This window comes from Typha latifolia, chromosome 5 (genome assembly GCF_019914945.1).
Source record: "Typha latifolia isolate L0001 chromosome 5, TyphaL0001v2, whole genome shotgun sequence".
Classification (NCBI taxonomy): Eukaryota; Viridiplantae; Streptophyta; class Magnoliopsida; order Poales; family Typhaceae; genus Typha; species Typha latifolia.
Window position 1 is genome coordinate 8,900,624 of NC_133090.1, and position 72,089 is coordinate 8,972,712.

The 72,089-nt window shown below is 35.9% G+C and overlaps 2 protein-coding genes and 1 long non-coding RNA gene across 4 annotated transcripts; 2 read left to right on the plus strand and 1 right to left on the minus strand.

The window, feature by feature from the left end:
• The first annotated feature begins 13,470 nt into the window (after window positions 1-13,470).
• On the plus strand, window positions 13,471-35,367 carry LOC140789335 (conserved oligomeric Golgi complex subunit 7). Its single transcript, XM_073138999.1, has 10 exons — window positions 13,471-13,839; window positions 14,581-14,670; window positions 14,798-14,917; window positions 15,007-15,108; window positions 15,233-15,480; window positions 26,734-26,879; window positions 29,857-30,055; window positions 30,226-30,883; window positions 34,037-34,369; window positions 34,707-35,367. Exons 1-10 carry the CDS (start codon window positions 13,552-13,554, stop codon window positions 34,986-34,988), a joined length of 2,466 nt encoding a protein of 821 aa, XP_072995100.1. The 5' UTR covers window positions 13,471-13,551; the 3' UTR covers window positions 34,989-35,367.
• A 4,230-nt stretch (window positions 35,368-39,597) lies between these two features.
• On the plus strand, window positions 39,598-42,222 carry LOC140789607 (uncharacterized). Of its 2 annotated transcripts, XR_012109214.1 has the most exons (3): window positions 39,598-39,632; window positions 39,716-40,024; window positions 41,118-42,222. It is a non-coding gene; the product is annotated as an uncharacterized lncRNA (long non-coding RNA). The 2 variants fall into 2 exon arrangements; XR_012109213.1 differs by lacking the exon at window positions 39,598-39,632 and having other exon boundaries at window positions 39,664-40,024.
• Window positions 42,223-42,684: 462 nt separating this feature from the next.
• Window positions 42,685-49,904, minus strand: LOC140789606 (uncharacterized). The gene is made up of 3 exons (XM_073139373.1): window positions 47,015-49,904; window positions 46,449-46,518; window positions 42,685-43,474 (listed from the first exon to the last, which is right to left on the minus strand). Exon 1 carries the CDS (start codon window positions 49,737-49,739, stop codon window positions 47,520-47,522), a length of 2,220 nt encoding a protein of 739 aa, XP_072995474.1. The 5' UTR covers window positions 49,740-49,904; the 3' UTR covers window positions 42,685-43,474; window positions 46,449-46,518; window positions 47,015-47,519.
• Between the last annotated feature and the right edge of the window lie 22,185 nt (window positions 49,905-72,089).

The following is a 72,089-nucleotide window of genomic DNA, read 5'->3' on the forward strand; positions in this document are numbered from 1 at the left end:
GCATGCACGTGCCCGTGCCGGGTGGGGGCGTTACAATTCAGGTGGTATCAGAGCCTAGGTTTAAGGATGATATGGCAAACCATCAAGTATAGTAGTTGTCGATTTGGTTTAGGGTTACGTTAGTAGTCGATCTCGATGAGTTTGATAATTAATTGGTTAAGATAGAAATCTAGATTGTGATATTGATATTTTTAAGTTTTGATACTCTGACGATATTGATAGAAATAATTTGTGATATTAGTATATTGATAATTTATTTGAACGACTAATGGATAAGAAAAGATATTACTAAATCATGCATTGATATTATTGATATTGAGGTGTTATAGTCTGTGGAGCCTAATATTGGATATATAGACTTGTTCTTACGTGATGATATAGTGTGGAAATTTATAAATATGTGGAGATATGTATTTTGTATAGAAAGATTATTATCAGTAGATTCGAGGTTATTCTGAGTAGACATAACATATTTTTGGATTTTTAATCTTTTATGGATATGTGAGATTAGGAGGTTGATATAAAAGGTATATGTGCAGAGAGACTATTCTAATTTTTATGAAAGTTATAATTATGGATTGTGGATGGATGAGTAAGACATATGATGATTTTGTATAGTGGAAAAGAAATTATGTGTTGTGATATAGATGATTGTAGATTGTATATAGAAAATAATTTTCGGATGACCAGTATGATAAATTATGTTTGCAAGATATCTGTGTTAGTAGGTATGAAATTTTGATTGTATCGATAAGATGGGTGATTTAGTAGGGATATGTGTAGCTAACAATATTGTTAGATGATTAACGTCTCGTTTAAATCTTTGAGTTGACTACTAAATAAGGTAATAGGTATAGGAAATATGACATGGATACAGTTATTGGATTGTGAATGATGTTAGTAGTAGAGACGTAAGATATATAGTTTTGGACGACATGATAGTAGGTCTAGTTTAGAAGTTCCTAATTGTGTGAATTTGAGTAGATGGAAAGAATGATAATGAACTGAATAATATAGGGTGATGATAGTTCTTAAGTTGATAGCCCCATAACATATGTTGTATGACAACGAAAATATGTCATCTATTAGTTTAGTTTTGGGCTTTGATTTAGAGGATAATAATATTATAGCATGACGATCATGTGTTTTAGGTGATTAAGCCTGGCTGTAAATATACAGACTTATTTTTTTCATAATTATTAGGTGATATTAATGTTGTTATAGAATGATTTTTGATGATACTATAAGAGTAAATTGTTCAGTACAGGTGGTGGACTTTATAGAGGATGTGATAGAATATAAAGTTGGGACTATTGAAGAAATATGAGGTTTAAGTGATTTAATTAGTAATGAGATATGTTGGTATAGGTGTTAAATTGAGATATTATGTATTTTGACATGTTAGTTGTTTTCGATGATACTAATTGGAGAGATAACTTGATAGAGTTATTTGAGGCTTATCTCCTGCTGGTCCTAACTGAAGAAGATAGGCCAAATCATACGCACAAGGCAGCCCCATCATAGGCTGCATCGCAGGAATCGGCAAAGACTAAACGCCATCAAGCCGCACATCTTTATTTCCTTGTTTAAATTTTATCCACATGCTCCGAAAATCAAATGTGATGGGTCTAAAACTCTGTAACCACTGAGTACCAAGGACAATATCCGCTTCTCGCAGCGCCAACGGATATAAGTCCACAATGATATCGTATCCTTGCACCCATATACCAACCAGGCGACACAAGCTCTCCGCCTTTAGCTTCGTGCCGTCTCCAATAACAACGTCAAATCCCATGGTCAGCTTGGCATCCAAACCCAAAAGCTCTACTAATCTCTCATCTGGAAAGTTGTGTGTACTCTCTGAATCGATGAGGATGTGCACATAATGCTTTCTAGCGAGTCTGTCTACTCGTAACATCCTGGGCGCGGAAGTACCTGAATATGCATGCATCGATATTTCAACTTGGATATCTTCTTCTACACCCACCTCAATGGCCTCCTCTGGACACTCTTCATCATCAACAACCTCATCATCCTCCTCGAGACCATCGATAAGCATCACACTCCTGATCGGTTTGGAACACCGATGACTTGGGGTGAAACATTCATCACATCGAAAGCAAAGGCCCTTCGCTCTTCACTCCACCTACAGGTGTGAGAGTTTGAACGGGGGGGTCTTGTGCCTCCTCTAACATCAGAAGAAGGTCTCAAAGGTGGTCATGGTCTAGTACTAGCAGCCGCTGTTTTTGAATCTGCAGAACTTCCTGCCGGCGTTCTAGGTGCAAACCGCCCATCTTGGTTGCCCCAAATGGTTTTTGCTGCCATCTTTAGAGTTTTATGCTTTTACTCCATCCTCACAACCTTCTCAAAGGCCTTCTCAAGAGTAGTAGGACAAAGAGTATGAACATCTGCCTAAATCTCATCCTACAGCCCTAAAATAAATGTGCTTATTAATGTCGGTTCGGGCCAAGATGGCTCACAACGACTACTAAATGTTTCAAACTCAGCTTGGTACTCCAATATTGGAACACCCACACCTCCAAATACACGTGTAAACCGCGTGGATAAATTCTCCCACGCGGCGCATCACTTGACCTGTCAGTAATAGGATTTCACAAGGCATATAGCAGCATAAGTTCATACCATAAATAAAGCCAACCATAAGAGTCCGGATACAAGTTCCACAGGCCACAACAAGCCTTCAAGATACACATCCAAAATACAACGCTAAAGTCCAATATACAACATCAATCGTAATGCCCTCGCAAGGGCTTGATGCAACTAATAGACATAACTGAAATAAAAAGGCAGCTACTCCTCACTACCTGCACCCGCGTCCCCTAGCTTTGAAATGATGCAACCAAGAGGTGGTGAACACATAGCCCAGCGAGTAGGATCCATACAATCTATAATAATGAAATCATAAGTGCATATCTAATGCATGCCTATAGTTGCTAGAAATAACAATACGCTTGTTTAAATGGCTTACCATGAGTTACTAAGTCAATGCAATCAATAAGGACTACACGACACTATCCTGGAACATGCTAATTTCTAAGCATATCAGGATAAGTCCATATAGATATAGAGCTTGATACAATCTTTTATTCATACAAATCTCAATCTTAGTGTTTACATGTTATGCATAGTAATAAAAGAGTAGTTTAGTCATCTCATGCCCACCAAGTCATTAATCATGTTTATCATAGCTCACCGAGCTATTCACCACACAAGGTAGATGCTCTTAAAAAAATCATCCATCATCTCATACATTGAGGAGAGATATATACACATCTAACGGTAATGCCACATATACATGCATGGCGACACTACATGTGATCGGTTATATATGGCCATCAGACTAAGGACACCGGTTGTAAGCCCATATCTCACTCTCTCTAAATCATCACCGCCTTTAGAGGAAGAATTTGGAGCCCTCGGCTCATCAACAGACGCCCTAACCCTATGTCATCAAGTACCGTTAAAGATATATCTCCGCCTCACAATCATGTTCTTCTATCATCGTAATCTAGTTCTGACTATGCAGTATTATTACCTGAATGCTACACAGGCTCCCGACTTCAGGTGTAGACCACTAATAGTATAGTTATATAAGATACACTCTACCCTTAACCTTGGGCTGAGTGAGTAGGGGCACAGCCTAGTTAGAACCCGACTACTAATGATAAGTGGAAGTGGTGCAGTGTTTGTGAGTGTATAAGACATATCATAGTCATCATGATCGTTACATTTTATATTCAAAATAGATATTTATGTAAGAGTTTATCATATAGGATACATGTAGAGCATCGTTACACTAATGAATATGCTAGCATTCTCATAATATCAAACTATCAATAACTATACATGTCAAGATACATCATAGTACACTAGATGCATGTACTAATACTAACATTCCTATAAATATATTATTCCAGACTTGTATCAACTCTACTCGCCTGGAGGATCTCCATAGTACTCTAAATCTCCTTAGCTAGCTGGCTCCTCCGGAATCCCAAAATCCTCCTCACATAGTGTCAATCCTATTAATTCATACAAGTAAGGCCATACGTAAGATTAGCGAATTAATAGAATAAATTTCCTTATTAGAGAATTTATGTTTAGGTGTATACATAAGTCAAGGGTCCCCTAGGGTGAGTTCTATGTTATCCTAAAATTCACATATAATAAATTGTCATTACGGAAGCGGTCAGCCTAATTAATCAAGTCGAATAGAGAAATGGGGCTATAGGATCCAAATAGCCCCAAATGGGCTAGGCTGGGGGTATTGGGTTAGGCTCAAGCCTACCTAATAGGCAAGGGGGCTTTGGTGGGCTGTAGTCCAACTACAGCCCACAAGGTTGCATGAGGTGGGCTGGGGTCCAACCACAGCCCACCAAGACTGGCTGTGGTCTGTAGTCCAACCACAGGCCACCAAAGGGTTGGAATGGTGGGCTGCGGTCCATAGCCCACCAAGATTGAGTTAGTGGGCTACGATCTATAGCCCACCAAGGTCTGCTTAGTGGGCTACGATTCAGCGCAGCCCACTAAGGGGATGGGTGGAGGTTTGTTTAACCCCCAACCCTCCCACACTATCTCCTTCCGAGGGAAGGAGATAGAGGGGGGAGAGAAGGCCCACGAGGTCGTAGTGCCGGCAGCGCAGCCACGAGGCTGATGGCATAGCCACGTGGCCGGCGGCACAGCCACGAGGCCGGGAAGGGTAAGTGAAAGGGAAGAAAAAGGAAAGATGGGAAGAGGGCTCGACGGCGGCGAGGCGTGCTCCATGGCCGGAGGCCATGGAGGTCCCTTCTCCCTTTACCAAGGGCTCGAAGCCCGACTAGAGAGCCGCTTCCACCGGAGCTCTCGGATCGGCAGCTAGACGCGTGGTCGTCGGCCACCGAGGATGATGGTGAGGGGGGAAAAGTAAATTACTAAAATTAACGGCGAGGTAGGAAGGCTTACCGATGGGGCGTTGGTCGGTAGGCTCGTCGACTCCGAGGCTTCGTCTCCAGCGTTGGCAACCCGAGAGAGAGGAGAGGGAGAGAGTTGGCGGGGTGGAGAAGAAAATGGGGGCTGGGATGGTAGCGGCGAGGGGAAGAAGTAGAGGATTTACTGGAGGAGGGGATGGTGGCGTGCATGGCAAGGGAAGAGGAGGAAGAAGAAGAAGAAGAAGAAGAAGAAGGACGCGGGGGAGGGTGGCAGGGTGCTAGGACGCACCGCATGCGCGATCCCCTCCATTTTTATAAGATTTGGGGTATTGCAAATACAGTCGTCCTCTAAACCATCTTGTTTAATGTGGCAGCAAAATCTTCATATTCCACTGTCCAAAATCTGCGCGTAATCCTTCGACAAAAATCAGTCCATCCGGTAAATCATCCACCACGAATAACTGATCTATACCAATGTAATGTCGTTCCTTGGAGGTGAAAGCTTGTCATCTGGACCTTTGGATCTTCTGCTGTACTTTGACAATTAAAATATTGTTCAACTTGAAACACCCAATCCTTTGGATAACTGCCTTGGAATTTTGGGAAATCCAAGCATGCGGTTCTCCCCTGATAGTATTGTCGGGTTCGCAAAAAGATCCTTGGTTCAGGTCTAAACCCTTGTGCAAGTTGATCCCCTTCTCTAAATCTTTGAGCACGTTCATCACTATCTGCAAAGGGATCAACCTCATCCTCAAAGTGTCAATCCTCCTCATCGACGTAGCACACAGATGTTGCACGCCTCTCGGGTTCCACCACCGCTGGTCTTGGGTTTTGCAATGGAGGTGGGGAATGATGTGTATGCATAGGTAAGAGGGGATCGTTGGCACTCACATGACACATCTGGATATGTGGGGTATCAGTTTGATGAGGTCCCACCGCTGGTCCTTTTTGAAACTTCAATCGTCGTCAAGGAGATGACGAATCAAATCGATTCATGACATATTCCTTAAAATCGTTGTGATCCTTTTGAATTGAGTCAACTCTATGCATCAATGTATGGAATATGCCCCTAAGTTCATCCATATTTATACTCATGGATGTTGGTTGACTCGGTCCTGCCGTGGTCACTCCAAAGAAATCAGCCTTACGGTTAGGGTCATCGTGGATTGAGTCTTCCCTTGTCGGTGTGCTCTCTATAGGTCTCCTTGTTGATGTCATCTTCCTTGTTTCAACCATTAATGGAAGTCTAAGGTCACCTGCTCTGATACCAATTGATAAGTTCTCGACCCAAAGATAGGCTACGCAACGATTCCTTCAAGATCTAGATGTATTATAGGAATCAGTCCGCGTAATCGTGGGAAAATATTTATCAAATATTATCCGGTATTTAGAAAATTACGAAACCAAGTGGATTAGCTTCATAACTCCCTCATCTACAACTTTTGTATTTACACCCTTCATAGATTCGAACTTCAACTAGGACGAAAATATGAAATAACGTGGGTGATGGTGGTGGTGATGGGTTAAGTGGATGTTAGGGTTATGGATGGGTATGGAGATGAAGGTGGATGGTGGATGTGATTAAGGGATATAGACGAAGATAACGAAGCAGTCGAGATCCCAAAGAAGATGGGTAACTCGACAGATGAGGGAGATTAGAAGTTAGGAGAAACCTTGCCAACGGTAGATGTAGAAGGATGGTGAAGAGGGAGGAGGGAGATTAGGATAAATAGATGATAGAGAGGCAAGAAATTAATATTCCAATAGCATAATGAATTTGGCTACCATCCACATATATATAGAGGCAAGCCAACAAGTCCTAAAATAATATTTAACCCTAGTTTTAGAAGATTCCCCTCGATCGCATTCGAACGCGCCCAATCACATTTGAACGCGCCCGATCGCGTTCGAACGCACAAAAGACATTCTCTGTATGTGCGAACGTGATACAGACGTTCGAACGCGGGCATTCGAACTCTCCCGACCGTGTTCAAACGCAGAATATGAGTTCTTTGTATTTGCAAACTTGATGCATGTGTTCATAAGGGCGTTCAAATGCGACCCCGTCTGCATTCGAACGCGACTTACAGAAATTTTATTTTAATGAAAATAGACAAGTAATGCAGTAAGAAAAGATTCTAACTAAATGTGTCACCGCTACTCCTCGATATTAGCATCCTCCATATTTAACTCTAAAATGTTTCCACCAAAAAGGTGGTGAGGAAATGGCCCAGTAAATATAATCTAATAATAATCTATGAAAAATGTATTTCATGATAAATAGAAATGCATGTTCATAATTATCAATATATCAAGGTAAATGTGCACAATGTAATTTTCAATAAACTTTCATTTACTCATAACACACATAAGTGCATAATATTATTATAACTCGATGTGTCAAAATCCACATAGCAACCATGTCAATGATGTCATAATCCACATAGCAAACATACTAACGAAGAGGATTAGTCATCTAGTAGTAATATCGCTAGTATATGCCTAGCGATGTTGCATATAACCAGTTGTCTATGGTCATCAAACTAAGGACCCTAGTCATGGACATATTATCATCACTCTAATAAATCATCGCATAGAATAGAATCATTACTTATAGTCGACTCATCGCATATAGCGGGAAAGAGCTCACAACTCAATAGACGCCCTGATCCTATGTCATTGGGTACCACTAGAGCTATAACCCTACATCTCAAACATCTTTCTACTATCATCCTAGACTAGCCTCTAAGCAAGATAGTGTGTAATCACCTAAATGATCCAACAGTTAATGATCTCAAGTGTAGACTACTAATATGGTAATACTATATAATACACTCTATCATTAACCCCGAGTCGAGTGAGTGAGAGGGGCACTACCTAGGTGAGATTAGACTAACGATAATACGTGCATATGGTGCCATGTCTTCAATTACTTTATCACATCATAGTCATCAAGATAACATGTATCATAACTAAACATAGAGTCTCATAAATAAATGATAAATAAAAAATAATTCATGTAAAGTAATCAATAATGATATAAAGTAATTATTATCACAATAATTATATTATTCGTAGACTAACATAGGATCTAACTCGCCTAAAATATCTCTGGAATCTGTTTCACTCTCCTAAAACAGTCGGGCTCTTCCTAAATCTCGAGATCCTCCTCGCACAATAATGGGTCTAATAATCTATAAATAAACTAAAATATAAGAAGGACGAACTTATAGAACTAACTACCTTGTTGCATAAATTAAGTTTGATTTCTAGGTCTAGATGGTGTCTTGGTCTTGCATTTATTCATCCCTATTTATGATATTATTTTATTAATTAAATAGGCAACTGGTAAAATTAGAATTATCCCTAGTTATAAATGCCAAGGACATAAACAAATGCAAGGATTAATAAATTTAACTACCTAACTTAGTTCTATATTATCCTAAATTTATGTTAAAAAATGTTTGAGAAAAATTCTAGAAAAATAGCTAACATAAGTAAAAGATAAATAAAAGACAAATAGTGGGCTAGCCTATGGTCCACAAGATGGGTTGCAGGACTACCCGCAACCCACTAACCTGAAGGGGGTGACTGGGCTCAAGGGCCCAGTCCAGCAAGGTGAGGAAGTATGTTGTGGGCAACCCACTAAGCTGAAAGTTGTGGACTAGGCTCAAGGGCCCAGTCCAAAGCTTGGTTGCAAGGTTGCTAGTGTGAGTTGTGGCCCACCCTGCAGCCCACAAGGGAATTAACCCCCACCCTTTCTAATCGTCTTCTTCATATGGAAGAAAACAGAGAAAAAATGGTGCTACTACTGGCGACCAAGCTACAATGACTCCCAAAGTCGACTAGGTCGACTTGGATTGAGGCTATCATCAAACCGTCGACCTGAGTAGTCGATAGTGCGAAATGAGGAACTCCATGGCCGGCGGCCGTGGAGATTCCTAACTTGGTGCAAAAGGGGGTCGAAGTCCTCAATCTTGAGTACCCACCTTTTCTACGCAAAGATGTGACTCGAACGAGGCTAATGAGCGAGGCGACCACCGTCGATGGTGGCCGCTAACGAATGAAGAAACCGACAGTGGGAAGCGACATGGCATCACCTCCCACGCACTCTATGGATACCCAAATTTAGTACCCACGACAAGGGGTTGATGCGGGGAAATTTCCCAGATTGGTGAGTGGTCAACTAGAAGTCGCTGATCGACGAATTTCTCTAGTGAAGATAGAAAGAATTAAGCTAGGATTTGAATATGATTTATTAAACAATATTCAAATTAATTGTAAGGAGATATAGAGGCTGACCTGAGGATTAGATTGGGGGTTTTGAGTTGGTCCGCCGGCACTCCGATGATTTGTGGCCCTCGTTGGGTTCGATGGCACAAGGTAGAGAAAATGAGAGAAGAGGTGAAGAGAAAATAGTGGATGAAACAAATAGGTAGGGTGGTTTAGGGTTTTATAGGGTTAGGAGGCGACATGGAGGGAGTGGTGTCTGAACTCCACTTCGGTGAGGGAGGATTCTAATACGAACTGGGTCAGATCAAATCACATCAAAGGGAAGATTAGGCTCAATGGAATGAGTCTAATTATATTATTTGGTTATTTGGTTTAGTTAGAGTCTTAGTAGGTTAGAATTTTGTTTAATTAGCTAAATTCAGATCTGCGCAATTTCAGAAAAATATTCGTAGAATATTCTACACATATCAAAATAATATCAAACTAGTTGGATAAGGCCTCCAATCTTTAGATCTATAACTTTTATATTGATGACTTCTCCAGATTAGGAATCTATCTGTGACAAAATGAAAGCTTAATCTGAGAGTTAATCTGAGAAGATAAGAAAGACTGGTTTAGTTGGTTTGTTAGGGTTTTAAGTTAGTTGTTAGTTTGTTAGGATTTATTTGGAGTTGTTTAACTTAGTTGAGAAATTCTTAGGGTGAGCCTCTATATATATGTGGAGGAAACCCTAATTTGAGTGGATGATGATGATGATGATGATATTGGAATTGGCTTTGGCATTTATCTCCTTCTTTACTTGCCTCTAGCCATTAGCTCCCTCTCCCTCCTCCCTTCTTCCACCGCCCAAATCTTTGGTCGACGTCTTTCAGCTTCTAACCACCATCTTCCATAATAACTTCTCCCCTTTCACACCAAGAACTAAACCTAGCATCTATCTAGCCATTGGTGGGCTATCAAGCTAGTATATAATTGACCTTTGACTACTATTTGGTCAATATCTTGAGATCTATCTGTCGAAATCATATAATCTTAAATTCGTTCAAAAGTTCTCTCCTTGATCTACAACATATCTAAAATTCAGGAGGATCCGACGATTAGATTGTTCATAGATTATGTCGGAAGTTATGAACTTCATCGAGTCTAAAACCGTTGCGGATCGGATTAGGTCGGTTCGTAACATATTCTCTCCCCTTCTCATAACTACTGGGGGAGAGAAGAGGGGAGGAGGTAGTGCATGCACTCGGCTCGTGCGTTGTAGGTGAGGAAGTGCATGTGCACTAAATTTTCTTTTTAAGCAAGGAGGGTGTTACAGTGTTCCTCAGAGTTGTAATCACATTCTCTATATTGAGACACCCTATGCTAGTGTATATAAGTGGTCTCTAATTTTCTGGTAATATTGTTACATTTTTTTTACTAAAAAAAGTCAATCATTTTACCCTCAACTTTGCTTTCTTTTTTTTTAAATAAAGATAAAATGTTTTCTAGATGGCCAAAGAATAATTATGTGACATTCAACAAATTATTTTTCAATATAAAAATCTAAAGGTAAAGGACTAATGCAACGATATTTTAGGGGTCTTCCATAATTTGGGGGTCAACATGCGTGGATATTGACAACAATTAATGGCTATATATATAATTATGAGTTATTTGCACCAAAAATGCATTTGGTTTTTATTTTTATGAGTCAAACCTATTTTTGATTTCCTTTGCATATGAGTTTTTTTTTCCAAGTTTGTCCTTTTATTATTTAGTGACTTATTAAATATTGATGGGATACTTAAGAGAGAGAAGTAGTTTCTTACTCTTCTTTTTTTTTTCTTCGTCTTCATCTTCTTCTTCTTCATCTTGTTTAAACTAGTAACAACATAAGAAAAAAAAAAAAGAAAGAAGAAGAAGTAGCACGATAGAAAGAAGAAAATAGTACGGATCACATAGTGTTGTATTTAAAACTATAAAATTCTTATTCAACAAAGTTTCTAAAAAATATTCAAAAAATATTTAATTAATGTCCAACAAAGTTTCTTTAGATTAGGAATCTATTTCCAACAGAATGAATAATTCCTAATTTAAGTATGAAATGATGCATTTAAGTATGAAATTCTATGTTTAAGTACGAAAATATAATTTTTAAGTAGATATTATAATTTATTCCTAATATAGATTAAGTTCTCTTTTTGAAATATTGATTAAAGAGTTTTTATTTATTTAACTTATCCTAATTATCTTATCACTATTTCTAATTAATTTCTTATTGTATTAATTTAAAAGTAATTAGAGAGGCATATATAGAACAAAAAAGAAAGCAAATGATTAAGAATAGAAGAAGCACAAATAAAAAATAAGAAGAAACAAGAATAAAAAAAATAAGAAGAAGAAAAAGAATAAGAAAATGGTACGGGTCATATAATTTTCGTACTTAAACTAATTTTAATTTAGCACAATTTAAAAAATATTCAAAAGATAATCATCTAAAATTTAAATATTATGAAACCAATTGGATAAAATTGGAGACATCATCATCTAGAACTTTTGTATTCAAAATTTCTTCAAATTAGGAATTTATTTATGGTGGAATGAATAATTCTTAGTTTAAGTATGAAATTCTACGTTTATATATCAAAGTCTAACTATAATTCATTATTTTTTAGGTAGAAACTATAATTTATTTAAATGTCAGATAATTATCTTCTAATACTTTTTTAAAACTACTGTAAATTAGATATTTATAATTTAAGTATGAAAACTATGGGAGCATTACCCTTTTCTTGTTCTTACTTTTCTTTTGCTATTGCTTCTTGTTCTTAATTTTTTCATTAATGCTTCTCCTTTTTCTCCTTCTATCCTTTAATAATTATTTTTTCTCTTTTTTTCTATACAAGTTTTTAATATCTTTTTAATTAATATATTAAGAGACTAATGAGAGATAATGGTGAGATAATTAAGATTAGTTAAATAAATAAAAACCTTTTAATTAATATTTCAAAAAGATAATTTAATCTATGTTACAAATAAATTATAATATTTACTTAAAAAATTATGATAATTTTAATTTTGTACTTAAAAATAGAATTTCATTCTTAAACTATGAATTATTCATTCCGCTGCAAATAGATTCTTAATATGAAGAAACTCTGAATATGAAAGTTCTAGATCATGATATCACCAATTTTACCCAATTGGTTTCATAATATTTAAACATTAGATAATTATTTTATGAATATTTTTGTAAAACTATGCTAAACTAAAATTTTATTATTTAAGTACGAAAACCATGTGAGTGGTTCATTTTCTTTTTCTTATTTTTTCTTTTTATGCTGCTGTTTTTTCTTTTTTTTCTTATTTTTTGTTGTTGCTTTTTTCTTCTTGTCTCTTAATCATTAATTTTTTGAATATACAATTCTCTCTAATTGATTTTTAATTAATATAGTAAGAGACTAGTTAGAGATAGTAATGAGATAATTAAAATAAGTTAAATAAATAAAAACTCTTAAATCAATATTTTAAAGAGAGAAATTAATCTATGTTGGATATAATTTGGATATAAATTACAGTATCTATTTAAAAAAAAAATTATGGATTACAATTAGAATTTCATATTTAAATACATAATTTTATATTAAAACGTAGAATTTCGTATTTAAACTAGAAATTACTAATTCCGCTGTAGATAAATTCCTAATATGAAGAAACTATGAATACACAAGTTCTAGATCGTGTTGTGTCCTATTTTATCCAATTAATTTTATAATATTTGGACATCAGATGATTATCTTTTAAATATTTTTTTTAAAACTATGCCGAGTTAGAATTTTATATAGCTTAACAGCGAAAACTATGTAACTCATACTATTTTCTTCTATGCCGATGTTTCTTCTTAATTTTTTTTTCTTATACTGCTATATGGTTAAACAAGATGAAGATGAAGAACATGAAGAAGATTTTGGGACAGAGAATATCATCCAAATGATAGAAAGGACAAGGTTGGAAGGAAAATAAGAAAAAAACTTTTAAGTGCAAGGAAAATAAGAAAAAAACTTTTAAGTGCAAGGAAAATAAAAAATAATTCTGCCATATAACTCTTTTTTATATGAAAAATATTTTCTAGAGAATATCATCCAAATACCCACATGGACAGGCCCGAGAGGAACAATCCCTATGCTTCTAAATTATTCTAAAAGGAAAATAAAATTCCAACGTATCCGCCATCTAAACAAGCTCTTGGACGGGCCGAGCCTTTGGCCCGAAACCAGAAGTTGACCGTCCGATCCATTTGATGATGCTCTCCTCTCCTCTTCACCAATCACCACCATCTCTCTCCAGTTCAAAGACGAACAAAGATAGAGAAAGAGAAAGAGAATAGAGAATAGAGAAGGAGAAGAGAGCAATGGTGGTGGTGGATCTAGGCGAATTCGCTGAGGAGGGTTTTGATCCGAAGAGATGGATCAATGCTGCGCTGGGTTCGCGCCACCCTCAGGATACAATTGATCGCTTCCTCTCCGACTTGGAGGAGAGCCTTCGCGCCTCCGCCGACGACATCTCCGACGCGCTCGAGAAGGAGAGCGCCGACGCCCTCCGCCGCGTCCCCCTCGCTTGCCGCGACGTCCTCCGCCTTCGCGACGACGCCCTTGCCCTCCGATCCCTTGTCGCCTCCATCCTCACCACCCTTAAAGAGGTTTGGTCACTATCGATTTCTGGGTTTTTAGCTTCTTAGAATCCGATTTGGGTTCTGTTACCTTTTCCTTCTGCGTTGGCTTGGGAAATCGAAAGATCTTTGCTGTGATTAACTACCAGTTCGATTCTTTCGGTTGATTGGTTTCATGATCTCGCCACTCTCTAGTAGGTATTACCACATTCCTCTCCATTTCTTTTGCTTCAACCCGATGAGAATTCTCGCGTTTGATTGATTTGGTTTATTTAATTGTATCTGGGTTTTGTAAGATTTCGCGCCTAGATTTTTTACTTACAGTTATCTTGTTTACCTTTCTGACTCGTTCAGTCCTTTTGCACTTTTATTCGCTCGTTCATCAATGTATGAGTGGAAGTATTACGATAGGAATAGCTGAGTTGTTTTGAATGAGATCTACTCAGACCAAGGTTCTATTGATCGAGTATTGATAGCATCCGTTGATAAAATGCTACATAATGAAGTTAAAAGGCAACTGGTTTTGAACGCTAGATTTCGATCTTACCATTTTATTTGACTCAGATAACTTCAATACTTTAAATGTCTATTTGAAGTTCTATGTAATGGTTTTATTTTCTGAGGTTTGGTCGTTTAATTCTTTTTAACTGTTTCGATCTACATAACATTATCAGTTATGATCCTGGTGACTGGAGATTGTTCCATCCATATAATATTTGCAAATTACTAGCTCTGATTTTTTGATGTAGCTTCCTGTATTCCTTATGGCAGGCGGAGGGAACATCTGCAGAGTCAATTGCTGCCCTTGCTAGAATTGATACTGTTAAACAACGTATGGAAGCAGCGTATGCAACATTACAGGTACAACTTTTTCCAGATAATGTTCTTTTATGAGGTGGATGAGTGTGAGAAAGTGGTATTTTAATTTTTAAATTTCTCGGAGAAAGTTGATTATGTAACATTCTCTTAATTTCTGGGGACTGAACAGGATGCTGCAGGATTGACCCAGTTGAGTGCAAGTGTTGAGGATGTATTTGCAAGTGGAGATCTTCCTCGAGCTGCAGAAACCCTTGCCACTATGAGACATTGCTTGTCAGCTATCGGTGAGGTACCATCTTCTTATCTTTGTGTTGTACTGAGTTAGTGAGGCACACTTATTTGTTAGATATAGTTGTTGAAAAAGAAACTTGTGTCCAGGTTGCAGAGTTTGCTAATGTGAGAAAGCAGCTCGAAGTCTTAGAAGATAGGCTAGATGAGATGGTCCTACCTCGCTTGGTGGATGCTCTTTCAAATCGCAAGGTTTTTTCTCTTCCATTTGGTCCCTTCTGTGTACACATTTGGAACTTTTGGTGGCTGAAAGTGATCTTTTATGCAATTAATAGCTACTAATTTACCATAATACATTCTAAATTATCATATAAAGGTTGATGCTGTTCAAGATTTACGTCGAATACTTATTCGCATTGGGAGGTTCAATTCACTAGAGCTACAGTATACCAAGATGCACATCAAGCCTCTAAAAAAACTGTGGGAGGACTTTGATTCCAGACAAAGAGCTAGTAAGCTAGAGGTGGAGAAGACTGGTGAAACTATGACCTCCATTTCATTTTCCAGCTGGTTGCCAAGTTTTTATGATGAGATTCTTCTCTACCTTGAACAAGAATGGAAGTGGTACGATGATTACATCTCCTTTTCCTTTTCTTCCAATTTTTGAATTTTAGTAAGCTGCATGTAAGTTTTGAAGTGACCTTTTTCCGCATTCATCATTGCATATGTGTATACCCATAATTCAACTTATGCAAGGAAGTTTCATATCCAGTGGATTTATTTGATATTATTCTGTTACATAACTTCTGTAGCTAAGCTCCTAGATTTGATACTTAAATACAGAGGGTAAAATTCTGTGATAGTACATCCATCATTAGGCATAAATTACCAAGAATTAAGAGTCATGCACATTTGCATTGACATTCCATTCATTGCAGTTGTGGAAGGGCGTGAATCTGTAGTTCTGTACTTCCAGATTTTAAATTACTAGGTCAAGGTATATGGTTGAAATCACCCTTTTCTTACAACCTATAAATGTAATATGCAAAGAGAAAAATAATGTTAGTTATTTATTCTCATAATATTGAATTGTATTATCATGTACTAGCATTATCATTTTTGACCTGTTATGATATTTTTGTGGTATTGTGCACACTTTGATTTTCTATCAAGAATAGATTATGCATTCGTGTGTATTTATATTATAAGTTAGAAAAATATTTCTTTAGATGTATTTATACTAGAATTTTTTTTATCTAATATTTTCCTGTATCCTAAACATGTCGTGTCCTATTTTTTCAAGATCTGTTATATTCTCATGTCCGCATCGTGTCGTATCCATGTTTCATATGCGTGTCCGTACTTCTTAAGTTATAAAACATCTATTTTATTAAAGTTATTAGAATAGTCAAGTAGAATTAGACAAATCATGAAGGCATGAGTCTCACATATAATTAATGATTGAATTATTAAATACATGCATTAGTTGACAATAGTTAACCGAACTAAATAAATAATAGTGAAAAGCGTTGACAAAATATCTAATTCTGCATTGGATGATATTGGGGATCAAAGGCTTCATCAATTGGCACAACAATACATAAGAATGCTATGTCAAATATCGTTGATAATCTTCAAAACTCATAAAAACAAAACTCATAAAAACACTGATAACGCTCGTTGAGCTGCCTTACATGCTCTATGTAGATATCTAGAGGGTTCACTTCTTCTATAACATGTGAAGGATAGTGAATGTACGCATGAACGACTGACATAACAGTCCTGATGTTGAATGACATGCATAAAGTATTGCTTATTTCTAAAGATAACACCTCTCTGAGAAGGACGTGACAAGGATGCATGTTTCCCCCTCTCATCATTACTATCATTTTTAGACCGTCTTGTCATTGTCATCACTATACTGTCTCTAGATTAGGGCATATGACTATAGGAAAGGGAAGAGGTGTCACACTCTCCTAATGGGACATCCTCAATTGCATCTAAGGGATCAACTAGTCGTGAAGAGGATTTAGCTTGCCAACACTCCGAAATCCAACATTATCTTAGCCAACACTAAAATGTCCATCATTTACTCAAAAGGTCTGACACTTTGACTCTAGCTTTGACTACCATGACTTTGACCTTACATGAGACACTGAAACTTCTAACTTGAGTCTTCATGATATTTTATTTGAGCATCACTATATACATTGCATGTCAAGGCTTCTCTTTGCATGTGCACGAGCAGTCTCAGTCCCTCCTAACATACTTTACAAAAAGTAAAGTCCACATTTGTCACTTCAGTGTTCTTAGCAATAAATCTATAGCATTGAGGAGGATCCCTTGCCTTAGCAAACAATGGATTAACAACCTACATTCATTCCGTTGTGGGATCCTCCTCTAGGTACTTGTCCACAATTCCCTTTGCATGTCGGGGCTCAATGCTTAACCCATGTTATTGCATTGTGTTTATTATGCTTCTAAAATAAATATGATTTTTTTGGGGGGAGATAGGATTCTTAGGTCGACTATATTTATATATATGAAGAATAGAAGTCCCAAGTCAAAGTCAAAACCAAAAAATTAGAGTTTTACTAGGTTTACAAACCTGATTAAGAATCAAACTTTGGAAATTGAAACAAAGTAGGAAATGGAGATTCGAATACTACTTTAACTATAAAAATTGAACTCAAGTTAGTGAGTCAAAATCTGAGTAATTATAGAAAACCAAAAGTTGAGTAAGAGTAGGAAAAGGAAATATGATAAACACACTGACATGTTTTTTTAACGTAGAAAACCTCTCACATAGAAAGGAAAAAACCATTTACTCGCCCAAAACCGATTGATCTATTCTACTAATCAATAGAAAGAATACTTATTTACAATCCTTCCCGACACTTCAATGTTATAATGTTTAAGTAACCTCTTGAATAGGAACCACCTGACTAACTATCCTTGTGAAGTAGAAAGCCTCTCTTTAGTAAGCACCTGAGCTATGGCTTAACTCCCAATTCTCATGGCAGTGTGGTGGTAGATTTGGATATAGACGACATTGGTTCAACTTCTATGATTCTTTTGGATCATCCTCTATTGAAGAACATGCACTCAAACACATGTTGATGGCTCTCTGCACAATAGGTATGAAATATACTTTGTGAAGGATCCTAAAACTCGTAGATGATTTTTATAAAGCTTTCTTGAGTTGGATCTTCCTCTATACCTCTGAATTACTTATATATAGGTGAGGAATATTTTTGCTTCAAACTAGAAGAGTCCATTAAAGGAAGAAAAGTTTGAATGGGTTCCTAAAATCATGTTTCCTAACCTGTGTACGCCAACCAGACATTGTTTAAGTGCTATTCAGATGCCAATTAAAATTTCTTAAAAGTTCTATTCCCATCATCTAATTCATAGATTATATATCATAAATACTTAGTAATGTATTTTGATCATATATAATTCATAGATTATATATCATGAATACCTACTGTTTTATGTTTACAATTTTGCCATTACAACATTTTGCAAGGTTTCGAAATTCGATATCGGAATCGAGATCAGTCATTAGAAAAATGATATGTATCGACTGTATTAGTCATATTGGCTGCTCGTATCGGATTGGACTATTTTTAATTATACAGAATTCTAAATATTCTTTAAAATGCAGAAAAATTTCTAAAAAATAATAGAAAAATAAGAAAATAAAAATGGTCATATATGAAGCCTAAAAAAAAAATTCACTCAAAACTATAATAAATTCCGACTTGAATTTGATACTTTTTATACTTGTAAATGACTATTACAGAACAACAGTGAAGAAAAAGATTTCTCTTCACTGATATTATATAGCAGTATGAAAAGAAGAGTTAAAAAGTGGGTGAGAAGGAGGGAATAGAGAAATGAGAAAAGAAAAAAAAGATTACCCAAGTTCATCAAAGTGTGGAGTAGTTAAAGGGGCTCACTGGATGCCGCCAAATGAGCTCAGTGAAGTGTGAGCCTGTGAGGGGTGAGAGGAGAGTGAGTGTATGTGAGAGAATGGAGAGTTAAAAACTTAAAATTGAACATTTAAAAAAAAGACTGTTGAGGACATCGATTACTAATGTCTTTTAAGTTAGATATATTTTAGATTCAACCTAATTCTTAAAAAAATTTAGTTTCAGCCGATACAACCGAATTTCAACCAATTTCGCTAGTATGGTCGAAACCAACTGATCCTAGACCCCAAACTCGGGATCGGTCGATTTTGGGATCCATGATATTTTGCACTAACAAATATTTGTTGTAGCAATTCAAAACACCCAAACCTCCAAATACACGTGTATACCACGTGGGTAAATCCCTCCTCCCCATGAGGTGTATCACGTGACTTGTCAGTAATATATTTCCATAAGGCACATAGAAATATAGGTTCAAACCATAAATTATCTCAAACGAATATGATTCCAGATACAAGTTCCACAAGCCATAACAAACCTTCAAAGATACACATCCAAAATACAACTCCAATCATAACACCCTCGTAGAGGCTCAATTCAACTAATAGAAATAACCATAACGGAAATAAAGGCAGCTACTCCTCGCTACCCGCATCTGCTTCCCCTAGCTCTGAAATGATGCCACCAAGAGGTGGTGAGCACACAAACCAGCAAGTAGAATCTATACAATCTATAACAATGAAATCACAGGTGCATATCCCAATGCATGCCTATAATTGCTAACAATAGAATAAGCTTATTTAAATGACTTACAATGAGTTATTAAATCAATGCAACTGATAAAAATTACACGGTACTATCTATGAACATGCCAATTCCTAAACATATCAGGATAAGTCTACATAAGTATAAAACTTGATGCAATCTCTTATTCATACAAATCTCAATCCTATCATTTACATGTATGCTTAGAAGTGTATTCACGTAAGTTAGGGAGGTTTAGTCATTACATGCTAACTAAGGCATTAATCATGTTTTATCATTGTTCACCGAGCCATTCACCGCATAATGTAGATATTCTCCAAAAATCATCCATCACATAACCATCCATCATTTCATACATTGAGGAAGGATAATATATACACATCTAACGATAATGTCACCCAAATATGCATGACGACACTGCATGTGACCGGTTGTCTATGGCTATCAGACTAAGGACTCCGGTCGTAGGCCCATATCTCACTATCTCTAAATCATCACCGCTTTCAACAGGATAGTCACAAGTCCTCAGCTTATCAGTGGACGCCCTAACCCTACGTCGTCGGGTACCGTTAGAGATATATCTCCGCCTCACAGTCATGTTTTTACTATCATCATAATCTAGTCCTGACTATACAGTATAATTACCTGAATGCCACTTAGGCTACCGACCTCAGGTGTTGGCCGTTAATAATATAAGTCATATATGATACACTCTACCTTTAACCCCGAGCTGAGCGAGTATGAGGCACTGCCTAGTCAGAACCCGACTACTAATGATATATGAAAGTGGTGCAGTGTTGGTGGATGTATAAGTCATGTCATAGTCATCATGGTCATTATATTCTATATTCATTATAGATATTTATGCAAGAGTTTCTCATATTAGGATACATGTAGATTATAGTTACACTAATGTATGTGCTAACATTAACATTCTCATAATATCATGATGGGCATTCTATCAATAACTACACATATCAAGATTTATCATGGTACGCTAAATGCATGTGTTAATACTAACATTCCTATAATATCATGGAAGGTATGATAGCAGCAACTACATTGTTCTAGATTTGTATAAACTCTACTCGTCTGGGGGTTTCCACAGTACTCTAGTTTACCCTCAACCAGCCGGCTCCTCTGGAATCCCAAAATTCTCAGCATATTACATGAGTCAAGGGTTTCCCAGAGTGAGTTCTATATCATTCTAAAATTCACACTATTCAGGTGATAATAATTTGTCTTTAGTAGAGTGGTTAGGCTAATTAATCAGGCGGGGATAGAGAAATGGGGCTATAGGGTCCAAATAACTCCATTGCGCCTAGACTGGTGCATATGTGGGGTGTTGGGTTGGGCTCGAGCCCAACCCAACAGGGCAAGAGAGACCTTGGTGAGCTGCAGTCCAACTGCAGCCCCAAGGTTAATCGCAGCCCACCAAAGATTTGATTGGTAGACCGCAGCCTACCAAAGGTTTGGGTTGGTGGGCTGTGGTCTGCAGCCCACTAAGATTTGGGTTGGTGGATTGCGGTCTGCAGCCCACCAAAGATTGGGCTTAGTGGGCTACTGTATGAACCGCAGCTCACCAAGGGATGGGTGGGGGTTTAAACAAACCCCCACCCTCCCTCACCATCTCCTTCCGAGGGAAGGAGACAGAGGGGGAGGAAGAAAGGAAAAAAAAGTGGCCTAGTGCTGCCGATGGCCCACGTTGCCGGCAGCCCACCCTTGAGGTCGACGGCCCGCGACCCTCACCCGGAGTGGGTGGCTAGCCAGAGGGAAGGGGAGGGGAAAGAGGAGGGCTCAGCTCGACGGCGACGGGCATAACTGGAGTCGCGGTGGAGTCGTCGCCCGTCCTCCCCTATTACGGGGGAGCGGGAGTAGCTCACCCCACGGCCGGGGTGGTTGACGGGGCGGCGAGGCTCGGACCGGCGGCTAGACGCGAAGTCGTCGGTTGCCGAGGACTTTGATGACGGCGAGGGGGAGGGGTTAATTTACTGAAATTTATAGTGGGTTAGAAGCTTACCGAAGGGGGTTGTACGGTTGGCTTCGTCGACAACCCGAGAGAAGGTGAGGGAGGGAGAGATGGTGGGGTGGGTGGAAATAGAGGAGGGGCTGGGTGGCGTGCACTGTAGGAGAAGAAGAAAAAGAAGAAACAGAGGGGAAGGACGGGGGTGGCAGGGGCTGGGACGCTTTTTTTTTTAATATTTCAGGGTGTTACACAATTTGTGTAATGTAATTATAGTAGAATGATTTGGATATGGATTGGCAAATATCCATTCTTTATTTACCTTCCATATAACATCAACCTTGTTTTTCTTAGATTTCTAGCTAGAATGCTATGGAACCCGATGTCTTTGAGGTTTGGAACCGTGCTCCTAGTTTCCAACCTCCCAAGCTAGCTGAACATACACGAGATTGATTCCCATTGCCACTATTACCGTTGTTGGTGCAAGCCTCGAAGTGACACGACTAAGTCACCAAATAAGTATGCCTTTATTGCCCTCCTTATCTCCTGTGGCACTTTATGCCACTAAAACACTCCTACGAACTAGGCGCCACCAACTATATGATTCTGGAAATGACTACCCATCATCCACCTTTTCGAAATCTATCCCCTCCCCAACAAAACTATCCATATCTCCACCCAATATTAGGGCCCTTGATAGGTTCCAATCAGCCACCTCGACTTACACACATGCACAATCAACATTAGAAGTCTAGAATTACTTCATGACAAAGAAAATAAGAAATAATCTGATAAATATGGGTACATTTACGAAATAAGAATGATAGCAATGTTGAGAAAAGTTCCCACAATATGGGGGCAATATTCCACCAATAGTGTATAGATAGAGTTACTATGTGGGAGCCTACTAGCATATTATTATATTAAATATTATATATGATATAGTTAAAATATATACTAAATGCAGAACTTTGTTAGTAATAACATAATATATTTATGAACCTACTAAATGATATGTAGAACCATATATGACACAAATAATATTGGGTAGCATGATTAGCATCATGTGTTTATCATACATGCAAAACCACAACCTACAAAATTAAATGAAGAAGATAATAAAGAAGTAAAGAACACACTATTTATTTTAACAAAACACTAGAAAATATAATCACAAGATCACAACTACCCCTTAAGTGGCTTGTATAGGCCATATATGGCCTATGTGGGTTGGTTTATGGAACGCCTTTCACAACATTAACTAATAGAATTTGAACATGATTGAACATTTTTCCCAATATTTATAAAATGTTTTTCATTTTTTACAATTATTTTCTTATTTTTTTAATCTTTGTACTTTATATTTATTTATTGATTTTTTAAAATTTTACAAAATCTTCATTTTTGGTTTTGTTATTTTAACAATTTTATAATAGATGTTTCAGTTTTGTGTTATTTACCAAGGGTCTCTTTTGAGTGCCTTATCAGGTATGTGGTACGACCATCCTTGGTGACCATGCAGGTCAGTGTTCTAGAGCCTCTTGCAATGGTCTGTAGGGCCTTCAGATCCCTTCTGCAATGTCATGCTGGTAAAATGGAATCTAAAGCCTTGTGCTGACCTTATAGTTCCCAGGGCTCTAGAGGCTTGTTTAATGACTTGCACCCACTGTAGTGTGGGTACAAGTCGTGAAATGTTTGGGCCATATTGTGACTCACGATACTTGCCATCTGACAATCAAATCCTTAACAATGATTCTGTAAACAATCTAATATCAGACTTCAAAGAGAATTTTATGGTAGGATTTCACTGAAGCATCCAACTGCAATGATATGATGAAGTCCTTATATTCTTCGATGAGGTTCAACAGTTTGAAATGCAGAAGAAATTTAAAAACAACAATTGCTGACGCGTAGACAACTGTAGTAGCATTTGGTGGCTTGTAGATGACTAGGATAACAATTTTTGCACTGCCACGGTGAAGATGCCGAATACTAACTTTATACCACAGAAAATAACAAATTTTATACCTGTTTACAGCAAATCAGCAGTAAAATGAGAGGAAAAACAAATTTTCATTTTTCCATGGATCCCAAAATTGGTCGGTTTCAGCTAGTATTGACTGGTTTCGGCTAGTTTTGATCGCATCGGCCAATTTGTCTCGGCCGAAACTCTGCCGTATCGGTTGAAAACAACAATATCAGTTGAAATTAATTTTTTTTTAAGATTTATGTTGAATCTAAAATATATTTAATCTAGGAGATATTAATAATTAATGTCATCAATTGCTTTCTTTTCAAATTTTTAGTTTTTACTCTGTCTCTCACACACACTCTCCTCTCACTCTCACGCTTCACCAAGTTTATTTGGCGGCTGTTCTGGTGAGCCCCTCTTGCTGGTCTATATTTTGGTGAACTCAGATGAATTTTTTTTTCTCATTTTTTCCTTCTTTTTCACCTATTTTTAACTCCTATTTTCTTATTACTATAGAACAACAATAAAGAGAGATCTCTCTCTTCATGTTGTTTTGCAGTAATAATTTACAGGTATAAAATTTTGTGTAATTTAATTTAAAATTCATTATAGTTTTGAGTGAATTTTTTCTTAAGTTTTTAAAGTTCATATGTGACTAATTTTTATTTTTCTATTATTTCTATAAATTTTTAGAAATTTTTCTTTATTTTTAATAATATTTAGAATTTTATATAATTAAAAATAGTCCGATTCGATACGGGCGGCCAATACGATTGATACAGCCGATACGACGGATACCTATTGTTTTTTCTAACGTCCGATTCTGATCCTGGTACTGAGTTTCGGAACCTTGCATTTTTCTTTTTTTATAGAAGTTCGTAGACATATTAAGCTTTTGTTTGCGGGCTTAATAATATTTAAGTCCTTAATATCTTACTACGGTTCCCTTATTTTTTTTGAAAAAGACCTATATAGACCTACTAAGCTTTTGTTTGCAGGTTTAGTAACAGTCAAGTCTGCAAGGCCAGTTAAGTCCATAATAACTTACTAAGCTTTCGTTTTTTTTTTTGAAAGAAATTTGTAGACCTATTAATCTTTCTTTTGTGGGCTTAGGAACATTTAAGTCCGTAAAGCCTAATAGAATATGCAAGCTTATTGAGTTTGAACTTCCAATAAATTTCAAATTGTATAGAAAAATGTGTCATTTTATTCTCTTTCTTTTGCAATGCTGACTTATAAGACAACAATACTGACTTTTAAGATAGCATTTGCTTCTAGGGCAGCAATTGTGAGAAGAGTAAACTAAAATAAGGGTGTCATTATTTCCATTGACGTAACATAAAAAAGTGAAAATATCTCTCTTTTAAAGAGAAATTGAAGATATGCAAGAAAGGAATTCAAATATGGGTTTTAATCATGGTTCGAAGGATTGGCCATACCCGGTCCTAATCCAAACCCGATCCCAATCAATTGACTGGGAATAGGTGAGCCAGATTTACCCTTCTCTTTCACTATTTCTCTCTCCCTTTCTTTCACTACCATAACTATTGCTTCTCCGATGTAGAAATACATCTCTAGCAAACTCCACCGATGCAGATCCAACTCCGGTGACCTCAGCTATGTGAATTTTTTTTCTTTTCGTTTCTTTCACTCTCTCTCTCCTTTGTTGTAGCAATTTTGAGTAAGTTAATACTTTTTTTAGTTTTTTAGGTTTTATATGTGAATAATTATTTTCTTATTTTTGTCATTGAAAAATTAGAAAAGTTCCTGCATTTTTAAATAATATTTAAAATTTTATATAATTAAAAATAGTCCAATCCGATTCGATGATATAAATTGTTTTTTTGCGATGCCGATCATCATCCTGATCCCGATCTCGATTTTTTGAACCTTGACTTCAATAACCTTTGATGTGATATGGAAAGTGAAAAAAACCTTCATTTTGAGGGGAAATTGAGGATACGTCATGTAAACGGATCAAAATGCCCTTTGTAGTTAAGGATGTTAGTTTTAAAATATTATTATTAAATTAAAAAAAAATAAGTTCAAGTCATTTCAGAGGTGAATTTGTAATAAGATTTCGAAACTCGGTATCGGAATCAAGATTGGCCGTTAGAAAAAATGATATGTATTGGCCGTATCGGTTGTATCAGTCGTATCGGCCGTATCGGCTGTATCAGTCGTATCGGCCGTCTCGGCTATATCAGTCGTATCGGCCACTCGTATCGGATCAGACTATTTTAATTACCTAAAATTCAAAATATTATTTAAAATGCAGAAACATTTCTAAAAATTTATAAAAAATAACAGGAATATAAGAAATAAAAATTAGTCACATATGAATTTTAAAAACTACAGAAAAAAGTCACTTAAAACTATAATGAGTTTCAACTTGAATTAGACAAATTTTTATACTCGTAAATTATTACTATAGAACAATATGAAGAGAGATATTTATTCTCTGTTGTTCTATAGCAGTAAGAAAAGAGGAGTTAAAAAGTGGGTGAGAAAGGGAAAAAAAATAAAATAAAAAACTCATCCGAGTTTACCAAAGTGTGGACTAGCCAAAGAGGCTCACCGGAACGGCTATCAAATGAACTCGGTGAAGTGTGAGAGTGAGAGGAGAGTGTGTGTGAGAGATAGAGAGTAAAAAGAAAACGATTAATAATATCAATTATTAATGTCTCATAGGTTAGATATATTTTAGATTCAACCTGAATCTTAAAAATAATTAATTTTAGCCAATATTATTGTTTTTAGCCGATACGGCCGAGTTTTGACTGATTCGGCCAAAACTGGCTGAAACCGGTCCGATCGGGATCGATTATGGCTGATCTAGATCTGGATCGGCCGATTTTGGGATCCATGATTTGTAATGTAAGAATTTATTTACCATCATTCAAACTAATTCAAATTTGTGCCCATTTTCTTTTTTTCTCTTTTCTCTCACATTTTTAACTTGGTTAGGGATAAAGTACCCTTTGGTTACTAAATCTGGTTAGTGTTTCCTAACCAAGTTGAAAGAAAGTTTTATACTCGTAGCAAACACCACTTTGATGCTTTTCTTGCAGAAAACAGAATAGTTGTTCTATATCTTTATATTCTATTCTTTTTTCAATGTCAATCTTATAATATTTTCATCTTCTTAAATATAGAAGAGTCCCTACTTTAATACTGGTAATGCTAAACATTGAAACATGCAATTAGATAAAGTTACTTGCTAATAAATGTGATACTTGTAGGTGTATAAGTGCATTCCCTGATGATTACAAGTCTCTTGTTCCAAAACTACTTGTTGAGACCATGACTGAACTGAGTGCATCTTTCATTAGCCGAGTGAACCTTGCAACAGGGGATGTTATTCCTGAAACCAAAATGCTTGCAAAAGGTTATCCAAAAACTTATTTCTCTCTTTATATCAATGAATTAATGCTTTTCCATAACTTGGTTTTCGTTTTTACTCCAATGGTAATTATATCTTCAGGTGTTTGTAATTATGTCTTTGGTATTTCCATATTAGCTCATTTGTGTACACTAGTTCTGTGCTCTCTTAATTGTTTTAGGCTACTCATTATCTAAGATCATGCACACTTCTTTTGTGGAGAAAAAAGTTCAACCATTAGTAGATCCAATTCTTGCGGCTTGTTGGCAGGAGAAATCTCTGCAGAGGGGTTCGTGCTTCCTTGCACAGTCATTGTGCTGATGATAAAGGAGGGGCACTGATTTTAGTCTGAATCATTGTAAGATCCAATGGTTGCAGCTTGTTGCCGATGACCAATGTTAATCTCATTCTGTGGAATTTTCCTTTAAGTGAAATTTTGTTGTGCAATTCTACCAAGCTAATGATGTACTAAATTTTTCACAAGTAATGTCCTCAATAAATCAATATCGTTGAAATTCTATTAATTAAGGTAGTTTAAGCACTCATATTAACTCTTGGAGCTAATTGCTCTTATTTCTATATATTTGATCATAAATCTAATCTTTCTAATTTGTAATCTTTGATTTTATTTTCTATTATTCTAACTTCGACTATCCCTCTTTTAGTATAGTCAGTGCCTAGTTTGTGCCTTCAACAACAAAAACACCAATGGAACATTGTAGGTTATCTGTCACTTAGTACTGTACTTGGAAATTCCATTATTCCTTTAAAACAACAAGATCAGTTTCCTAGGAACCTATTATAAGCTTTATCTAATTCAATGAGAAACATATTGATCTAATTGATTTAGGAGATATTGGACAAAACATTTAGTAAATAACAAGTTCTATTGTTGCTAAACGTGGCATAATGCCAAATATATATATCTAGAAATCTCATCATATGCAACCTTTGTTGAATCGCTTTTAAATGAAGGTCTACTGCCTGATGCATCATTAATTACAGGTTACTTTGGAATGCCTTTTTTGTTCTTAATTTTTATCAGTAGGTACTAATATTTCTCCTGCCAATTTGAAATTATTCTAAATAAGGTAGTCATTTACATCATATTGATATCTCCTGTCAATTTGGACAAAACATTTACGTCAAAATATTTTGGCTGTTTCGGTTCTAGTTTCTGTGTCGATTTCAGACTTCTTTTGATTAATATTCTTCTTTATTTTATTTTTCAATACATTACGCAAGATCTAGTAGCATGTAAGCAATGAACTTGATATTGGGTTAGGTTCAAGTTTGATTCACGTCAAATCCAGCTAGGAATGTAAAACATACTTTAAAAAAATTGTTGTTAGGATTGTTTTGGTTGGATACTAGTTTCAGGAAGTTTCAGATCGGACATGACCGAACTGCGAAACATTTCAGTGAAATGTCTCGGTTTCGGATGAAACTTCAAACCATGCTCCTAAGGACTTCCTAGCCTCAGAAAGAGTACATACAGATCCTTGAAATATTCCTATTTGTTCTCTTTTAAAACAACTTCCATTGCGCATACCCTTTTCTTTTCTACATATTTCTCATTTTCTCGAATCTTGATCCCAATTCTGTTATGCACGTAAAATTTCCACTCTGTATTTCATTATTCTAGCAAGTATATATGTCTCTCTCGATCTTCATTCTTGATTCTATGATTATCATACGAGTGGATTTTGCCTTCATTTCTTACATTTCTTTAGCCTCGAGTGTGTACTTTTGCACTGATTACTTTTTAAAGGCATTATTAATCAATCATAACATTCTGTGTTCTGTTCTTGTATCATGCATCTCCTTTTCTTTATCACATCATTCTTGAACTGCATTCTTTCCACTAGGTTTGATATTTAGTTTTTCGGCCACATACTTTTTTTTTTCTTCATCTTTCCTTTTCTTCATCTATCGTGCTGTATTCCTACTTATCATTCTCTTTTATTAATTTCTTATCCTTTAAGTCTTTGATGGATTTTTTTATTGGCATCTTTCCTAACTGAATATCTAACCCTTTTTAAATTTACTCTCTTTAAGGTCGTTTTATATGTTTAGCCTCCCACCCATTTCTTCCGCCCTTTATTCACACAAAGTTTATCTCCTGCACTTGATCACCAATTTAGTGAATTGGCTACATCATTTAGTCAAATATGTCTATGCTTTTATTTGCAATTCATTCTGACCAATTTGACCAGAATATGACAGTTGGGATAAGCCTGATTGACCTTTATGGATTTTGTGTCTTTTTAGACTTTTTTACATGCTTTGTGATATATTTGACTGCTTGGACAAGGTAGGACAAAGTAGAATATCTAGGAGATGTATATGCAAGTTGTCAGTTGGTTGTTTGCCCTGTTTTGCCCTGGATGTTGTTTGCTCTTGCTCAAAATTTGTCTCGTGGACATACAGGAGGTTAAAGTGGCCAAGTAGCATATTGTTTAATTGGTTGTGTACTTTAGCCTTGGGCTGCTAAGAATATTACTATGTGAACCAAGCCTGGCGCTACTGAAACTGTTACTCTAGTCTTGCTGTTTGCTAGTCTTCACTGCGATCATGCTGGCTTTGCTCGTGAGAAATTCAGCCTCAATGCAACTCTATTTCCCATTTTGAAATTCGTTTTACTGTGTTCAGTTGAAATCTAATTTATATCTTTCCCATGTATCAGGATCATATGTGAAATGTCATATGAAATTTCTGAATGCCATATGAATTCCTTGCCATCAAAATTTTCAATTTTCCTAGTAGAAAGTTCTTTGATTTCTACATGATGGCATGTCATACATTTGCTATTGCATGGTTTTACTTTTCTTATGGTTCTTCACATGTTATTTATTATAATCTTGTCCATACATGGGCATTTATATCCTTCAAGGTCTTGGCCTTTTACTCCTTATGAGTCTACCTGAAATAGATGTAAGTTCTTAATATATTGTGGGCTTGCTTATTTACTCTGTGTATTCAGGTGTGATGGATATCCTGTCTGGTGACATGTCAAAAAGTACTAAGCTGCAGAATAAGCACCTTGAGGCCCTAATTGAACTGCATAACATGACTGGCACTTTTGCTAGAAACATCCAGCACTTATTTTCGGAATCTGATCTTGCAGTTCTACTAAGTACATTGAAATCTATATATTCCCCTTATGAATCATTTAAAGTAAGGTATGCTGTCTATTTTTAACTGAATTTGTTTTTATTCCTTGACTACAATAGATTTGGAGTTAAGATGCAGTATTTTACTTTGTAGGTGCATAATTTTTTGAAAGAGAGGCCTGTATTTGAAAGTATAATCACTGTTAACTAGTTAATTCTACAAGTTGATGATTTTCCAGGTATGGACAAATGGAACGTGCTATCCTTTCCTCTGAGATCTCAGGAATAGATATCCGTGGAGCTGTTTCTCGTGGTGTGGGTGCACAGGGTATAGAGCTGAGTGAAACAGTTCGTAGGATGGAGGAATCCATTCCACAAATCATAGTCCTCCTTGAAGCAGCTGTTGAAAGATGCATTAGTTTTACTGCTGGCTCTGAGGCCGATGAACTCATGCTGGCCCTTGATGACATCATGCTGCAGTATATATCAAACTTGCAAGATACTCTAAAATCATTGAGAACAGTATGTGGAGTGGATAATGATGGCGCAAAAAAGGATGCAGGTTTAGATAGAAAAGAAGGAGCACGTTTGATGGATGTGGTATCTGAAGAGGAGGAATGGTCCATTGTCCAGGGTGCTTTGCAGATTCTTACCGTTGCAGATTGCCTAACCGGCAGAACATCAGTTTTTGAGGCTTCTTTACGAGCTACTCTGGCTAGAATTGGGACAAGCCTGTCCTTTTCTGTTTTTGGTTCAAGCTTGGACAAATCTCATGCAGTGACTACAGATGAGAATGTAGAAATGTCTCTTGCAGGAAGGGCAGCCCTTGATGTGGCAGCCCTGCGCCTTACTGATGTCCCTGAAAAAGCTAAGAAGCTTTTTAATCTATTAGAGCAGGTAAATTTGACTATGTTTTAAGATCTTTTGCAGGTAGTGTCTATTAATTGGCAGCTTTCTATTTGTGTCAGACATGTCAGCTAGTTCCATCCATGCTTTATGATGGCACTCGTGCATTCTTGATGTTAGATCAGACATGACCAGATGTGTGTACGATCCTAGTCCTGATGCATCTATATTATGGACTTTGTCATATCTAGTACTTGTACATCTTAACTAATTGAAATTTGCACCCAAATTATTAATATAGAATGTCTAAACTATTAGTTTTTTTTCCCTTCCATCAATTTTTGTATAGCTTTAAAATTTACTCTTTGTAGAAAATATCTCGCATATTGTGTGCTCATACCAAAGAAAACAAGACATACAAACAAGTTTCCAAGTATCAAGATCAAGATCTAAATTGGGATTGGGACAGCTGTCTGTAAAGACAATATGTATTGGCCGTATCAGTTGCATTGGCCTTCTGTATCGGCCAATACTATATTAGACTTCTTTTAAACTACATAAAATTGTAAACAAATTTAAAAGGTGCAAGAACACTTCTAAAACTTTAGAAAAAGTGACAAAAAAATAAGAAAATAAAAATTACTCATATATGAGGTCAAAAAAAAATTACTCTCAAAATCATTATGAATTCTGAGCTGAATCTAGTAAATTTCTATGCTATAAATTATTGCTACAGAAGTGAGAGGAAGAAGAGATCTCTCTCTTCACTATTTTTCTACAACATTAAGAAAGGGAGAGTTAAACAAGACGAAAGAAAGAGAGAGAATATAAATGGGGAAAAAATAAATAAAAAAGAAAAAAAACATTTAGTCAAGTTTAATAGAGTGTGGAGTAGTTGGAGGACCTCATTGGATCGATCGCCGTAGGAGCTTGCTTGTTTGATCATCGATGAGCTCCAGAGAATTATGAAGGGGTAGGAGGAGATTATGTGTTTGTCAGAAAGTAAAAGGTAAAAATTTAGAAAGCAGTTGAGGACATCAAATACTGATGTCATCTAGGTCGGATTCATTTTAGATATTTAAGAAAACCTGTTTTGGCCAATTTCGGCCTATACCAGATCGAAATTGGTCACTAGACTGGGTTTGGGTTAAGATCGCAATCTGCTTCATTAAAAAAAACTTTGAATTTATAAGTGGGCCTTGATGCCTTATTACCCCATATCAATCCCTATAAACCTTTTTCTATTTCCGCCACCGTCCTTGTTGCTCATTTGCATTCATACCTTTGGAACACTATCATTTGTCATAACCTGTGTGGTGACTTTACTGTTTGTAAATGTAATTATATAATTCTAGTGTTGGCAAGTGTTTAAAATAATGTTGTTTTTCTTGATTTTTGCATCAGATTAATCGTCTATTGTCATATAGTTCATTGTTATGCTTAGTCGTTTATTATCCTACCAGATATTATCATATATGCAGCCATATTATTTTACCCTTTTGATTTATACATGCTACTCAGATTGTTCTTTGTTGTTTCTGTTCTTACTAGTTGTTCTTTTCACTTTATTTAACTACACATTATTTCATCTGTATAGATTGCCTATTTAATTTCTGAAATATGTTCATATGTCATGTCAAATACTCTGTTTGGGGCTGTCACATATCTAAGAGTCATCCATTTGTAACTACTACTGTTACTATATCAATAATATCCTTGGTTAACTTGCAGCATATTTCCTTACAAATGCTAAGGCTCTCATGTACTTAAACAGTGCTCAGTCCGTCTCATGCTATGCCATTAGTTTGAAGGTGGACTTTAAACATATACTCAATGATGTCTGACCCTTGTGATCACGTAAATTATTATGGACAAAAATTGTGTTTGAATGCTTCTCTATCCTGTTTTAAATGTATTGATAATTTGCTCATCACACATTTCAGTTAAACCGTTTCCTTGTCTATCTCTTCATGGCAGTTGTGGATAGGAATATCTCCCAAAATATTGTTTATTTTCTGATAGGTTTTTATTATGTTCTTGTAGAGAAAGTAGGATGAGTGAATAGCTGAAGTTTCAACAGTAAAAGGATCTTTTAAGTTATCCTGAAACACATAAGATGAAAGCTAGAATTTTTTTTGTTGATATCTCATGCCTATTATATACTAGACTAGTAGACTTACTGTTGATGTTATGTTTTAATTGGTTGAAGTTAATACTGATAGACACTGCTATAAATCACAGTGAGAGTCAGGGATGTGGATTCGTTGTGGGTGGACTCTATCTGAGTCTGTCTGGGCAACCCATCCTAAGTGTGCCAGCTCATCAGTCACGTCCATCGGATGGCCACGATTGCACTCTCTTTGATCTATTGGGTGATTATATATTTTATTTCAAGCATGATTGTGGCATACATCCAACGGTGTGGTTTAATGGACCTAGATCAGTCCGGCCCCCACTAAAGCCGCTCTTGAGTTTACAGCTTTTAAGTTAAATCCGCAAGAGTCAGTTGATAATGGTAAAGGAGCCATTTAACATCCATATCTAATAAGAGACTATTGTAGCATGGTAGAGTTTAGTTGAAAGGCTGAACTACCAAACTCACCATAATGGATCTTCTTTATTTACAATTTGGTGTTGTCATTCAAGATAATATGATTAACATAGATTGCTTCCAATGACACATAATAGCACTGGTAATGCATCAAGTGTATGTGAGGAAGATGGTGGACGGCATTGATTACACCTGTTTTCCTCCTTGCCCTCTCCTAGGTCACTTTCTCAGAGAACTTTGCAGTTAAATCACTTTCTTAGATAACTTTGCAATTAAATCACTTTTTTAGAGAACTTTGCAGTTTTAATTAAGTTGTGCTTATTTAAGTAGAATAGGGGAATTAAGTGTAGGATGCATGAGAACTGTAATTTGTTTCAGAACCACTTATTTTTTTCATGAATGTAGAAATATTATTTTTGCAAGTTAAAGAGCTTTAGCTTTTTGTCTCAACAAAAAGATAAAAAAAAGAGGCTTTAGCTTTTGTTGGTAGTAATAATTTTACATAGTGCACATGGAGACACAACCAGTATTCCTGTATAGACAGTTTGGGTGCTACTATGTCCTATTAATTTGTCATTCTCTAATGCATTAATTAGAACAAAGGCTCCCCCTTTTATTTTCCCTGTTTTGAATCTCTCTTTGTTGTCGTGCAGTCAAAGGACCCAAGATTTCATGCACTGCCCCTCACATCACAAAGGGTTGCAGCATTTTCTGACACAGTAAATGAACTTGTATATGATGTGCTTTTATCCAAAGTAAGGCAGCGTCTAAGTGATGTTGCCCGATCACCAATCTGGTCTTCTGTGGAGGAGCCAAGTTCTCTTCCTCTTCCAAGTTTCAGTGCATACCCACAAACGTATGTGACCAGTGTTGGCGAATATCTTCTCACTTTACCTCAGCAGTTGGAGCCATTGGTGGAAGGCATCTCCGGTAACGAGACCAGTAATGAGGAAGCTCAGTTTTTTGCTACTGAATGGATGTTTAAGGTAATATTATATATATATGGATTTTGTTCTTCTGGGTTGATGTTCTTATAGAAACATGGGTTTGACATTGGAGTCTATGTGAGCTTGAAACTCTTAAAATTCTTGCGGCCTATTTTTCCTGATCATAATTCATGCTCATGTGCAGACATACATATTAATAGAAATATATCTTCTCTCTTTCCTTTTGCATCTCCTTGCTGATTTATCTGAGGGTGTTTATTAGCTTTCTCTAGGCTTTGAAATTTTGAGAGCTTGTTGTTGATTATTTTCTTTCATGGTCATCATACCCGAATAACTGTTGTTTGGTGTTATTCATATTTGTTTTTTATGATATTAGGTGGCTGAAGGTGCAACAGCTCTTTTCATGGAGCAGCTACGAGGGATTCATTTCATTACTGATCGCGGGGCTCAACAGCTCTCTGCTGATATTGAGTACTTGAGCAATGTTCTTTCTGCACTTTCAATGCCGATCCCTCAATTCCTCTCTACGTTCCACACTTGCCTGTCAACCCCAAGAGACCAAATACGAGATCTTCTTAGAACCGATTGGGGAAAGCAGCTTGACCTCCCAACTGCTCATCTTGTGTGCAAGATCCGCCGGATTACTTTAGATCAGTGATTTTGTTGTTTAATTTTGGTCTGCATAAGTTTTATCATTAAAAGGACACTTCTGGAGATACGAAGCAGAGCACCTCTCTGTGCTGTTGCAATATTGATTTATTAATAGGATGTCCTATAAGTTCTGGGCTCTTTGTCATATGTCTGTTGGAATTCATACAGCTTGAAGATATTTTAACTCTAGAAAGTATTTTACTGGTTCAGATGATGTTAGATCAGATGAGATGTTCAGAGCTACAGGGAAGGCATTGAGTTCAAAGTTAAAAGGAGAAAAGTTTTAGTAATCTACAATTGTCTGATTTATTTATATCTGCATGAATTCCTGAAATCCAAGGTTTATAGTTAATGAAGTACTCAAGAGTGTCTCTTTACCCTGTAAATTATTAATTTTGATATCTGACCAAGTACAATTTATACTTGCCATTTCTTTTGCTCCTTTTTTTTTCAAAATTTTTATTTGTCTGTTTGCATATCATATCATAAATAGTTTTATTGTGAAGAACCTCAAAAGCTGTTTTGTTTATCATCTTTCTGGTCACCCAGATGTATTCAATTGCAATTTGCAAGCCTTGTTGTTGGACTAAATTTTCCCTTTAGTCAAAATTTAGTGTCAACCATTTCCTAGCGTTACTAGTATACCTGCTCAGCCTATGATCATCTACGATGTTTAACTAGCATTTTGCATGAAAATGGATGGACACAATATGATTGAATACTAGCAGAGGGAGATGAGTGTGCCCTTAATAACTTCCACATATTAAATTAGCTTTTAAAAGCAAAAGTTAACAGCCTTCGGCTTTAGGGAGTTGGCTTCCATGGGTGACCTTTTAATAAACACAGCCTCCCAACTAGGTTGGCCAGAAGGAGGATTTTTCCAATTACTAGATATGTGAAAACTGAGATGTAAACCACTTGCAAAGCATATGTATAGTGTATTCAAAGCTAGTAAAAGAATTTAGAAGAGAGGAAAGAAATAGAAAATTATAATGACATAGAGCCAGAACTATATGCATTGAGATAGAAATAGATGGTATAAGATAGTGATGTGTAGAAATTTATCATGCAACTATCCATATAAATTGAAGCTATACATTTAAGTGCAGTATAAGTCAACCATCATTATACCACATGATAAAGTAGATATCTAGAAAAATGAAACAGATTTGGGAGAGAAACCCAAAAGGAAACACACCAATTCCGGCCTAAGCTTATTGCTTTGTTGAATAGCAGAACTTTTCTCCCTCTGTCAATTTTGAAATCAAAGCTCTAGCCTACAATAAGAAATGGTTTAAGGTTTACATTAAAAATAAAAGATGTCACCAAAACACTGGTTAATTAAATCATTTTCTTTACTAGTTAGTCTGCTCAAGGATAAATATATGCTGGTATAGCCTTTGATTCTTGCCAGAATATCATAATAACTAGTGAACATTGCAAGCTACAACTATTACAAAATGCTGGGTTGACAACTTGAAATGATCAACAGAAAAGAGATGTTGCCTCATTAGTAAAGCATCTTATAATAAAAATCGAGTTGTCCTCTCGAGTCTTGACATCTTTTCCTTATCCAATAAATTGCTCATACATTATTTCAATGGTCACCCTTTCTTCAAAAATGGTTTACATAATATTAACATCAGAAACTCAAGGTAAATCTTTGTGAAACATTTTTGGACAAGGGGCAAATCGTTGCGAAATATTAGGAAATCCCACTAAGAGAAAACAAGACCAATGTCACATAATAGAAACACAACATGATATGGATAAGGGGGCAATTCTTAGAGAAAGAAAAGGATATATATGTTGACCTAGCTAAGTGGGCAAACTCAATCCCATTAAGTTCGGTACCTAGAGGTGATTAGGGCCATTTATGTCTTTTCTCATTAATATTTATCTATTTATATTTATTCTTGTATTTGCTTTCTAGTTGCTTTTGGTTTCAGACCTTATGTTTGATGTATTTGCTTTCTAGTACTTTGCTCATGTGTATTAGTCATTGCTTATGTGAAGATGTGTTATAAGCAAATTGCTAAACGACCAAACAACTCCTACCACTATCATATCATACTATATTTTTGTTAGGGAATTAAGTGTTTTTTACATCCTTGTTAACGGTTGACTGACGATAATAACTTTGTGTAAATCACATAGAGGTTAAATACTTAAGAATAAAGCCATATGAATAAGTTGAGCCTAATATGCTTAGCTTGGCTTAGCTCATTTAGAGCTTGAGCCGAGCTCAAGTCAGGCTCTTAACGGGCCATGCCTACGAGCCTCACGAGCCCACGAAATTCTTTGACAACCCCAGTGGAAATAGGAAAAAGCAAAAGTCTCCTTCCTCTCTTTCTCAAATCTTTGTACTCTTTAATCTTGTAAATTCTTCCCTTCTTTAATTCATAACTGGGCAAGCCCAGTTATTCTTGAAAAAAAACAGTTAGGCTGAATTGATTCCATTTACCTTAACATTAAAAACTTACTAAACTGTTTTAATGATTAAGGTTATTTTGCTCCTATAGGAGGTACTTTTAAGTACAATCTATATGTTCTATACCTATTCAGAAAACGACCATGAGACTGTTTTTAGGCATAAAAAGTGAAATGCAAATTTCCACATGTACCTCTTCTGTCTTTTTATTTTTTGGTACACAATCTCATTTTTTGACGGTACTAATAGAAGAGGGCATTTTAAGAGGTTTTTCTTAATTAATAAAGTCAATATGTTATGAAAAAATAAATAAAAATAATAATAATAATGGGTCTATGTGAAAATTGCAACCAAGGGAGGGGGGTCCGGTCTACCCACCTATTTTTTATTTTTTATTGACCTTACAAACTTCAATCTCATCATCTTGTTTCTGATTTTTGTTTTGACTAGTAACCCTGCAAGTTTTTAAGCAGAGGTTGACCATAAAAATTAACTATAATTGGCTTTAGACGATCTCTTGTTAGAACAAGGGTTAAACATTAAAGATGACTGACTGCATGATGCCATTTCTTGATTTGCGACTTAAACCACAAGTGAAGGTTGACTGACTGCTTGCTTCAGCTATATCAAGAAGATTGAATCTGTTATATAGCATTAGAATCATATATCCGCACGGAAGGAACAGTAATAACAGATATGGGAAAAGAAAAAGCTTGGTGGCTTATCATGAAGTTGGACATGCAATTTGTGGGTAAGGATTCTGCATATAATACTCTGAGTTAACTTTAACCTAACAATACCTAAGCCCCCGTTTATTTGTGGAATAGGAATAGGCTTCTTCTAGAATAAGCCTCCATCACCGAGCCCAATGCTGAGCTCCCTCAACTTCCGCACACTTCTCCTCCGATGAAGCATTGCGACCATGCTTTGTACGCCTCTCCTTCGACGAAGCACTATAACTACGCTTCGCACGCCTCTCCTCCGACAAAGCAATACGACAAAGCTTCGCACACTACTCTTCCGATGAAGCACTACAACCACGCTTCGCACACACTCTCTTTGCAGGAGCACATCTCTCCCATCTCTCCGATTAACTAGCATTAAACAAATATACATAGGAGGGTAAAAACGAAGTAGATTGTGGGGTTATAACTAAGAAAAGTGTGGGATTATAACCCTGTATACCTGCGCAATGCGATTTATAATCCCGCAATATCGCACAGTGCAAGATTCTTACCCCGCATACCAGCATATTACGGGGTTATGACCTCGCAGCGAGAGAACAAGTCTGCATCTTTCCACATGAAAAAATTTGACACAATACACTATTTACACAAATTATAATGTACAAATTACCTGCATGAATGTGGCATTTTTTCTTGCATTTCTCCATCGATGCGCACACCTAATTTGGTTGATAAGACTTCAAAGTACTGCCTTTCGACGTTTTTGTTGTAGATGCAAAGAGAAGTCATGCAAACTACAACTTAGAGCCACCGTCCTCCTCAACTGCGTTCTTAAGATGTCTGTGTTCTTAACAAAGAGGAGGAGTTTGTGTTCTTGAGATGAACACCGTGACTAAACAAATGTCTAATGATAAATCGAAGATATAAGTTAATCAAAGTTCTTAAGAGAAATGGGACTACGAATTTCATTATTGAGCATTGAAACTACAGAAATGTTCTAATGAATTGGAAAGATACTTGCTAAACATGTAAATATAAGGTGTTCTAACAAGTTCAAAGATATGGTCAGGTACTTTCTTGTTGTAAAAGTTTAATCCGAGCTTGTGGACCTTTATATATTCCAATATGTTCTATTAACCTGAGTTCTTGGTAGTTCCTAGAACTGTTCCAACAAATTTGTCTGGATTTGGCTCAAATTTCGCTAGTTAGATTATATTTTTAGAAGATTAACAAAAGGCATGATAACTGATTACTGTTGTTATGTGTTCAAGTTGATGTTGGGAAGAAGATCCAATGTTACTTCTTTATCTTTTAAGTATCAATCTAATGGATTTATGTCTTTTAAGATCAACCTTAACTTACAGGCCATGATGCTGTTTAAAAGGTTACCCTTGTCTCACGTGGCCAGGCACGTGGACTTACTTGGTTTATACCAGCGGATCATCTAACTTTGATCTCTAAGCAACAAAGAATTGTTGGTGGACTTGAAGGAAGAGCTGACGACGAGATTATATATATATATATATGAAGGAATGTCTGTAGATAAATTTCATTGCTTAGTTATTATTACAGATTTGATCAAGACAAGAGCTCACCCAAACTGCTGTTTTGTTGCAGCGGATGGCACGACAGGCTTAGTAGGTGAGCATACATGTTGTTGGAACGGCAAGTATGACCTAACCTAATGGAGAGTGTGAGGGAGATTAGCTCCATGTGAAGGAATCATCGTTGTATCGTGACCATTAATTATGAGGACTGCAATCCGGCAATCAGGAAAGATCCACTTTGCCAAGTCCTTGCGAGTCTGTCTAACCGAGTAGTTTGATGGCTTCCCGAATGGCCCCAGGAGATTGTATTTGGGGAGCCTGAAGTAATTACTGGCGCTGCTGGTGACTTGCAACAGACCACCGGGTTAGCCCCAGACAGGTAATTGCAATCCAATTAAACATTTATAAATCCTTGGCATATTTGATGAGCATGAATTATTCTCAGGAACATCTTTTCGCATGGTGGGTCACAAATATAAATCTTATTTTCTTTGCTTTGGCATATTCATAGGCTGTTTAACTGATAAGTTCCCAAAAATGCTATCAGTTGGTTATTGGATTTTCCAAGTTGAATTAGGTAAGTTTTCTCTTTTAAAAATGGCAAGTTCTAACATGAAACATACTGCAATTCAGCATACCTAATGTTTAAATGGAGTTGATAACATCTTAAACGACAAAGAACAACAACATCATCATCATATATCATTATTTGCGGATAGTTATAGCATATATGACAGCTTGATTTAATCTAATGTCCTTCACCAAATTAACTAGTGTCATGTCTTCTGTTATTAGTTCCTCTTTCCGCAGTTCTAATCTTCTTATCCCTCAAAGAACCCTCTACATCAGAAAAATCACTTCTCTGTACCAGTGCATTATGCAGCATCATTTAGACATGTAAAAACCACTCAGTTGATAATTAGTTGTCATCTATCATTGGTACCCTAAACTTGTGTTTAGATACAGCCTATTTTTACTATAAGCTCTTCTAATTTATACTAACCACGCTCATCTAAACTCAATTTTTGCATATGTATGAGAAGTTGAATCATGCAATTCAACAGAAATTTATGCTAAAAAGTGTTTTGTAAAATAATAATCAAATCTGCACTCCCCAAGTTAAAGCTTTTTAAACTGAGTCATAGTTGAGCTTCAATAGCTTGGAAGAACACACACAATACTAACGACAACATAAAAAAGCTTGGAAGATTGGAAGAAAGAAATACTTAAGTATCAACCTTACAAAGTTACAAATATAAGATTCCTTTTTCACATGAAAAGTGTTCTACACTTAAGTGCAGGAATTTTCCAAGACATCATAATGAAGATAAAAAGTGTAACCATTCAGAGCAATTAAAAAAAAAAGCTTTAGAAATGCTCAAGAATCAATTCTTGGGCATATTGGACTATTTCTTGTGATGCTTTCATTCCTATTGTTTTAGCACTAAAAGGAGGATATTAATTTTCTGCAGATGGTGACCACATTTGGTATGTTCGATGTCAGTCCATGGTCCTTTTATGGACTCATTGGTACACTCATCAAGAAGGAAACATTGACAGGTGCTGAATTCCGAGCAATTCTTTCTAAATTTGTAGGCATCCCTACTGAGAACCGGGTTCCTCAATCCACCCTTGCTGCTCTCCCTGCTTGAGCTTATAGCTGAGAGGTCTGTTGTGAAATAGTATATATATATATATATATATATATATATATATATATATATATATATATGTTATCATTCATAAGTCTGAAGGTTAGATATGAGTTGAATAAAAAATCAACCCTCTCTGAATATAAAGACACTTAGATCTTACTAAACTGTTAGCTAATATAGTAAGCTGTCTAGTATAAACTTTAAGTTATATACGTCGTCGAATAATTGCTCTAAACCAAACGCCGCCGAAACCTGCTTCAAGTCATCGCGTTACCGAGCTGCTCCTCTAAATTAATCGTACTATCAAGCCGTTAAGCCAAGCCAATAAACCATTAAACCAAGTTCTTCATAATATTATTTAAAGTTGGAGTCAAACTCATAATTTACTTAGTCATGAGGAAGGTAGCTACCACCTCTAGTAGAGTTGGTGGTGAAATAGTATAGTTGATGTTCATGCTTAAAATTTTGTGGTCATTATTAATCCCTTGCATCATGGCTGGATGTTTGATGTACAATCTGTATGAGATTTAATTGGTGTGGAAGTGTAACAATAATTACTTTTGTTACTACCTTGCATCAAAGTTATTGGACGAAGATTAGGGCCAGTTGTGCACCAGTGGAAGAAACTTGGACCCAGACATGCTGCTCACGATGTGATTCATGAAAGTTAGCGCAAAATATAAAGAATATTCAATAAATATAAGATGGAGTAAGTGTTATGTATGCTACGCTGCTATTATTGTTTAATAGAAATATAAATGAAAGATGGGATTACAACCGATGAAAGATGGGATTCTAACCCTGAAACTGCCTTTAATCAACTGAGCGTTATCCTGTTAGGCTATCTTAGGGCTGTTTGTTGTTAAAGAACACATACAGTTTGTAAGCCGATTTTGTGCAAACTATCCTTGTTTAGACCTCCTTTTTCAATTATTATTCTATGACTTCATGGGATCAGTTACAACTGCAACCCTGGTTTAAGACTCATGGGAAATAAATCTGCTTTCAAACCTTTGTTTCTTTAAATTCATCGCAGACAATATTATAACCCCTGCATTTGTTTTGTTGAGAAAATCCTGATTTTTTTTTAATGCCTCAAAACTACCCTGCTACTAATTTTCTTAAAACAAATCTTCTCATATGAAATTTTCGATCTTTCTTCTTATCTTATTTATCAAAAGCCTCATGTGGTTGTCTTTAAATACTGGTATATTATGGTAGCTTTAACATGAGAAGATGAAGATGCAAAATGGAATTTGATATAAGGCCCTAACTCGTCTTATGCTAGCTAAAGATTAAAGAAACACAAGGAGAAGCTGCTACAGCAACTTTTCTTCTTTTTGCTTAATGAAACAGCTAAGTGTTGAGCACATAATAAAAGATGTAACACGAAACAATTATTCCTCTTAAGCTCAAATATTCAATTTAAGAATATTTATAAGCATCTGTAAACAATTACTAGATATTTAAATCACAATATCAGTGAAAAGACCAACCTCCCCCACAAATATGTAACAATCTCAAGAGACACTGCACCAAGGCTGATGGTGCTCCATAGAAAAATGAAAGAATGTCCTGTTAACTCTTCCAGTCTGAAGATGCTGTATCTGCATCTCTGTTCTTCTGTAAATGTGAGCCTACACTGATAGGAACTGCAAAATGAAACACAATCAATTAAGGCCCGAATCCATCAATGGAGATCTTGAAGCAGCAAACTCATATATATGCATCCATCATCATTGGAAGCCTCGGGTGGATCCGGTGACTGGCAAAAAAGAGTTTTGAGTGGGCCAGCAATGAACTCTCATTTTAGAGAGCGTGAAATATCCAAGATGCAAGCCCCCATTTATTTTAGTAGCGGAGACTGTGACAAAATAAAAATGTGGTGCTTTTCAGTACCAGAGCACTAGAAGACTGGGCTCCATGTCACTCTTTTCATTCTTCTGCTGTAATAAATAGATTAAATAGAACGAGAGCAGTAAATGAAGCTATTAGAAATTACTCCACTTGTAGCAAGATTCCCAGATTTCTGGTGACTGCATGGTGATAACACACTACACCTATATCCAATATAGTTTTCTGCAAATAGATTGTTGCTGTCTTCGTTTAGTTGTTCAGCTGGTCCTCCAATATCTCTGGAAAAGGATCACATCCTTCCTCATGATAAGGCAAACCTGGATTTGAAAGAAAATTATTTATTCAGTACATAATGCAAAAGGAGCTGTATGTTACGTGCAATAACTCAGATGCTTCACATACAAATAATTATTAACAAAGAAATAAGCTGCTGAAGTTTTAAGTCAGATGATCACCAAAGTCCACTGATCGATGCATGTTAATGACTGATGAATATAGATCAAAGATCATCTCATTATTAGGCTATCAAAATGCAATATTGCTTTGCTTTTAATAACCTTAACATTTTGGAGATTCATAAAAGATGAAACAAAAGGATACCAAAAGAAAACCAGTACAAGTTCTTCAAGGAAAATCTTCTGACAGGATATTATTAGTACACAGTTCAACTAATTATATCTTGGAACTTCCTAAAAGACTTAAAGATGTCAAACATGACACGAAAGCAGATAATCTCAACAGGAAAAGATATGAAAAATAAACATCAATTTTAATTTATACAGTACTGATGTGTAAAGTGAAACATATTGGTGTATAAAAGTATTGTCTTCTATCAAGCTGCGCTCACTTGAATCTTGAGTAAGAGTAAAGGAAATAGATAATTATACCTAGAACCCCTCAACTATTGTCAAATTTTACATAACCTCCATCAATTTGTAGGTCCAAAGCCCATCGATGTCCAACCCAATAAAACTAGGCCAAAGCCCGACCCGACACAAAAGATTGGAAAGTGGCCCATTTAATTTTGTAAAAGAAATAAATATATGAGAGGCCAACTATACAATTTGGCCCCCTAAAAGAATTTATTTTATTTATAATGAGATTTTAAATCAATTGAGGCTTAGCTTGGCTCGCCGCAATTGGCCCACCCAATAACATGAGCATGGACTTGAACCCAGTACAAAACTAGCTTAGGATTGAATCAGGCAAACCCTTGTCCAGACCTTGTCTTGTTTTCTTTTTTTGGATGGACCCAAGCCTAAACCGGTCCATTAACACCCCTATTTATTTTTCTAACACATTGACCCCTTCAACAATGTAAAATCCACTAAACATTTCTTCTAGCACATTAAATAGTTGAGGGGATCAAAATGTCAAAAAAATAAATAAATAAGAGGGTATATGTGAAAACGGGCAATAGTCAGGTGTTTATGTGTAATTAACCCTAAAGGAAATGAAATAATAAGCAGACAAAATTATTAGTGACAAAACAAAATCACAAATGTCTAAAGAATCAGAAATTTGATATGTAAATCATATGTCCTTCCCTTGAGGAAAATAAGAATGACTTCCATTATTTACATAGTAAGGTTTTGAAACTCGATATTGAGATCGGAATTGGCCGTCCAAAAATAAAACGATACATATTGGTCATATCGGCCGCCTATATCGGATCAGACTATTTTTTAATAAAATAAAATTCTAAATATTATCTAAAAATGTTGATAAATTTTTAAAAATTTAGAAAAATTGTAAAAAAATAAGAAAAAAATAATTACTCACATATAAAACTTAAAAATCTTTCTTCCTTCCTTTCTTCTTCCCTATCCCTCTTACTGTTGGTCTATTGTATCTCCCATTCTCTCCCTCACTCTCTCTCTCTTCCTACTCTCTCTCTCTCTCTACTGCAACAAGCAGCTCTCTTTCTTCCTTACTCTTTCTTTCTCTTTCTTTCTCTCTCGTTCTGCAGTAGGCCTGATACCCGAAATAGATCAGGTATCAGCCAATACCATAGCCAAAACCAGCCAACTAGCTAGTTTTTGGCCTGAAAGTAGCATAAGCACAACATAAATATATAAAATCTCTATCTCTACTACATTTGCCTGTGCTTATGTACATTAAATAACACAAAACTTGATTTGCATCATAAGGTTATACATAATTACAAAGCTTTATAGAGCAATTACCTTATGTTCGTGAATAGGTATGATTGAAAAATGATTTACACTATAAAGTTGGCTTACATAAATTTCTACAATGCCATGAGATTCAATAATCATAATACTATCCTCCATACCATTGTTATAAAGACAATTCGTACAGTCGTTTATGCACCCGAATATGTGTTTCAGTCCTTATGCCACCACAGATAGGACTAACTTGCATGACTTATCAAGTTATAATCATATTATTTCTCTAGAAACAATAGATTCTTACGTAGAGAAGTGTATCTCTTGAATATCTATCTTCGAGAGCTACTAATTTCTTTTGAATTTCTAGTTGCAATTTTCTATGTTTATAATTTATGGTCATTTTAAATGCTGACTGCATATGCATATGCATATGCATGGGGATATGTGTTATTAAGTAACCATGGCCGCGTTTTAGAACATTGCTCCAATACGGATTAAAGAGTACTACTTTATATTTATATCCTCTGAGTTTTTGACCGATTTGTTATACCTGACAAAACTTATGACCACTCTAATATAGTTTTTAATGTATTTACCAAAGCACCATAGTTTTTGCCAAGCATGCTGCCGCGTTCATTTAGTCGAAAAATAAGATAATCAATGGATAGTGTTATACCCATTTTTGATCCATAGTTTAGAGGAGAGTTATCCTTAATTATGTTTTTTGTGTTTGGTTCTAATAATAAGATAGAGGGTGCCATGGGTAAGGAGGTATTTGGTTGTTAAAATATAAATAAGAAGGATTAAGAACAATTATCAAAAATACCTTTGATGCTTTTAAAACAGTGTAGGTGTTTTTTATTTTTAGGGGTATTTAGTAAATATCTATGTTAATGTTAAATATGGCTAGTCTCATCTCCTTTATTCCAACTCCAAGTTGGAATAGGAAGTAGATATAGCAAATTGGTCAACCAATAATAACTCTTTGGTAGTTATAGCAAATTGGCCAAAATCTCTACATCCTCCTCTATATAATATTTTAATGCTGCTATAGTATATTATGTGCATCCTAGTGTTCTCTCTAGTTATGCAACAGAATCACATGAGGCAGTTTACCACCAGATTGTGAAGAGTAAGATAGTGTGAAAGACAAACTCACTTGCCACACATGAACCCACATGTATGTCTGGAATTGCTGCTACCATATGCTGAAATTAGATCGATAGTATCTGTAAAAATGAATAAAGAGTTTTGATTAGTAATAGAATTGAAGCATGTACAAACAGGACCCAAAGATTGAACTAATGTACCATGCATACTTTTCCTCATGATCCTATACCAAATGGTACTCTCAATAAACTAGAAATGCAGATTGTTCCTTTGCAGGCAGAATTTCTGCTTTTACCAGTTTGCAGAAAATGGAAATATGCTGAGAAGACTTCCATATTTTCAACTCTTTCTCGAGGATCACTAGATATTGACCCAATCTGATAGAACATGTATGAACATGCAGTAATTTGGAGTGTTATAAATGAATTTAATGACTCATAGAAGATGATAAAAACACATTACAGTGACCGAAACAGTATACACACGAGACGACTTTATCAGACCAATGGAGAATTAATGGAGTTCAAATGCATTTTGGATTGGAAAACAGTAGCTAGCCAGAATTGGAAAAGGAACCACCATTAAAATGAGATAAACAAATATAGTTAATCCTACCTATGTAGCATGAAAGCCTGCTGCCATCAATTAGCTGCTGCATCAATGATATCAGGAGAAGATAATCAAGACACAACGTGGACTTGAGAAATTCTTGGCAGGTCAGAAAACTATTGAAATCCAATGGAGCCACGCCAGTTTACTACATGAAGCTAGCCCTGCCATCTGAGTCTGGCAAAGAACAATGTAAGCTGTATCCTGTTAGATTAGATTTTGTGCCACTTGATTCCAGGAGAAAACAGCATCAGTGGTGTCTTTGTAATTTGGCCTCTGTAAGCTAAAGCACCACATTGCAAGGCCACTTTACGAGGCCTTAAGACCACCTAAGTATTGGCCATATAAACATGGTTCAAGTGTAACCTAAGTTTTATCCTGACAGCTTAGATATCCTCACTGGTGTCCTTGTAGTTTAGCCTCTGTAAGCCAAAGCACAAAGTAGCCAGGTCCCTTGGGATGTCATAAGAACACCCAAGAATTGGCCATATAAACATAGTTCAAGCATAATCTAACAACTCTGGTCACCTGAGGCAGCATCACCTATTGGGTGAGGAACCATACCCCTTCTTCTCATATCATTTTGTAAATCTAAGACTTCATCCATATTGCCCAACTTGTTGTACTTGCTTATCAGACAATTATAAACTGCTTCATCAGGAACAATACCTTCACTAATCATCTCTGCCAGCATTGCCCTTGCTTCTTGCATCCTATCAAAATTACAGAATCCCCATATAAGAGAAGTATAAGCATACAGATCGAGCTCCAGACCATTCTCAACCATTTTGTTCTTCAACATAAAGGCATCCTCAAGATTACCCTGCTTCAAATATCCATCTATCAGAGAAGTGTATGAAACTTTGTCTGGAGCCATACCCTTAACCACCATTTCATCAAACAGTTCTACTGCCTGTTGTAAGCAGCCATTTTTGCAAAGACCATCAATGAGGGCTGTGTAAGCCAATATATTAGGTTGCATACCCAAGTCTCTCATCTTATCAAAATGATAGATAGCTTCACGAACAGAACCTTCTTTACATAATCCATCAACTAATGCACAGTATGTAACAATAGTTGGAACCAAGCCAGAATCCAGCATCTTGTGAAGCAGAAAAAGTGCTTCTGATGCTTTTCCTGTTTTGAAGCAAGCATCCATTATAGTAGTATAGATGACATGATTAGGTTTCAACCCATATTCATCCATCTCTTGGATCAAAATCTTAGCTTCATCAACCTTTCCGTCATTACATAGGCCCCAAATAAGGGTGCCATACATTGAAATATCAGGTTTCATTCCTTTATCCATCATTTCAGCTAGAAGACTCATCGCCCTCTCTACATTCTTATTCATGAACTGCCCATGAATAAGAGCAGTGTACATTAACTGGTTGGGAGCCAAACCAGCCGTCTCCATGACCCCAAACACCTCTTCTGCTTCCACAACCTTCCCTTCTCTACAGAGGCCATCAATCAAAGCTGTGTAGGTCACAACATTCAACTCTACTCTTCCCTGCACCATTTCATCGACCAGCATGAGTGCTTCCCTAAGATTTCCAGCCTTGCAGTTGCCATCAATCAGAGAAGTATAGGTGAACTCATTCGGCATCAAGCCTCTCATTCTCATGTCCACAAAAAACTTGATCGCCTCCTGCATCATACCTTCCTTGCAGAGGGCATCAATGAACGTACTAAAAGTGACTACATTAGGCTTAATACCGTTTTTCTTCATCTCACTAAGGTACTGGAATGCCTTGGGTAGCTTCCCAAACTTACAGAAACAATTGATTAGTGCATTGTAAGTTATAACATCCGGCATGCACCCAACCTCTCTCATCTCAACCAAAAGACGCTCAGCTTCCTCCAATACCCCGCATTTCCCATTGCCATCTATGAGAGAATTATAAGTGACCAAATCCGGGAGACAACCGAGCTCCTTCATTTTCCCAAAAACTCCAGTTGCAGCCTCCAAATCCCCTTCCTTGCACAAGAAATCGATCATAATATTAAACGTAAACACCGTTGGAGCCATGTCCGAACCAATCACATCATCAAAAAACCTCTTTGATAGCTCCCCCCGCCCTGATCTCGTGAGCCCCTGAAGCAAATTGTTGCAAGATCGCAACTTTGGCAAAATTTTAAAGTCTCTCATCCTATAGAAGCATTCCGTTGCTTCCTCGAGAAATCCTAATTCCATAAAGACCCCAAAGAACGCATCAAAGACTCCGTGCCCTGAATTCTGGCACGCCCTCGCAGTGGCCCGGAGTATATCGATCAAATTGTCAAAAATAGGAGATGATCGGGTGGACAAGATGAGATCTTTGAGGATTTGATGGGCTTGGGAATACATCTGGCCGCGGAAGAGCACGTGGGCGGCGATGCAGCGGGACTCGGCGGTGTGGCAGAAGCCGGGCTGGCTACCAACCCAGACGAAGAAGCGGAAGGCAGAGTGCGGGTCCCGACGAAGGGAGCAGAGGACGCGGGAAACACGAAGAGGGGCTAAGGACGAGGAGAGGAGGCCGATGAGGCGGGGGTCGGACAACCGGCCGCCGGCGACGAGTCCGGCAATAGGGTCGGAGTCGGCACCGATGCCTGGGTGGTGGGAAAATGTGCGGGAGGAGAAGAGTACGGCAGCGGTGGCGGCGAGGGACAGGAGGAGGGGTTCGCTAGGGTTCCGGCGAGGGAGAAGAAGGTAGTGGGAGGTGAGGAGACCGCGGGTGAGCATAAGCATACTTCGACCCCCGTTAATACGAGGGGGACGAAGTTGCTCCGCGGCGATCTTTAGGTCGGGAAGCGGAGGAGGAAGATGAACCCTTCCCCTTCTGCCATTGGAGCAGCTAGGGGCTCTTGGTAGGGTTTTGGGTTTTTGAACTGAGACTATGATGGTGGGCTTCAACTTTGTAGAAAAGGCCACATAGCCTTTATGTGTGTGTATGTGTATATATATATAATTTACGAAAATTAAAAAACACCTTGTATTTTGATTTTATTATAGATATTTTGCATTCGACCCGCATTTTAGATAAAATCATCAAAAATACCCCAGCATTAGTTTTTTTAACCGAAGTAAATTATATGCATTAGTTGAATTAACCGTAGGTATAGAATAATTAAAATACCCTCGCTACTGAGCCAAAATAAAAACATGGGATATGACTCAGAGTGTTTTCGATAAGGGGCAATTTAGATACTTAAAATTTTTAATTTCAAAATTTATGAAATATTAGGTTAAATTTAACTTAGGGTATTTTTGAGTATAAACTCATAATGTAGGGTTAGAATAATAAATATTAATAAGATATTGTGTAAATAATAATAAAAGCAAAATTTAAAGTGTTTTCGATCAATTTTCCTATAGTTTATTACCACACAATCAGAAGGACATACAATCATCAAGAGTTAATCGAGTCAATTTATTCAGGTTAATATGACCTCATGTAAAGCCTCATATTAGGTTTTTCTCAAAAATATAAAAGCCTAATAATTTTGTATAATTAAGATAGATCTAAAATTTTTTTCCTGCCAATTTCTATGTTGCTGCTAAAGTTGATATTATTAAAGCCATTGAGATGAACAAAAAGACCTTTCCTTTTAAATATTTAGAGGCCAAATTTATCCTAAGCATCTTTTGATTAAAGACTCAAGTCTCAAAACAAGTGAGCTATGATTTTTGTGAAGGCCCTCTATGAGCAATTCTAAAGAGATTTTGGCATTTTCCTATCCTTTCTTCCTTGTGACCTAATGGGTGAGAGTGGAGCTTCAACTCAACCTTCCCTAAACTCACCCATGCCTCCGACCTAGTGGAGACTATTTCTCGGGCTATTTTTGGTATGGTCTCAGCTATTGAAGACAAGCGTGATGCCAAACCCTACTAATCCTCTAGAGAAGAGCTTTATTAAACCAGTAGGAAGTCTCATATATGTGGGCCCAAGCGATGCTTAGGAATGCTCTGTCCAACCTTCGTCATCTCCCAAAGAAGACTTGGACCATTTTGAGTCATACTATGAGCATGATAAGTGATGATGCTTTTGAATATGTGGATATTGATCTTGATTTCCTCGAGCAAAGCTGCGAAGAGTAGATGTTTGGCTTATACAGTAAGTTTTTGGGTAAGCCTGATCCTATCTCTATCCTTTGTGAAATCTTGGACAAAATTTCGTTAGTGTTGGGATTGTTCCTTGCCTTTGATATGTAAAAAATATTATTTTAAATCTAGATGAATTTCAAGAAGGATATGATTAGGTTCTCACTAAAGGACCCTAGATTATTCGAGGGCAAGTACTCAATTTGGTGTTTTGTATTGTATCAAACCTCCCCACATGGTAGTGATCCAACCAAACATTTTGATTCTAGTGGGACCCGTAAAGGCCTCCAGAGATGCGAGCTAGTGGCAAACATTGCATCTATTCCCAAGCACCTAGGAATGGAACATCCATAAATAACTAAAAATGGGAACAAGCTTCTAAGGAGGTAATTCGCTCTGCCCTAGTCTGGGTTAGATTTTTTGACCTCCCTCTCGAGTAATGGAGACTAAATATCCCCACTAACATTGTGCTGAAACTAGGTCATCTCCTTCAAGTTGATGAGACCATCGTTACTTGAGCTAGAAGCTAGTATGCACGTATGTGCATTGACTTGGACTTTTCTAAGCCACTCCGACAAGCCCTCTCAATTGGGATTGGGAACCGTGGTGTCTCTATTAAATTTATATATGAAGATCAACTAAAGTTTTATTTTGCTTGTTATTGTGATGGGCATTGGGTGGCTGAGTGCCTTAATATAAAAGAAAGGCTATGCAATATGACCTTAGGTTAGGGTTCTCTCAAAAGGACTAGAGGTCAGCCAAAGGATGGAGAAAATAGTTTCTCGGCCTAGGGTGCCCTAGTTTGGCTAGTTGGCCTGTTAGAGCTTTTGGGTGTCTTGTGCCCTAGTTTGGCTAGCTGGCCTGCCACTTATCTACAAAGAGGCTCAAGGATTTAGGTTGGAGATATGTCAAATGGGCGAAAGCTCTAGACTAATTTGAGTTTGGTTGGATCAGCTAAAGCTTTGGGCTGGTTCAGGCCCTTAAGAGTGGAGATTGGAGTTGAAATTTGGTATGAAAGATATGATAAATCTTACTTATATTTAATATACTTGTCATATCTTTATCATTCAAAATTTAATCTATATTATTTTAAATATGTTTAAAAGCTTATCCAACTATTTACAACTTTATATCTAATAAGGATTGTCAAATTCAATATTTAATTTGGTCAAATATGATAAAAGAAATAGCGATTGCACTTTAATTAAGTTCGTAGAAAGATTAAGTGCGTAAGTTAAAATTATATACAAGTAAAATGCAATTATTTTTCTTATATTTAGCTAACAATCTTCATTGGACCGTACCTTACCACTTAGGCTCAAACTTGTGATGAACTATCTCATCTCAATGTCGTTTGGCATGCATACTCAATCAAGCCAAACAAGACCGGTCATCCCAAGGAAAGATAAGAGAATGGCCGGTTCATTGAGTGTGGAATAAGAGTGTAACAACCTATCCTTAAAATAAAATAAAATTTTTTAATTTTTGCATGGTACGACGTGGTCGGCCACAATGTGGCCGGCCTTGTGCCATGCTAGGGTGGCGCGAGCTGAGGGTGCCACGCACCGCTAGCTACCGGCACGGCCTAGTGCTAGCTCTGGTGGGCCTACCAGCGCTGCAGCCGCAGCGCCGATGTCCCCACCACCTCTCTCTCCCCATTTAAATCTCTCTCTATCCCTCTCTCTCCCCCCTCTTGCTGACGCTGGCCTACCATCGCTGTCACCGTCGTCGTCGCCAAGGTGAGCTCTTCTCCTTACTTCTCCTCTTCCTCTCTCTCTCTCTCTTCTCTCTCTCCCCCCTCTCTCTCTCCTCTCTCTCTCTCTCCTCTCTCTCTCTCTCCCTCTCTCTTTCTCGCCCTCTCTCTTTCTTGCCTGTGGGCTTGGGCTAGCTAGAGCCGAGCCGACGGCGAGAGACTGGCCGCTTGCTAGCCACCAGCGACCGGTGTCCTTCTCGGCGGCGGCGGTCCTCCCCTCCCTTCTTTTCTTCCTCTTTTCTTCTTCTTTTTCTTCCTTCTTTCTTCTTTTTCTTTCTCTTTTTCTTCCTTCTTTCTTCTTTTTCTTTCTCTTTTTCTTCCTTTCTTCTTCTCCTTTCTTAGCTTCTTCTCTCTTCTATTATTTATTTTATTTTATGTTTGTTTATTTATTTAGTTAGGTATTGCTTTCTTAATTAATGCAGATAAATTATTTAGACATTAATTATGTTCATAATAATATATATTCTTCAACATGATGATTATTAATTATAATTAGTATAATTAATGATTAATTAGTTTATAACTATTACACATAAATATAGGTTATACTTATATTTATTTATTTATTTATATTAGATTTATGTACTAATATTCATAGTATATGCATTTTAAGTAAATTTAACAATTTATTATATACTATTGTGTGTAGAATAAGATACTAGTTTTATTAATTAATTAATTTATTATTTTGCATAATTAGGTAAATACTATATAATTTCTGATTAATCAAGATAGTGTAAGAATTATAAATTTATCATAAAATAGATCTTATCTATACTTATATATTATGTATAATTATTTAGCTTTTACTTTATGATTATATATTTAGAATATTTTAAATAAAAAGAAACAAACATTTCTCCTTATATTATAACTAGCATTTTATGATAATAGTATAATTATAGTATTTGAATCGTATCTATAATATAGATCTAGTTATGTAATAAAAAATAAAAAGAAGTGATTCCAAAACCTAATAAACTTTTATATTTTACTTGAATTAATTCTAATTAGATAAACAACTAATTTCATGGTACTTAAATATTTTCAAATCCCGAACCCCCTTATGTGAGACCCCGTTGACCCTGTCGATGAGTTGACATTTGATTGACGAATGTGAAAGATACGTGGTTTATGTCTTCTGATCAGACTATGAGTAATCTTATCTCTTAGACGCATTTCTCAAATTATGATATTTTATATATTTATGTATATGCATGTTTTGGCCTCTAACATAATAATATGACTTTTATTAAGAGATGATAACACTCGAGCATATTTTTATCATGCATGTAATTAGGCTGATCTTAGATATGAGTATGATGATGATAAATATAGATGATTAACGATGACTATGCTATTATAATTTTATGTCCAGTCGATCTGTAGCATGAGTATGCATGTGATAGATTAGCATGGGTATGCATGTGTTGACTACATAGTTGGAGACTATATTGCATTATTTTTCTCTTGATTTTTATTCCATCTAAATTCTTATTATGCATTGACTTGGTATTGTATTGGATATATGCATAATGATTTGATATTTAGAAGGAAAGCATGAAATGTGATTGATAAGATAGTTGATAGAAAACGTGAGCATACTCGAGTGGGCGCGAGGGTTAAGACGCGCTTGGTGGATGATTGATTGCTCGACATAGTTGCGATCTTGTGGCCTTACGTCCGAGGTCGTTAGTCTGTGTGCACAGCAGACATTCGGACACATGCTGTTCGCTAGGGGATATGTGGCGAGTTATCCTCACAAGGTTTCTATCAACTAGAAGGGTGCCGGTCTGGAGGGATGTTGATATCCTAGCGGGTGACAGGTTATGGTTATATTTGAGATACTATTTGCGGGTGGTAGAGTATGCTCTGAACCTTCGGGCTTAATGTTGAGATCGGGTACCAGGTGTTGACTATACACAATGGTCTAGTATGATGATGACATATAAAGCTGACATTGATGACTGAAATGTTGATAAATGCATATGATTTCATTATCATCTGATTATTTAATTATCGAGTGGTCAATATACATCATATATGGTTTCATTTGGTACAATAGCATGGTCATGGTTGGCATGCATCATGTGTCATATTTGAGAGAGAGTTATGATGATAATATAACATGATCTATTTATTCATTGTCGAGGATTATATACTTTTATTAGTTATGACATGTTATCTACTTTTTATTTATATATTATTAAGGATACATTCATATACTCATTTATGACATGATGCTCTTTCTGATCCATATTATCAAGTACATGATTTACTCTTTGTTTGACATCATTGATTCGGGGTAATGTCTATTCACTGAGCCTTTTGCTCATGACTCTCTTTATTTCTTTTCTAACCTCCTTAAATATATAGTACGTGATAGCGATTTGAGATATCCCGAGAAGATATTTTAGATTGATGAGGTGAGCTGTAGGTGCGAGACAGTATAGATGATAGTTTGTATAGAAATTGAGTTGTATCGTTGTTTATTATATTTATACTTTATTATATCAGATGATGATTTGTATAATATATGTCAGATTATAGTGTACTCGTGTATTAGTTGTTTAGTCGTATCTTGATGATTTATCGTGGTCTGTGTGGGTCCTGCCAAATTATGTAGTGATCTAGTGTATATTTTTGTGGACTTGAATATTCATATGCTATCAGGTTTGTATATAAGAGGTAGTTCGGAAGGGGTGATAGTAGATGGAAGATGAATGAAATCTCTAGTCAATTGTGTGATAGTATCCAAAAACTGTTCCAAAGTACCGGCTAACTGTTTCACATCTATATTAAAAACATTCTTGAATGGAACGATTACTTAATACTTTCTTTTATCAACTATACATAAACATAGTACTCTATTCTTAAAGTGTGACGTATCTTGTTCACATAGGTTTTTCTTTTAAACAGCGCACAAGTTCATGAAAAACACAAGTCTTCATCTGAAACTCGTTTTTGCAATGACTTTGATGTACATAGCTTTACTTAAAAATTAAAATATGACAAACTTGAGATAGAATATGGATAATAATGTTCATTATCTCATAATCATCATCTTTAATTCTTCGTAAGTTATGAAAACCCATGATACCTACCAAGAATGTATGATGGGAAAAATGATTTGCAATTGAGGATAGAAAATAAGGAAAAGCTAAGTAAATTGATTATTCTATCTAGTCACATCTTCAACAATAGAAAAAAAAATATAAGTTATTTAATGGCAATGAGTTTTGTTAGCTTTGTTAGTAATATGCGCATCTTATATTCATCGCTATCTTCATTAGGTTTTGCTCTTTGCAACGGCTAACTTTTTAATTTGATAAGAATTAAAGATTATGTAAATATATATTTCTATAAAAATTTCTGGAGTATTTATATTTTGTCAACTTCAAGAGTAATAAATATAATTTTCGATTTGTTCAAAAGTTGCCAAATTCAAGAGTAATATATTACCATGGATTTATTTCACAAAATTATAGCCTCTTTGGCAACTTTGTAAAAAAAAAAAAAATCCAAAGTAATATATTACTCTTGAATTTGACATGTTAACTATGAGAATACTTCTGTAATCTTAGAACCAAGTGTTTGGATGCTCATTGAAATTCTATAGAAAAATATATTGCATAATCTTCTATTATAAATCTTTTTCCTATTAGGTCTTGTATGGCTGAAGAATAAGATTATTCATCGATAGTGTTATACTCATCTTTTATCCATGGTTTAGAGGAGAGCTATAATTTTTGTGTTTAGTTGCAATATTAGGATAGAGATCCTCCCCATTATTTCAACTTTAAATTAAAATAAGAAAAATAATGATAAAGTGGTTTGGTATCCATGGTATTAGTAATATCATGGGAATGTTAACTATGGTATTAGTTATACTAGACCTGGTGGTTTTTGGCTAAACCATAACTAAGGGATCCCTAATTCATAGATAAAAGTCCTTATTCTTTGACCAAATAGACCCTTATGGATTCTTGGCAGGTATCATGGATTCTCGTCACATCACATGCAAAGTATTCAATATGAAGATTATGAGATAATGAACACCATTATCCCTATTCTATCTCAAATGTTGTCATATAAAAAGCCTTGTCACACTCCAATTTTGACAGGAGCTATGTACATCAAAGAGTCGTGAAGGCAATGAGAGTCGTTGCGAGAGAGAGAGAGAGAGTTTCTCATGGAGACTCATTTTTCATGAACTTGTGCGTTGTTTAAAAAAAAGATTTTATTACATGAAACAAGACATGTCACAGTTGAACTGTTTGCTATATTTTTAAGATATAAGTAATCGTTTCATTCAAGAACATTTTCAACATAGCGATGAAATGGTTTAACTAGAGAACTTTGGAATGATTTGGAATACTTTGGAATGATTTTCAACATTTTCAACAGTTGAACATTTTCAAAGATATAAGTAATACTTTGGAATGATTTTGGACACTATCACACAATTGACTAGAGAACTTCATTTGCCTTTCTATCATCTCCGGTTACCATCATTATAAGGTTTGATATCTACATTAGCTTCAAGAGACTAAGATATCGGAAACTCACAATGGTGTAGATTGATGATAGATGGGAAAAAAATATATCTTAAGGGATAAGAAGTCGGATGTCGAGCCCATTTAATTCTATATTTAATATTACAGACCTTTGAGTACAGTTTTAAGTTATTCTAAAATTTTAGAGTTATTTCCATAATAATTTAAAACTCTAATTTTGGTATCAAAATAATATCTTATGTAAGGTTTTATTTGTATTTATATAATTAGCAAATTATTTTTCAAAATAGAATTTTATTCATGTAACATGTCTAGATTTTATATTAGTATTTGCATAAGTTATAACAAGTTATGGGATGTTTGACGAAGAATATTAAAGTGGAAGATTGATTTAGAAATCAATGAATTCATATATAATTGAAGATTTTTAAATTCCAGTGGAGTTCAAGTTAAATTAGTTGGATGATTTTAAAGTTGTCATTAAAATGCTCAAAAGATGTTATAACAATTAGAGTAGTATGAAAAAGTATTCAAGGGCGTTGGAACAACTATTCTGCATTTAATTGTTTGCTTTACCGTTCGAATATATCCTACCTTAGCTGCCGTTCGAATTTATGGAGACAGATAAAAGGTCATTTGAATTACTTTACCTACATTCAAATGATATCAGTGATTTTTCACAGATTATATTATTTTGTGAAATCTGTTTGGAGATTTTTTCTAGCCTTATCTTGAAAAGGTATTTACCTTATCACTAAGAGAATCGCTAGAAAATTTTTAAAAATATATTTTACTTTATCTTTAATAGAATTCATGGAGAATCTTTAAAGAAATATTTCATTTTATCTCTAAGTATAAGGTGTTTTAATCTAACTCTAGAAAAGTAGTCTACCATATCTTTGGATCATCTTTTGGATGCCATTGGAGATTATTTTCTGGCTTTAGATGAAATGTGCTAAATTGCTCTCATCTCAATGCAACTACATTAGATCTAAAAGAATTACGAATCGAGTGTCATTGAGATGGAAGCATTAACCTCAAGGATCACTGAAATTTGAAAACTTTTCACTAAAAGTAGTGTATTGCAGGGTATAATAAATAAAATTGTTATAGATTGAATCATCAAGATCGACGAGTGATTTATAAACTTCTTATAGCTACTACGGGTTTTAGTGATTAATTTAGGTTCGAGTTTAAATTCATGATTTCTTTACCTATTTTGAGGTTTTTCCATGTAAAATATTATATACTTGCTAATTGTCTTTTTCACACTTTATTATTATTACATTTTATTATTGATAGCGTTTAATAAATCTCATCTCCTAGAACATATATTATAAAAAATTTCTATTGATACCATAGCATATCTAAAGGATTCATGTTTTTTCAATTAGTATTAGAGTAGACTCTTATCTTAAAGAGAGATTCTTTAGAATATGATTTTTTTGGAGGACAATCATCATCTTTTATTAGACCTCCCATGCTTGATGAAGCAAACTATATTTATTGAAAGACTAGGATGTGTGCATTAAAATCTATAGATGAAAGAGTTTGGTTGTATATAGTTGTAACACCCGCCTACCAAATACGTGCCTCTCGCGTGGGTAAAACCCATGTGATTTTCACATGATATATTGGTCTATGAGAATAAAAAAAAGGGCCTCACATGCACTGCACGTGTGATCCCTTCTCCTTGTTTCACCCGTGTTGCAATGAGGAGGAGGTGGCCACGAAATCCTCGGCTAAATCCTAATTAAATTTGGGATTTGCCCTATAAAATAAAACCCTAACCCTAAATTCCTAAATTGGGCCTATCTTCTTCCTTTTTCTTTCATCTTCTTGTTCTATTTCTTGTCTGAGTCGCGTCCTCGGATTGTCACGCCGAGCACTTGCTAGAGCATTGGCGGAGCAATTGGAGATCGCAAATCGACTCGTCTATGAGTTCTTTCTCCCCTCTCCCCCCATCCCACAAAGTAAAGTTAAAAATTTTAGGGTTAATGTAGTACCTCGGTTTTGAGCGTTTGCGACCTGTCAGCGAGGTTCGTTGGCTGGTGACTAAGGTCGGTGTCGCCCTTGAGTCCTCGTGGCTCGAAAAGTGGCTGAGGTGAGCCTTTGGCTTGGCCCTCCGGCAGCACCATCGCCGACGACCTCTCCTTCTTCCCTACTTTCCCTCTCTCCCTCTCTCATCGGTCCCTTCGAGAAAAGGAAGACAGACTCGGGCAACCGAGTCTCATCTTCATTTTTTTCTTAAGTAAAGGGTTTCGGGTCGGGTTGGATGTCGAATCCAAGGGATCCAAGCCGACCCATTTAATTTAGTGAGATTGAGCTAAACGGCCCAATCCATTTAAATGGATTTTTGGGTGGGCTGTGGGCGGGCCAACTACAGTCCGGTGAATAATAATACATTTGGGCCTTAAGCCCAAACTATTTAGTAGGTTTCGTGGGCTGTGAGCCAGCCATAGGCTAGCCTTACAATTTGGGCTTAAACTAGCCTATTTGAATAATTTAATTAATTTTAAATTTTAAAAATCATGATACATGATATTGGTTAAATTAAAATATGTTATTTATTTATTATTAAATGTGGTGATTCTCTAAACATATGGACTAGAGGTTTCAATCGTTTCATCTAGATATAGGTGAGTGGGTTCACTCACATATTTATTCTATTTATTCGTCTTGTACTTTGCGTTTTTCTTATCAAATCATGTACTTCTTTGTATGCAAATAAAGCATCATATTTCTATGTGTAATTTAATTATTATATTTCCATGTGCATTATTATATTCTGTGAGCAAAATATAAGACTCAGTGCATTGCTATACTTAATGCATATAGTCATTTAAATGAACGTGAATATTAGTGAAAAAACATGATTGATACGTGTTAGGACTTTAAGAACAGATACAAGCTAGATATGTTTCATACATCTCTCTATGGTGACTCAATGTCTACCTTAAAGTCTAGGGAACAGACCTATACCTGATCAGCATATGATCCGTTTATGTGACTCTGGTGCGATTAGAGAACAATCCAAGGGATAGACCTATTCTTGATCAATATATGATCTATTTAGGTGACTCTGGCGCAGTTAGAGGACAGTCCCAGGCTAGTTTAACAATCTCTTTGATGTGACTCTAATCTTTCTCTATGATTAATGAAAAAGACAGGATAAATTTATCACATAGTGACACCTCCTGGTAACCCTAACCGGATTAACTATAAGAAAAAAAATTCAAGCGCATCTCGATGTGACTTCTAGTTGATATGGATCCTCAAGCACAGTCCCAAGTTAAGACATATGATATTATTATTAATATTGATACGAACCATGTTATGAAATATGATTTACTTTGTCATTACTTATACTATTATTATTATTGTTATCATAAGCATGCTTAGTAAGATTCTTATTTATATTATTGGACTTGTATTTATTTAAAGTTATGTTTATAGATTCAGATTTATTTGGTTTTTGAGTAGATTCCACTCACTGAACTATAGTTGTTGGCTTATGGGTTCCCTCTTCTAATATTTCAGGTGCTGTTCCATGTGGCGATTGAGTGAGATGCATTAGGATCTCACCTCAATTTAGGGTTTTACTATTTTATCCATCGATTGTATTAGATATTTTATTCTAAACCATATGTTATTTATTTTAATTGGTGACACATTATCGATGGCATTGGTGTTTCTTTATTATTGGATTATATTTATTGGAGTTAGTTGTTCATAATTTAAATTCTTATTATTTTGGGACTTAAAAAAATATTAGTTAAGGCCTGAGGTACATGGCCGATCATGATTCCAAATTCTGGGTCATGACATGGTCAATGTTTCAACATAATAACAAGGAGAAAGCCCACATTTCCACAAATAATATAGACCACAGAAGTCCATAACACCAAATGCCACAACAAACTCCAAAATCCAAACCATAGACAAACCTAATGCTCACGCAAGGGCTACAAACCATCTAGCTTACTTTACAAGAATAAAATAAAAAAAAACTACAACTTGTCTTCGCCAGATCTTCCACGAGCTCGACGCCATCTACCAATTTGAAATATTTTCATTATAAGATGGTGAACATAAAGCACAACAATTATCCACTACTATAGTCTAAAAATAGTGCAATCAATGATGCAACAATAAGTAAATATAGCTATGCACATCATGATCAAATCAATGCATTAGTGTCCTATATTCATTATGTTCATCTAATGCGTACATGCATTAGTAATCGGCAACCTACCATACATCAACCCCGACTATCAAGTCCTCAAACTCGAGCTCCACCCATAGGCCATGTCAACAAGTGATATGTATCATCTTAGACTACTAAGTCTGTAACTTAGGATCATGTAGAGCTATGCACGTAGGCCACATCAATAGTCACATCCGACTACATAAACCCACAAAGAAGGGTAGATCTTAGCGGTAACTTGCCAGCCCATCACCCAATGAATAACATGACTGATTGTCTGTCACCGCAAACTAAGGACCTCACTCGTGAAACCATCACATATGTCAGTACACATTGATACTACCATACGAGCCCTCGACTCCACATTATTGCACCACAATGCAAAAATCATAAGCCGTTGCTCACGAACGTTCTCACCCTGCGTCATCACGTACTGCTAGGTCTATGCTACCCTACTATTTTCCTTCTCTATCTTAAATACCATAAATAGTATAACTGTTGTTAATTGATAGTAAATCGCCCATTGTCTAGCAAAATGACTATTTGATTGTCTGTGATCAACAAATTAAGACCTCAAGCATGAGTCCTAATATATATGTATAGTAATATCTCCTGTCCCTAACCCTGGCTGAGGAGGTGTCGGGTACTATTGAGACGCAATAGTTACCGAATTTATGATGGTGCTTGTGTGCAAGTGGCATAATATTATACAACATAATAAGCATAATAGAATACACATTTTTATCGTGTATTACGGTGCTAATGCATATGATTATGCCCAATAAATATGCGTATAAATTATGATACATAAAATCTTACTAAATAACAAAATAAAATAAACATGCACGATGTATAATAATAACAGTAGGAAAAACGTATGCACATACATTATATGAATGTGATGATATCATAAGGTAAACCATTTTATTTTCCACACTACTCTTAGATTATAGAAGTTTTACTTGTCTGACATCACTTTCCTAATATTAGCTGCAACTGTGTCATGGATCATCCTCACACAGTACGGAGTCCACCTCGATAATGACAATAATAAAGACATAAGCATAATATTTTTATTACTAATTAGTTAAATAATCTTACTGACGTTCGCTATAGGCTCTCATAATTCCTACATTTATTAATCAGGTAGCTAGTATAGCCATACTAAGGCCTGACACGTTATAAAAAGTAATTAAAACAATTCACCTTTAATTAACATTCCACTAATTATTATTGATTTAAAGTAAATCACATAGGCAATATTTAGTTAATCCACTTCATTAAATAAGACAACCTCCTTAATACAATTTCCCTACTGTAATGTATATTAATTCTTTACCAGGAGCAATTATTAAAGATAAACCTAGATCAACGACTCATTTGTTAAAATTAATTTTAACCAAAATGTAATCGACCATGCTAAATTCCAATTAGAACTAATTATCTATTATGAGTTACTTGTAACGACACTCTCAGGCCACAGTCTAATTCATTAAAAATTGACTTACAACAATGATACATGTTCTTGTGGCTCGGATGAGTATAGATATTTATATCGCAACGACTATAAGGAAGAAGTCAGAAAGGAGCTTTTTACTAGCGAAAGAAGTAAGCACTCGAGCAATAGCACGGCTGGCTGGCTCCTAGGTACCGAAGCAATCGGTCCGCATGCTCCTCCCTCATTCTCAACTCAACCCCGACCTTGCGGTTAAGGTAACGACTTCGGACATGACTTCCTCTTTGACATATATAACTAAACAAAGGATTTAATAATATATTAAAATAGATAAAAAGTAATCAATCTATTTGGGTCAGCCCAAAGCCCAAATAAATGGGTTGGGTTGCAAACTCAAAGACCACCAACATGACCCACTAAGTTTGGACCCGGAGGTCAAATTATTTAACAAAGCCACTTGGGCCAAACTACACCCACAAGCTTAGGCTAGGCTGCCTACAGCCCAAGTTTGAGCTAGGTTACTTGCAGCCCAAACCCATCACTTGGGTTAGGCTGCTCGTTGCCCAAACCCCACACTTGGGTTGGCTAGTCGCAACCCAAACCCACCACTTTGTTTGGGCTGCTCGCAGCCCAACTAAGCTCGAGCTAGGCTAGGTAGCCCACCCACACACCACACCTTACCACCTCCTTCCTCTCACCCGATAGAAGACCAACAAGGGGAAGGAGGTGGCTGCCAGCAATCGAGCCCGATGCACCAGCTGACACCCACAACGAGGATGGCACCCAAGGTGCAACTCGATTGGAGGCCGAGCAAGGAACCATCAATAAGGAAGGCTCCACGATAGGGGAGGGGGGTCATCGACGATCCCCGCCATTAACACTTTGACCCATCGCATCAAACTCACCCACACAACACACACAGTCCACACGAGGTGGCGGAAGGATGGCTAAGGTAGCCAATGGCGATCAAGCCCCCACGCCACGAACGGTGGCTAGGGAGATGAGTCACTTGATGAACCCGCAATGAGAGCACCGAAAGCTTCGTCTCGTGAAAAGGAAAGCTTCCGACCAAATGAGGAGAGGAAATGGCACCGATAGTGGCCGATCTCACCCCCAGAAGCTAACAGGAAGAGGCCACTTGGTGTGGTCTCTCCCAAAGGCGAGAAGAGCCCATGAAGGGTCGTAATCCTGAGAGCTTCATGAAGTGAAGCTCCCAAGACCAGCATGGCGGTGACCTAAGGTCACCAGCCAGCCAATCGATTGACGAGAAGAAAAGAGGAAGGAGGGCGGGGAAAATATTACAGGGCTAAGTTTAACAAAAAAATAACTTCACATGATGGGAGAGGACTCACTGGTAAACATCTCTACAGCGACGACAAGCTCCGTCGATGCTTCAATGCAGCTAGGAGCTAAAGGGGGAAGCGATTGTGGGGAGGGAGGGAAGGAAAGAAGGAAAAGAGAAAAAAAAAGAAAGGAAAAAGGAAAAGAAGAGGGAGATGGAAAAGAAGACAACGTGCGTGCCTCTCATGCGTGCTCAATTTTTTTTTTTTTTTTTTTAGGATGTTACAATAGTGAATGGTTGGAGTCACCTTACTTATGATGTGGAAATTAAAATTGTTGAAAAACCATCTAATATATGGAATAAAGTCAATTATAAGAAAATTAGTTGAAATAGCAAGGCAATAAATGCTATTTTCTATTGTCTCTTCTAATGAATTTTTCTAGATATCTACTTACAAAGTAGCCAAGGATGCATGAAATTTCTTTGAGACTACTCATGAGGGAATATCTGCTGTTAAGTTGCCTAAGCTACAAAGGCTGACGACAAGATTTAAAACCCTCCATGTGGAGGAGAATGAGTCTTTTGATGAGTTTTATGTAAAACTCAATGACATTGTGAATTCAAGTTTTGATCTAAGTAAAAAGAATTGGTGATAACAAAATTGTCAAGAAAATTTTAGATCCTTACCCAAAAGATTTCAAGCCAAAGTCATTGTTATTGATGAAAGCAAGGATATAGACACAACAAAAGTGGAACAACGTGTAGGCAACTTACAAACTTTTAAATCTTTTTATCGTAAATCTCAAAAATCTAAAGGCTTTGCCTTGACAACTATTAGATATGACAATGAAGAGTTTGATGAGGATTGTGAATTAGATTCTAATATCATGGATCTTTTCATGAAAAAAATTTAAGTTTTTGAGAAAATTGAGAGTATCAAAGGCAACAAACTTGAGAGTAAAGCTATAGAGAAAAACAAAAAAAAAATTTGTGCACTCTTCACTAACCTTATTTCTAAAGGTTCAAAGCCTAGTAGCAAAAATCAAGAGGGAGTGGTTCAATGTTACTCTTCACTAACCTTATTTCTAAAGGTTCAAAGCCTAGTAGCAAAAATAAAGAGAGAGTGGTTCAATGTTATAAATGTCAAGGGTATAACCACATTGCATATGAATACCGAAACTATACATCTTAAGAAAAAGTACAAGGCTTTGTAAGACACTTGCGATGATACTGATGATTTTGATGATAATAATTTTGAATCCGAAAAAAAAATTTATGTTCTTTTCACTATTTCTTTTTATTAGCTGAAATTTCTAATGAATCTTTAAGTACAACTGAATATGATTAAGGTAGGTCAAATGATATAGATGATTCAAAACTTCAAAGAACTTATAGTGAATTGTACAAAAAATTTTACAAGATCAATAAGGCTAATCTTTAATTTATGGGAAAACTCAAAGTGGTGCAAAAATATAAAGCCAAAATTACAGAGCAATGAGAGGACACATTGAAAGATATGAAGTGTCTCAAAATAGAAAACATAAAGCTCTAAGAAAAATTAGATAATGCACTCTTAAACTCAAACTGTTTAATTTTTGATGTCATCATTTCTAGATAAAATTAAAATTTTAAAGGTTAGTGTGCATGAGAAAATTATTCTTAAAGATAGCTTACTTGAAAAGGTCAATGGTCTTGATAATGAGTCACATAATACTAAGATTACACTTGACAAATTTAATGTAGGGTCAAAAAATTTAAATCAATTCCTTGGATCACAAAGGAAAGGAAGGGAGGAGAGCTAGTATATGATAGTAAATGATCAAATATCTCTTCTCCAAAAGTACAATGTAAAATATATTATTCTCTTTCTTTTGTTAAATCCTCTTGTCAATATATTAATACTTTTCATATTAATTATAAAGTAAATGTTAAGAAATGTAAGGAGAAGTGTAATGTGAATGCTAAGACATATGAGAATAGACCTAAAGGTAGAAATTATATTCCTACTTATCATCATTGTAGAGTTAAAAGACATTAAATTGATGGAGAATTTACATATACAAGTGATCTTTAAGAGAATCATGGAGAATTTTTAAAGAAATATTCTATTTTATCTCTAAGAGATATATAAGAGTTTTAATCCAACTCTATGAAAACGGTCTATCATATCTTTAGATCATTTTTTTGGAGACCATTATAGACCACTTTCAGCCTTGGATAGAATGTGCTAAATCGCTATCATCTCAAAGCATTTATATCAAATCTAGAAAAATTATATTCTGAGGGTCACTAAGACGAAATGATCAACCTTGAGGTTCATTGAGGTTTGAAAACCTATCACAGGACGTAGTGTACCGTTGGGTCTAGTGTAACAACCTAGCATTAAACAAATAGCAATTAATTAATTAAAATTAATTAAATAAAAAGAAAAGTTTTGGGGCACGATGCGACCAGCCACATTGTGGCCGGTCTCGTGCCCAAGCCAATTTATGCCCTCGCTGTCGTGGAAGGCTGTGGGGGCGCCACATGCCCCAGCTATCGGCTCAACTAACTAGATTGGGCTAGCTGGTTGCTACGCGCCCCATCACCACCATAGCTCCCGCCGCTTCCCTCTCTCTCTCCCTCTTCCACCTCCACCTTAATCTTTCTCTTTCTATCTCTCTCAGACTGCCGCTGTCGGCCATCTCAAACCGTTGATGTAGTTGCCGCTGAGTTGCAGCAAGAGGCCAGTAGCGACCAAACCCCTCCCCGTCGACCTAACTCCCCCTCCGTTCTCTTCTTCTTGTTCTTGTTCTTGTTCTTCTTGTTCTTCTTCTTTCTCGATAGCAAATAGTGGTGGGTCGAGCCCAACACTATAGTAGGGGATTTTTGTTTCCTTTTTCTTTTATTTATTTTACTTTATTAATATAAAATAGATTTAGTTAGGTAGTTAATTAGTTTAATGATATATACTCACTAATATGATTATTAGCTAAGTATAATTAGTATAATAATTGATTAATTATAATTATAAAAATTTGCATATAAATATAGCTATAACTTATACATTGTTATTACGTTAATACATTTAGTTATATTAATAATAATCTTATATTCATGTTTTAATATATATAATAATTGCATATTACTCTTATATACTATTTTATATAAAAAAATACTAATTTTACATATTTATTTTTACATAATGGGATAATGTCCATTTTACATATAATTAATGATTAGTTAAACAAGAATAAGAATCATTAAATAATTATTAATTATATTTTATTTATACCTATATTTTTATTTATAAATCATATATATATTGCTCTTGTATGTTATATATAAAAAGTTATTAATTATAATATGCTTACTCTATAATTAGCAAACTAGGTTCTTAATAAATAAATATAATTTGCAGTAATAGCATATTAATATTATTACATTTAAATATATCATATCAATCTAGTTAATTAGAAACCTAATAAATCATCATAATTTATATGAATAGATTCTAATTTAGATAAACGACTAATTTAATACTACTTAAATATTTTCGGATCTCGAATCTCTTATTTAAGACCCCATAGACCCTACGATCAGTTGACGTTTGATTCACGGATGAGAGGAGCACATATTTTGTGTCTTTTGATCAAGCAATGAGTAGTCTTACCTCCTAAAGAACTTTTTTATATTATGATATATTATATATTATTTATACACATTCTTTTTGGCCTTCAACATGATTATATGATCATATATAAAAATGAATATAGTTGAGCATGTTTTATCATTAATTTATTAGATTGATCTTGAGCATGATTATGTAGATGATTTAGAAATGATTAGAGATAGATTATGTTCATATTTTATTAGTCGAGTTGGTTTGTAGCATAAGCAGACATGTGATGATATGGAGATTGCGTTGCATCATATTTTCTTTTTGGCTTCTTTACTATCTAAATTCTTGATATACATGACTTGTTACAATACTAAAAAAATACATATAATCTATCATTTAGAAGGAAATCATGAAATTGTATATATATGTCATGTGATTGCTAAAACGGTACTTAGTCTAGACTGATATTAGATATACTCTTAGGATATGATAGAGTGGGATATGGTTGGTAGTTGTACTCTTAGCGTATAATATAATACAATTATTACTGAGATACACTTAGCATATGATAGATTATGGTTATTTCTGATATACCATTAGTGTATGATAAGATATGAATATTACTGAGATACACTTAACGTTTGGTAGTGTACGATTATCTTTAGAGTTATTTTCTTAACATATGGCAGGATATACTTTGAGCTTGTGACATAATGGAAAGACAAGTATCGAGTTTGGGGTCAAGTATTGTGGTCCAATATGGTGGATAATATTTAGAATTGTGACTTATGACTATGATAGTGATAGATATGTGGATAATATCTGATTCTAACACACATAATTATAGATTGGTTGGCATGCATTATGCATCATTATTGATGAGATTATTATCACTTGATCATTATTGTTATACATCATATGCTGTTATATTTGGTGATGTTATATTATAATTTTATCATAAGAAATAGTTTTGGTTGAGGATATAATATGCTCATTCATGAAATAATACTGATTATATTTATATATATTATTGATGATTGTATATACATGCTCATACATGACATCATACTCATTTCTGATTCATATTATTAAGTACATGATTTAATCTCTATTTAACATCACTAGTTCAAGATAAGATTTATTTGCCGAGTCTTTAGCTCATGACTCTCTTTATTTTTTTTTCTAACCCACTAAGTTATGAGTTATCTGATAGCAACTTGATATATCCTAAAGAGATATTCTAGAATGAAGATAAAGTGAGCTAGACATGAAATAGTATAGAAGTACTTTGTATAAAGTTGAGTTGTGCCGTTATTGGATATATTTGTACTCCATTATATTAGACGATGATTTATATAATACATGATGGATTATATATTAGTCCAGTATAATTATTGTGGATTTGGATATTGATATGTTAATATGTTTATTTAGATGATAATATGATTTATCTTAAAATAGATTATGTGAGTATAGATATATCGTCGCGTGATGACCCCATCCATCCTGTCACGTGCATCGCATGTGTGGGCACGTGAGCTAGCACACGCCTTCGAGTGGTGACGTCTAACGAGCAAGATTACTATAGATCAAGTCATGGAGATCAACGGGTAATCTATAAGCTTCTTATAACTGTTACAGGTTTTAGTAATTAGTTTTTATCTAAGTTTGGACCCGTAATTTTTTACCCAGTTTAGGATTTTTCTACGTCAAAACTTTTTTGTTTGCAATTTTCTTTTCATGCCATATTATTCTGTATTTTGTTATTGATAGTGTATGATAGATCCCATCTCCTAAGGTGTATATTATAAGATTTTTCTGTTGGAATTATAGCGTACCTAAGGATTCACATTTTTTCATCTTAAAGATTAAAACTCTAGATCCAAATTCTAGAGTTTTGGCTTACTCTAATTGGATGGAGAGAATAGGAGAGAAACGAAGATAGAAAGCGAAGATAACAGAAAAGAAGAGAAATTAACTTTCTCCTCTTGTTTGAATGTAATCGAAAGAAAAGAAGAGAAAAATAAGTTTACTCTATTTAGTTTAAGGAGAGAAAAGAAGAGAAAATAATATATTTACTATTATACCCTAAATTTGTTATGGTCCGATGCGCTTCCTGATCTGGATAGATTGCAGGAAAGCAGCTCGCGCAGCTGAGAAAAAATATTCACTAGATATTCTAGTATAGTCAGAATATTACGAAAACATGGGTGGTCAATCCATAACTTTCTGATCTATGTTTTTAATATTTATACCCTTCGCAGATTCTAACTGAAAGTGGGATGAAAATATGCAAAAGTGGGGGGTGATGGTGATATTGACAGGTGGTGGTGATGATAAGGTTAGGGATGATAATGGCGATGAGGGTGAATGGTTTGTGGAGTTTATGGAATAAGGATGAAGGGGGAGAAGGGGCCGAGATCCAAAGAAGGGGGAGGACTTAATAGACGAGAAAGGTCAGAAGATCACCGTCGTCAAAATGACGCACGGTTAGGGCTTGAACAAAGGAAAATGGGAGATTAGGATAGAGAGACAAGAGAGAGGATAGAACTCAATATTCATTCATCATAATATTTTTGGTTGCCATCCACACCTTAAGAGGCTAACCAAACAAGCCAAAAATAATAAATAATAACCCTAGAAACAAATGAATTCTCACCGATCGCATTCGAACAGGGTCGAGCGCATTTGAACGCTGATTTTGTGTTTTCTGCTGATGCGAACATATGCAGGCGTTTGAACGTGGAGTTCGAATGCGACCCCACGCGTTCGAATGGGGCATTCGAATGCGACCCTCTCGCGTTTGAATGCGACATACATAATCCCTATTTTTTTTCTGAAGGAAACAACTAGAACAAAATAAGAATAGATCCTCATAGGTTGTATCCATGCTCGAGATGACTCAATGTGGTCGGAATCACATCAAAATCTAATACTTAATCATTAAAATAACTCGACACAAAGTATAAGATCTATAAGATTATTCTTTTAAATAAATAAAGTTTTGATAAAAGTAAACAAAAATAAAAGTAACATATATGAGCTATATTATCCACATGCTATAATATGTAATATTTAATTATTCATCTTTAAATTTGTTAATAGAGTTTAAAATATATTAGTAAATAGTATAATAAAATAAAAGAATATTAAAAAAAAAGAGTCTATAATTTTTCCTCTTTCTTTCTCTCCCATTTTCTTCACTTTTGGAGAGAAAAAAAGTGATAGAGGTTATTTTCTTAAAAATTTGATCCAAACAAGATAAAAAAAAAATTTCTCACATGTTTTTTTCTCCTCTCCTATTCTCTCCATTCAAACAAGGTGTAAGTGACCAACTAATTCTAGTAGAGTTTGTAGGGAACTATCCTTATGACTAAGGAGGTCATGAGATTATTGTGAAGAAAATTACTTGGTGGCTTAGCTCAATGGCTTGACTTAGTTGATGGCTCAGCGGTGTAGTTGGTCTTCTATCGGGTGAGAGGAAGGAGGTGGTGCATGCCGGCAGCTACCTCATTCCTCTTGGTTGATCTTCTATCAGGTGAGAGGAAGGTGGCGAGGTGGAGTGTTGTGGAGTTGGGCTACATAGCCTAGCAGGGGCTCAATTGGATTGCGGGCAGCCCAAACCGAGTGGTATGCTTAGGCGGCGAGCAGCCTAACTCATTGGGCCGCAGGCAGCCTAACCTAAGTGTGGGTTTCGGTCGCGAGCAACCTAGCCCAAGTTTGTAGGGGTAGCCTAGCCCACGTGGCTTTATTGGATAGTTTGAGCTTCCCGCCCAAACTTAGTAGGTCAAGTTGGTAGTCTTTGAGTTAGTTGCAGCCCAGCCCATTCTTTGGGCTTTGGATTGACCCAAATAGATTAAATATTTTTCATTTGTTTTAATGTATTTTTAAATCCTTATCTAATTATCGATGTCAACATGATTTAATTAATTATTTTATAGGGTCATTTGCTAGTCATAATAATTGTTGTAAACTAATTTTAATGGATTTATACTGTGGTCTGAGAGTGCCATTACTAATTGCTCTTAACAGAGATTTAGTTCTAAGTAGTGCATAGTGTGGTTGATTTTAATATTAACTAAATTAATTTTAGCAAAGGAGTTAGTGGTGTGAGTGTATTTCTATTAATTGCTCCTATTGGAGAATTAATACAGATTAGTGTAGGAAAATGGCATTAAGCA

Coding starts and splice junctions, on each gene's coding strand:
- LOC140789335 (XM_073138999.1), top strand. CDS start 13,552: ATGGTGGTGGTGGATCTAGGCGAATTCGCTGAGGAGGGTTTTGATCCG. Junction 30,884..34,036: donor TTTTTAATCTATTAGAGCAG/GTAAATTTGACT, acceptor GTTGTCGTGCAG/TCAAAGGACCCAAGATTTCA. Junction 34,370..34,706: donor CTACTGAATGGATGTTTAAG/GTAATATTATAT, acceptor TTATGATATTAG/GTGGCTGAAGGTGCAACAGC.
- LOC140789606 (XM_073139373.1), bottom strand. CDS start 49,739: ATGCTTATGCTCACCCGCGGTCTCCTCACCTCCCACTACCTTCTTCTC.